Source organism: Caloenas nicobarica, chromosome 9 (assembly GCF_036013445.1).
Source record: "Caloenas nicobarica isolate bCalNic1 chromosome 9, bCalNic1.hap1, whole genome shotgun sequence".
NCBI classification, from domain to species: Eukaryota; Metazoa; Chordata; class Aves; order Columbiformes; family Columbidae; genus Caloenas; species Caloenas nicobarica.
Window position 1 is genome coordinate 4,551,586 of NC_088253.1, and position 71,597 is coordinate 4,623,182.

General features: G+C 41.4%; 2 protein-coding genes across 5 annotated transcripts; one reads left to right on the top strand and one right to left on the bottom strand.

Annotated features, from left to right (window-relative positions):
• Positions 1-17,066: 17,066 nt before the first annotated feature.
• SNX20 (sorting nexin 20) lies at positions 17,067-24,301 on the bottom strand. The gene is made up of 5 exons (XM_065641138.1): positions 24,181-24,301; positions 23,316-23,413; positions 22,266-22,443; positions 20,491-20,642; positions 17,067-17,982 (listed from the first exon to the last, which is right to left on the bottom strand). The coding sequence occupies exons 3-5, from the start codon at positions 22,429-22,431 to the stop codon at positions 17,314-17,316; spliced, it is 987 nt and encodes a 328-aa protein (XP_065497210.1). The 5' UTR covers positions 22,432-22,443; positions 23,316-23,413; positions 24,181-24,301; the 3' UTR covers positions 17,067-17,313.
• A 4,549-nt stretch (positions 24,302-28,850) lies between these two features.
• On the top strand, positions 28,851-55,196 carry CYLD (CYLD lysine 63 deubiquitinase). Of its 4 annotated transcripts, none has more exons than XM_065640697.1 (17): positions 28,851-29,001; positions 32,806-33,463; positions 34,505-34,807; positions 35,734-35,839; positions 36,838-36,936; positions 38,090-38,206; positions 39,807-40,186; positions 41,934-42,099; positions 42,915-43,056; positions 43,594-43,716; positions 44,548-44,639; positions 45,732-45,798; positions 46,654-46,786; positions 47,540-47,648; positions 48,683-48,801; positions 49,262-49,478; positions 50,908-55,196. In XM_065640697.1, the coding sequence occupies exons 2-17, from the start codon at positions 32,957-32,959 to the stop codon at positions 51,090-51,092; spliced, it is 2,865 nt and encodes a 954-aa protein (XP_065496769.1). In that variant the 5' UTR covers positions 28,851-29,001; positions 32,806-32,956; the 3' UTR covers positions 51,093-55,196. The 4 variants fall into 4 exon arrangements, with proteins under 4 accessions (XP_065496769.1, XP_065496772.1, XP_065496773.1 ...); XM_065640700.1 differs by having other exon boundaries at positions 36,838-36,918; XM_065640701.1 differs by having other exon boundaries at positions 34,505-34,672.
• Positions 55,197-71,597: the final 16,401 nt, after the last annotated feature.

Sequence of the window (71,597 nt, forward strand, 5' to 3'; positions counted from 1 at the left end):
ATCTACAACCACAGCATCTATTAGTGATACAGTCCTTATACCACCATGGACACAGGACCTATATGTGTCCATGCGTCTGTCCATGCAGCTGTAAACCAGATGAGATTTTTCTCTGATCTTCATTTCTAGAAAGCCTTAAAGGACAAGGATTACACCTTCCAGGTTTTGCACTGGTGATTTTTATGGTAATTGAGTCTTACTCCTCATTTCTGTGCAGTGCTAAGCGAAACTATCACTCTACCTCGTTACCTTGGGTCTCTCAAGGATAAAAACAAGCACAACTTAAGTGAAAATGAAGTGTTGAAGATACTAAAAGCAGTAGGAGTCTTCCAATTTGAACCATGTTGTTAAAAATAATTACAGCAGAAGTTGTGGTATCTCCCGGCTATATCCTGAACATCCCTAATCTGTACCGCACTGCGGCCTGTTAAACCCTTCAGTGCGTGTCTGTGTAAAGGCACTTGGGAACGTTAATTCAGAGCTACAGTTCATTCAAATGAATTTTCCTGAGGTTTCCTGTTTAGGAAAGCCTGAATTTATTACAAGAGGTCTGGCTAACAGCCCCAAAATGGAACTGATCACCAGCATTTCTGTGACATTCCTGTTAGAAGCCCTCACCACTAATATTTTTCCTTGAATTCTCCCTGCCTCTATATCCTGAAAATAACACAGGTAAATCCCTAGGCTTTTACACATCCTGAAAAGCCTACAAAGTGGAAGAAATAACCATAATAAATGATCAAGTATAAAAAGGTGCTGTGGCTTCGATGTTTCCCAGAAGCGATACAACAAAATTAAAATCAATTGATTCACCTGGAAAAACACTAATGCATGTCAGTGCAGCAATTCCTCAACATGTTTCTCTAAGTTTAATATAGTTTCTGGAATAGCTTTTTGGAATGGTTTTCACAGAAATTACTCAAGGATGGAGATGTTACCTGAATGAATAACAACAAGAATGCACTAGGAGCTGGAGCAGAGATCTAGGATCTAATTTCTATCAGACTTCAAATGTGGCCATTCGGCTGCCTTTATGTTTTGGAAAACTCCCAGCTCTCCTTATAAGCGTTAGGCAATTTCTAATCTTTCTAACCTTTTTTTTTTGTTTTCTTTTGACAAAGGAAATTTGGTGATGTTATTAGAGTTGTCTAAAATATTTTGACGTGGAGTTGCGGTACAATTTCACTTGAAACATTTCATTTTTGAGTAGAAAATGCTTGCAGTTTGTGAGAGATTGGGAAGTTTCCAGTCAGATTTTTTTTGTTGTTGAAGAAAAGTAAGGTGAAAAGAGTAATGATTTTCTTGCTTAAAATGAGTAAAGATTGGCATTAAATTTTTGATTCACAGTGCAGCTTTGAGAAATACATCCTGGATTTCTGTCTGGTGTACCACAATACCTGAGACATGTACATCTTATGTTAGTCTTTATTTTAGTTTTTTTACTTTGTTGTTATTATTTCTATAACTCTCATCTTATTTTTCTTTTTTTTTTCCCCTGTGCACTTTATTTGTTAAATTTTAATTCGCTGTCAGCATTTCATTATTCTTTTAAATCCCTCCTTTCCTCCCTCAGAATTTTAAAGCTTTCTGGATTTGTTTGACTGCTTTCCTTTCTTTTTTTCTTGTCATTATCCTCTTTATTTCTTTCATTTCTTCTTTCAATTATTTTTTCATAAGCTCCCTTTCAAGAATTTTTCTTATTGCCATTTCCTAATTTGCAGGTTCTGTTTCCTCCCTGATGCATCTCTGACTGTGAGTTTTGCTGTGTAGCTATGGAAATTACCCATACGATTTCACCAAACAGCATCGGGGCTCTCTTGATATGCCCTGGAAAGTTTTGACAAATAAAAGAGCTAAACACCAAGTGAAAACCTGCATCTTCCTGAGGTGGCCCTAAAACAGAATCAGTATTTATTTCCACAGTCAGAAAGATTGAAGAGCAGCCCTTTATTTTTTTTTTTTTCCCCCAGCAGTTTAGAGCATCCAGTTTCAACTTTTGAGGCTAAAAACCTCAAAGTGACCTGTGGAATCTCTGATAAGTGATCCTGATTTGGAGCAGGACTGGATGTTACAATCAGCTGGTGTCGCCAAAATTCTTCGGGGAGTTTCAAGCTCTACTGGCAAGTTGCTGCTAAATGCTCTTTCCAGTACTTCAAGATTTGTAAAAATAGGCCAAAAATGTGTCCTGCTATTCCAGAGGCCATGCTGTTTCTGTGGTAAAATGCAAGGAATGGATGGTTCATGTGAAAAAAGAGAAAAACGTAAAAGTGATAATTTTGAATACAAAAGGCACTGTTTCTCTGTAGGCACTTTGTGTGAGGGAAAGCTGGAAGGATAACGTTTGTGAGCTTTAAATAATGAGTGCAAAACAGTGTATCTTCCCCAACCGATGCTTCTTCCAGTGAGCAGGATCATGAACGACACAGAATGAAAAGTCAGCGTATTCCTGTGCTGATGACTGCGCTCTCCAGCTGCCTCGCACAGTAACAGTAATCCAGACAGAACCACAATCCAGAGCAACTTCTGTTGGTTTGGGGTGGTTAACCTTGTCATTGTACTTGGGTTACTACATATAGTACTGGTTTAGAAGAAGAACACAGCCCTAAGAGCCTGTGTGACGGTGGCTTTGGAGGGATGGACCGTTAATTGGGGTGGCGTTAATTGGTGGCTCAGCTGATGGCGATAGAAGCTGCTGCGGGGTGTCTGTCTGTTCATGGAGCTCCATTCTCCCCTAGGCTACTTCCCTGGCTTAATCCCTCCCCCGTCAGGCCTAGAAACACTTTTTTTTTTTTTTTTTTTTCTCATTTAAGATTCCAGAGACCCTTCATATTTAATATTAGTATAAAGGGGAAACAGAGCCCCAGGAGAAAGATCAGAGTTTCTGTTCTGTTGAGGCATCAGAGTCATTCTTCCCTTAATGAAGAGGAACAGCAGGATGGATAAAAATCGATGACTTAAAAAATAAATTGGATTTTTGATTTAAGTTAAAAAAAATGTTTCGTGAGTAAAACTATTTAAAATTAAGTTTTAAACCTACATTAAGTCCAATTTATTCTGATGTATTAAATCATTCCAGGTTTCAAGAAAAAAAATCCAAAAATGCATGTTGCTGGCAAGATTTTCGCATTGGGCCAGTGAGTCACTACTCATTAGCAGTGAAGGAAAAATAGTTATCTAGGTTCTATTTACTCAATTTCATTCAGTGACTGAAGTCAAACAAAATGAAACAGAGGCATTTGTTTTCACTTTGTACTCTTCAGTTATTTTCCTAAAGAGATACTTATATTACGTTTTTTCCTTGGAATGAAATGTAGCCATTCTGCTGTATCTGGCACTCAGCACTGAGTCTCTGAAAAAACAGGACGCCCACTTTCCTCTACCACCTGTGGTTAAAAATGAAGTGTAAGATGAGACCTACTAGTTTTAAAATCTTGAATGACTTGATAGTCAGAAACAACCATTGCGAGTCACTTTAATAAGCTTTCCTTTGTTGATTAAAATAATTAGTTTGAAAAGCAAAATACATTTTGATAACTTTACATTTCCCCCCTGAGAGGCTGTGCATTAATTTGTACTTCTCTTATAAATGTTGATTTATAATCTACATTTTTGTAGATTATTACCTTCTATAGTTGCTTTAATAAGTGCCTATAGTTAAAAAAATATGTTTGCAGCCATAATAAAATGGCTATACTCAGTCATAAATCAACATATTTTAAAGGTTAGCAGCTGGAGATAATCAGTCTCTTTTTAGGAAAAAAAAAACCTGAGAAGTATCGATGGAAAATAAGAGAAGGAAAAACCCAAGTTTTCTGCTTGCTGACTTAAAGGTCATGATTCTCTACCAGGCTGTTCTGCCCTAAGTGTTCAAGTAACTTGCTAAAAAGCCCCCAGGTCCAGCTCATCAGGGTTCAATGTACAATCGCCAAGCAGGTGTGATTGCACAGGTTGTTCACAGGACAAATCTCAGGGCCCCCACCTTTTGGCATATCTGGGTCAGTCCTGAAAACAAGGGCCCGTTCTCCAGACACCTGCCATGAAAGAGGTGTTGGGGGGAGCGTGCGCGGGGTTCGGAGGCGATGAGCTTGTTCTTCGATTTGCGTGCAGCTTCTTTTTTGCTGTTTAACTCCAAGAACTGAGACCGCCTGTCCTACCTGAGCAAGACACCCCTCTATTCGCATTTGACCTTTGTCTGGGTTGGAGAAAACATATCCGAGCAGCCCCTGCGGATGAGGTTCTGGTCAGCAAATGTGCAGAAGCAAATTAGAAACAGGAATTGGAAGAGGAGTTTGCTCAGAAGGCTGAGCAGCTTTTCACAGCACAAATCAAAATCTCGCCACTTGTTTGGGACTGGTCTCAATGCGCACACCCTGCATTTGATCCGCGGGGTTTATTCCCGTTGTTTTCAGGGTAAATGGAAACACGTCCATGATGTGAGGGCCTGAGGATGTGCTAACTGCCTGCAGTCCGTGCCCGAACGAGGGCCTTTGCATTGCGGGCAGAATTCGCTTTGAAGCTGAAAAGGGTTTTGTTCTGGCAGATCCTGAAAAAAGTCGGGTATACTGCCGTTCAGCACTGAGGGTAAAGGCCTAATGTGGATTTGGATCCTGATTTTTTTAACACTGCTGTGTGGTGGGGCAAGGGGAAACCATATGTTACCTTTTCAGCATGTGCATGCGGTGGGGGAAAGAAAAGCAAACACTATTGCACAAAGAAGTGAAGCTCCGTATCTGCATACACAGTAGTTTCAAGATTTACGCCAAATACAGGTTATTAATGGGAGCAATATTTCACCTTACTCATTAATATCCTGCTTTGTTTCTTTTGTAAAAGCTTTTTCGCCCTCTGCTTTCCAGCTCCCATCCCCCTGTTGTCTTTGTGCCTTGTATTTTTCCGCACTTTATTTCCTAAAAGACTAGCAGGTTTGACGATGCATTGTGATTTCTTTTCTACAGGGCTTTATGAAGGGAGCTGGAGGCAGTTCTCATTAGTCTCACTGACATCTTTTATCACTTATCAGAGGAACAAGCAAACGGAGAGCAATTCCTTTGATCATGGCAAAAGTAGAAAGAGTATTAAAAACCCTATGAAGATTCACTAAGTAGAAAGTGGAAAAGACAGTCTGTGGCATGTTTCAAAGAAGTAACATGATTTAAAGTTGCCAGATTTGCTTGTATATATTAAAGAATTGTTAATGATGCTACGTTTTACATGCATCCTTAGGTTTTCGGGTTTTTTAAAAAAAAACAGGCAAAGGAGTTCTTAGGTAGAACAAACAGGTTAGATCAATTGAAAAAAAAATCTCTAAAAAGGTGAGCTGTGTCAGAGAGGAATTCCATGGTTTAATGAAAAATCTTGAAAATAAAAATAAGGTTGTAACGCTGGCACAATGGATTGAAAAGGAAACTTACTCTCATGGGAGAATGTTAAAAAGTCTTAAGAATTCCTTTTCTTTTGGAAGCATTTTGTGGCGAATCAATGTATGTCAGTGAAGGCTGCATATAGGAACTGCAATTCTTGCAATTATCCCTGTATTCGTGACTGGCTAACTGACCGCCGAGTGCTGCTGCTGCTTCGTTCTATGGAAAAATAAGATTTTTCTCAGTGGTTCTGAGTACCGATTCACCTAGCATGATGCCCTCACGGTGTACCTTGCACTATTACCCTCCCACCCACAGCTATTGAGCATTCTGTATTCTAGATCCACTGGTGCTTTTCTATATGGCTACAGCTCGGCCATTCACTGCTTATAAATCCCTTCTCTATTTCTGCATGTCATCAGCTCTTATCTCAAAGCATCAGATTCAAATTGCCCTCGAAGGCCCTTGTCTTAACCTGTGAAAATACAGAGACCACAATTATTTGGGCGTTTTCTTCCAGCATAGACTCTGTGCCGGCCTTGTCCCTGCAGTGTTTTTTACTACCATAGCTAATTTTTAACTATGTTGAATTTGATTTGGATATGATGCAATGTAGTACATTTCTATAGCACCTTTTATGCAAGCATCCCTAGAGCACTTTCTGATCAAGCTAAAATTAGCTCTGAACTACATACAAATTCCTAAGAGACTAATTCAAAAAAAAAAAAAGAAAAACAAAAACACGACTGGTAAAGAGAAGGTGGAAATGTATGCGCTCAGTTCAAAGTCAAAATGGGCAGAGGGGCAAGTTGTTCTGTTACACCAGAGCAAGAGAGGAGGAACTAATTCAGTATACTGCTCTAACAATACTGAGCAGAGTAAATTATGTGAGTGCTGTAAATGATGACCTGGAATTGGCAGGTCGAGCAATACACAGGTGGGTTATCAGAGCTCCCTCTATGGACACATTATTCTGATGTTTGCTCCTTCTGATTAGGAACAAAGCCACATGAGACTTTGCGATACGTGGCCTCAGTCACCCACGAGCAAGGAGACAGTGGGAGGAATAAACAAATAGCTTTGAGGAGCGTGAATCACTAAAAATCTTTCTCTTTTGATTCTTTTCTTTTATTTAAGTAAAATGTTTCTTTAAGGCAGTAGTTTGATCACCACCATTGCTCCTTCATGGAAGAGAACTGTAGGGTCTGAAGAGGCATCAAGCCTCAAGATTTCTGCCTGAGACAGGTGATGATGGTCTGAACTAGCAAGAAGAGACCTGAACTATGTTCAGTGCTCTCACTAATGCTCATGTATGTTTGTTAACCGCTCTGCCTATACCAAAGCTGGTAGTCAGGCTGGTGGAAATCCACCTCAGTGGCTTGTTCCTGCTGTTTCCAGATCAGTGAGACAAAGGGCATCAGTATATTATGATGTGGCAACCTCAAATCATGGCAACTGTGTGATCAGCGCAGCTGCTTGGGGGTCTTCTGCAGCAGGCAGGAAAGCCTTACCTGGCAGTGAGCAAAAGGAAGAGAAATTTTATAGCTACATGATTGGGAAAGACAGTATTAGAAGCCTGGCATTTGTCACAAAGAACAATGGAAAAAAAGCCTTTAGAGAACAGTCAGATTTTAAAATATGACTGTACAAGGACACATAAGCTCTTGTAACCATAGGTAATAGATTAAGCAAGCAAATGGCATTTTCTGTGGAGCTGTGGCTGCTAACACCTCATGGCCCCAGACTGCAGCTGGAAACTTGCTGAGCCACACTGCGGTATCGGGAAACACACGGCGGGCACAGCTGGCAGCTTTATCTTAGGCTGAGCTTTTCAGATCTCTGAGGCTGTATGGGCTTTTGTGAAATTCAGAACTTTACCAAAACAGGAAGACAAAATGTGGAGAGCATTGTTCGGTAAATAAACCCCATCTAGGCCGGAGGAAAGACCAACAGTACAGGTCCATTAGGAAGCAAATCCTTCGCACTGTGGTGAATCAGTTGTCAAACATGGTGATATCGAGGGGAGAGATGGTCTCTCAAGTACATTGTTTCCGATTTAGAGGCCTTTCCATAGCTAGTAAATCTATCTGTTTTGCTCTAGATATAATTGCAGTGTCTGAAGCAGAAAGAATGGGATGGGAAGAAGGAGCAGAGAGAAAGGCTGTGGAGCCACATGGTGACATTATGAAACAGATGCAAAATAGCGGCTATGAATACATTCAGTGGAAAAACTGAACCTTTGTACTGACACACAAATAACCTGCCCAGCTCTACCATGTGTTTCCTCTGACCGTGATTAGCTGTATAATTGCTCTTCGTCTTGGCATCCCACTTGTTGTTTGCTTATTGCATTTACTGCTGCCTCATCCTCTCTCTTGTGAGCATCAGAGGCATGGTGCAGTGCGGCAGAAATAAGGAAAACGTACTGAGATGAGATAACGTGTCTCCCTCATGCTGCCTTCGTGCTCTATCTCTTACCTTGGGTACTGCAGGGTTTTGGGGTGGCAGCAGCAGCCGAAGGCTGTTTCAGAGTGCTATGCCTTCCCAAAGGGAAATTAATTCCTTTCCTATACAAGTGACTTATATGGCAAATTAGGTCAGCTATCACTAAGCTACCGCACAGCAGGACAAATCATCATTTTAAATACACTTAAAATGTAAGTACATTTAAAATACATTCTGATGTAGTACATGTCAAGCCTCTTATAGTTGCTATGCAGCCCAGTCAGATGGACATGGAGCATAATAATCAAGGAACAAGTCAGGTTTACTGCTGCTTGTGAAGACTCTATCATTTATACCATTTACTTACAACCAAGTATCCTCATCGCTGTCTCCTCAGGATAAGAATAATATAAGTGCATAAACCCAAACCAGTTCTTCCTGTCAGTCCCTCTGAGTTACTGGTTTTAGCTTAAAAATCTGCGTGACTCTCTGTTCTCCAGAGGAGATGAAATGAACAGAAACTTATGTCCTTCCTTTCCCAAAGTTCCCCAACATCAGCCCTAAAAATGCAGCCATCTGTTATGCAACTGACAGGCTATTTGTTTGCATCATCCCCAATTTCTTTTTTTCCCTTCATGATTCCCAAATAACACACTTTTCTTCCTGGCTGTATGTTTTTCGAATCTCCTTTTTCGGTCGTCACGATACAGTTTCACGGCAGACTTCATAATCTCTTGGGCACCAGAGCCCTCTGCCAAGGTTTATGCAGATTTAAAGCCTGGATTAATCTGGCTCGGTATTTATAAAACGTTCTGAACATGTGAAGCCCTATAAAAGCACTTGTATTTATTACTGAGCCCATGGAAGTCCCCCCCTGCCAACTCAGCACACGTTTCAGCTGCTGTTCTGGAGGTGAGGTGCAGAGACAGAAGCAACCAAATCCATGTCTCACCCTGAGATTGCATCTCTTTTCTATCTTTCTGCCTCTTTTTTTCTTTTCCAGGATTTCTGTTAGAAACTGAATAGGAAGGAAGGAGACCCCCCCTCAAGGATTTCCCCTCCGGAGAGTTTTCTTTCAAAGACTTTGACATTGTCTTCCCGCTTTTGGCTGCAGCTGGACTGCCCAGTTCCCTCATGCTGTTTCCTAAGCACTTGTAAAAGCTGGCAGCCTCTGCAGAAACCTTTTGGAAAAGAAAGAAAAAAATCTTGATGCAAGGGGAGGCCGCTTTCAAACTCTGGTCTGCAGCTGGCACTCAGTGCGGGGAGAAGCTGGTCTCCAAATCCAGACCATCCCGGCAACGTGATAAAAATCCCTAGCACAGCTCGGGGAGCTGTAAGTCTGTGCTAGCCACATTTGCCGTGTTTTTCAGGGGCTGCCTCCCCTTTTCTGTGTCTTATTACTGACAGGAGATGACTGGCAAGTACAGTCCAGGCTTAGTCCTCATGTCTTCCCCTTCCATGTTATCAATAAGGGCACAAAACTCAAAATCAGATCTGTGTACGTATAGAGTTTAGGATGTATTTATGTCTGTATATAATTAAATTAATGGAGCCTTAAAATATTTTGTGGTAGTTGGACTCGAAGCAGGACCAGCTCTTGTTTTCGCGTTTGGGAGTGCGGCGATCTAAAATGGAGTGGATAAACTTTCCCCGGCACCATTCAGGAGGCATTATGAGTCCATTTATTTTTCCTTCCCTCCCCCCATTATTTGATAGTTCTTTTAAGAGTTGTGAGTTTTACTTGGTTCCTTTTGATCAGAAGGAAAAGGTACTGTAGGAACTGAGGCGCTGCAGTGGCTCTGGCTTTGAACTCACCAGGTCTAAAAGCCTGCAAGAACATTTTCTCTTTCAGCTTTCCAGCCAGCTCGCGGAGCTGCCTGATAAAGGGCTACGTTAAATTGTCCGGAAGGACACCTAGAAAGCTAGGCGCTGGTCTGAACTCAGAATGGAATTTATATATATATATATATATATATATATATTTAGTTTGATCATATTAAAATTTAAATGTTAGACTTTAGAGCGGATTTAAAAAAAAAAAAAAATCAAATCATTAAATCCTTTTTGTTAAAAAAAAAAGTTTATTTTCCATTCACTTCAGCTTGTGGGGGCCCTGAGCTCCTGCAAATGCTGCAGCTCCATCTAGTGGTCCTGCGGCCAATTGTCAGGACAGAGGCCGATTCTGTAGAATTGCTAATAACGAAGAAAAATGTTAGCATTTAAATTCCGTATTTTCGGTAAAATTCTTTAAGATTTCCTTTCGGTTATCACAGTTAGAGTCTACTCTAGCGCTGCCTGGAATGAAACATCTAAATTACAGTAGGCTAGGGAGATTAGTATGAAATTCCATCCAGGCTCTACAGAGGGATCTGGCCCGGCTGGATCATTGGGCTGAGGGCAATTGTCTGAGGTTCAACAAGGGCAAGTGCCGGGTCCTGCACTTGGGTCACAACAACCCCATGAACGCTCCAGGCTGGGGAAGGGCGGCTGGAAAAGGACCCGGGGGTGTTGGTGACAGCGGCTGAACGTGAGCCAGCGTGTGCCCAGGTGGCCAAGAGGCCACCAGCGTCCTGGCTGGTACCAGCACTGGTGTGGCCAGCAGGCCCAGGGCAGTGACCGTCCTGTGCTGGGCACTGATGAGGCCAGACCTCGAATCCTGGGGGCAGTTCTGGGCCCCTCACGCCAAGAAAGGCCTTGAGGTGCTGGAGCGAGTTGAGAGAAGGGAACGGAGCTGGTGAGGGGCTGGAGCACAAGGGTGATGGGAGCGGCTGAGGGAGCTGGGGGTTCAGCTGGAGAACAGGAGCTGAGGGGAGACCTTCTGATCTCTGACCTGCCTGAAAGGAGCTTGGAGCCAGGGGGGGTCGGGCTCTGCTCCCCAGGAACAAGCGCCAGGACCAGAGGAAACGGCCTCAAGTTGCGCCAGGGGAGGTTGAGGTTGGATCTGGGGAACAATTTCTTCCCCAAAGGGCTGTGGGGCATTGGAACAGGCTGCCCAGGGCAGTGCTGGAGTCACCATCCCTGGAGGGGTTGGACAGACGGAGATGAGGTTCTCAGGGACATGGGGCAGTGCCAGGGCTGGGTTATGGTTGGACTCAGTCTTGAGGGTCTATTCCAACCAAAATTATCCTCTCCTCTTCTCCTCTCCTCTCCTCTTCCCTTCTCTTTTCTCTTCTCCTCTGCTCTCCTCTCCTCTCCTCTCCTCTCCTCTCCTCTCCTCTCCTCTCCTCTCCTCTCCTCTCCTCTCCTCTCCTCTCCTCTCCACTCCACTCCACTCCACTCCACTCCACTCCACTCCTCTCTCTTCTCTCTTTTCCTGTTCTCTCTCTTCTCTTCTCTTCAGTATTTTTCTTTCCTCTGTAGCCACAGACTCACAGATACATTCCTATTTCTAACAAAAGAATGTAGTATGTTTATGTAAGTACATATAATGACGTGGTGCTTGTAAAACTAGCTTTGATCCAAATTTCTTAAAACACTTGGCAAACATTTATTAAGCATCAAAACATTCAAATTTGTTCGCTCTACCTGCTCATCAATCCATTTGTCCATCTACCCATCCATCGTGCATAGTGATTGTGCACATGTTTATATAGACAGTGGACCTTATTCTGCTCTCAATTACATTATAGCTTAATTTATTTCAGTGTAGTTACTCTCAGCTCTCACTGGTCTGACATGAAAATTAGTGTCTTGTGTATCTGTATGTAGAGCAAATATATATTCACAAAGTGTGATGAACATATGTTGTAATGTGATCTTAATGTAAATAGGTTGGTTCTTTGGGGCTCTCACCTCATCCAGATGGGAATTGACATTCAGTATTTTACACCATTACAAGTGTGTTTAGTTTTTCAACACATCTTGTTCCGGCCTTTGATCTAATCAGAAAATAAACATTCTTGATTTGATTTGCTCAGCTGCTGTCGGAGCCACACAACCGAGATTTCATCTTGTGTCCTGAACTCGACTCCCATGCTGCTTGTACAAATCTGTTGAACTCAATAAATGTATTTAGCCTTATTAAGATTCAGGAAAGCAAATATTATCCTCCAGTGATGCAGCAGATAACAGGAGTTAATAACAAGTGTGTGATAAAGATCACAGGATTCCCTGTAAACAAGATGCTGCATTGCACCGAGAGCATCTTGTCTGCATATGTTTCATAAGTAACTAGGCATCCTCATGGGCTTCTTTAGTTATTTTAGAAAGTTGTGTAAACAGTATTATCTACTTAATGCCCCAAATGATATAATAATTGATATGGAAATGGGGCAAAGCTCAATAGATCGTAATACAACTCTCCACGGACTCTTGGAGATGATCTGCCCAGATTTTATTTAAATTTTCTTCTAGCTTGTATGTATGCAGCCTGTGGTTTGTTAGACATGCTAGGCAGATGTTGGCTGGACAATATTTTATTTGTAGGGCCTTTTTCTTCTGGAGAAAATTAATCATGACTTTATACTTGGATTGTTATCTGTTCTATATGTACTTCAGAGGTGTCAGTGACAATGCGAAGAGTAAGATCATGCTGAACAGCTCTGCTGCATTGAGTGCTGTTGTTGAGAAAAGGGGATAATTACAAATTGCTAGCATATAAAGTACTCTCCAGTGGTTGTGCGATTCGTCTTGTTTAGAGTACAAGAGCAGTGGAAAGAAATACCGGAGCTCTAAGAAATGCTTAAAACTGCAAAAGTGTATTTGAAAACATTTTTCTGTTCTTTCTTGTGGAAAATGATATTGAAGCCTTGAGATTTTTTTAATATATTCTAAAAATCTCTTACACAAGAGTTTCTGCTTTGTTATTTTTATAAAGTAGTGGTTAAAATATTTTCCCTATTTGACCACTTATTCTTCAAAGACATGAATTAGTCAGACTTACTCAGCTGTTCTCTCTTCCATAGACATACCATGCAATTGTCTCAGGTGTATGATATCTGGCAAAAATTAAGCTGCGTTGTGGTTGTCCATGCAAGATGAACTTAACATGCAACTGCAACGTGTCCCTGTGATGCCAGTTGTGCTTAACTAGATCTCCAGCCAGTCAGTGTGGCCTCACTGAACCAGACTTCAGGAAAAAATGACTTTTTTTATTTGTACCACAATTCCCCCAGCTGTAAAATGGGGAAAATGATACACTGGAATGTATAAAATATAAGTAAAACATACAGAAGAAGGCAAAGCAATATTGGTATTCAAAAGAACTCTGAGATTTGATTAGAGTTGGGCTTGTGGCACTGCCAGGAGCAGAACCAGGGTCTCCAGACATTGTCTGTTGACTCCAGCTGCCTTCCAGGTACAGAGAATGGCTGATGAATGGCAATAACGCAAACAGGACAAATGCCAGCAACTGCTCATTTCCATTTATTTTATTAAACCAAAGAAATTTTTTGTAAAGGCACACACTGTTTTGGGAGACGGGACATGGAGGAAATGGATTTATTTATAAAGCAGGCTTTTATCACTCAGATATCGTGCAGCAACGAAAAGTGGAAGCAGGAACCACCTGCTTATTTATGTTCCGTTCTTGCATATGTGGTAGTGCAAGAGTTTTCTTCTTCCAGAATAGCTTCGCTGATGCAGTGCTGTTCACTTTTTTGGCCTGGCACCTGGAGAGGCGGGACGTGTACTCCGGGGACAGCACACAAACCCCGTGGGGAGGACACAAGCATTTTACTCATCGTTTCTCCAATGGCTTCTCAACAAGAGTTAAGGAAGGGCAATAGATAAGCAAGACAGGTAGATGCGGATGAAAATGTTTGCTATTTCCTTTTCGAGCCATTCTTAAAACATTATTGACAGGAAAAGCAAGATGTTTTGGCAGGTGGAGAGCACCCATTTAATTTTTATACATCTTATGAAAAAGCCAGGACAGATTCAATTCATGAATGGAGGCTCTGCAGCCACTACTGTATCCCTGTGCTGGGCAACGTTAATGGGGAAAGAGACTAATTTTCTCCCAGTAGGAAATCCGCCCTACCTGGCGACACATTTTAGCTGTGGACAATGAAGTTGCATGGACAAGCAGAGGGAACCTGGTCCCTGCATCTTGTCATTCCACCTGGAACACAGCAGGGCCAGGACGGGAGCAGGAATGCCATTACTTTCTAGTTTCGTAACGTGTAACTGCTGAACACTCACTCTATTGTAAAAAAATCAAGTGAAAAAGAATATGCAGAAGTTGACTTTTGAAATGTGAGTAAATGAAGGCAGACTTGTCTTGGCAGGTCCAACCAGTCTCTGAGAGCACACGGCTAAGAGATCACAACTGGCCGATCGCCCACAGAGCTGGTGCGCCAACACCGCCTCACCGCAGTCCCGGGCAATAAATAGATAATTGTGTAACTTCTCTAGTGCATAAGAAAAGTAGTGCCCGATTCTATGCAATCAACGATAAGCACACAGGTTTGGCGACTTAACTGCCTCTAAGTTCTCTTCCATTTCAAGATATCTTCAAGAAATGAAATAGGCTTGTAGAAATCAAAATTGCCTCCACATCCCAGTGCACATTTCTAAGTTAAGTGTTGGAGTTAACTTGCCTGGTCAAGTTTCACAGCTTCTCTGTTCAGTGAGCACTGAAAACCCGCATGAGGAAGCTTCACAGGGGAAGTGCTGGGTGAGGAAACAGGGACACAGAGCTGAAGTTACTTGTGCAAACTTCAGACCAAGCCCGTGGCAGAGCTCCAGGTGCAATCCAGGCCCCGTGGGTTCCCGTTTGCTCCCATCATCGTATTAGCTTTCCCTTTCCAAGGGTTTTCAAAATAATTTCTGAAGAGATTAATAAATCTGAAGGTCACCGGCTGTGCATTTGTAGGAAGGGAATATAAGACATGGATGATTTGCTGGGGGGAGGTTGAATAGTTGGGGGAGATTTTCATTTTGTTGCATTCTGATAGTGATAAAATCACAAGCTGATTTTATGAAACCACACTTGACCCTTTGACGACACATGCTGTGGGCTCTGCAGATTCACACATGAAGGGGCTTGTCTGGAAGTCTCGGTGCAGCTGCAGTTGAAACCAGCCCTTTGAGGGAGGCGGATGATCCGTTCTCCCTCTGAAGACGCTGTGCCTGACTGGTTGTCCCAGATGTCCCGCTGAAAAGGCTCTCCATGGCACAAGTTCTGTGTCGGGGGGAATTATCCAGCAGACACATTTTTCTTTCTTCACACCATTCCATTTATTTAGTTCATTTCCCCCCATAATAGAAGGAGACTGACCTCTGCTTTCTGGTGGATAGGGACAAAGTGACCTATTTTGCTGAGAAAACTCTGCTCGTACGTTGTACGGAAAAGAATTCTCAGAAGAAATTTGGCTTATATTAACAAAACAGTGGGGGATTTTGGCACTGTTTATTTTTGTGCCTTTTGAATTATGTAAATTTTTCTCTTAGCCAAATAGAACCTCCTCATATTCCTCATGTCCACTGCCATGCCAACAAAAATCGGTTAGTTTTGGGTCGGTTAATCCTTCAGAGATGGAAAGTCACAGCATTACCACAAGGAAAGGTTCAGTAAAATCTCTCTGATGAGCCGCTTTCCTGGTACTTGTCCTCGCCAGACAGCCTGTACTTATGGACCTTCTAATCCCATACAGGGTGAGGGTCTGTGACACAATCAGATACTCGCATACATCCCACAGGAACCTGGGGAGAATCCAAGGCAGCTGTGCCTGGGATGCTGCGCACAACGAGGAGGGAAATTCTTTTTCCCTGTTGTTTTGGTCTTTCCCCACATGCTGCTGTGGAGACAGAGCAGCGTGATGGCCACGCTTTCCTTCTGCCTTAACGCCAAGTCACCCGGGCTTGACGCAGACCCCAGACACGCTTTCTTCTTCACCACTTTGTTACCGATCCAGACATGATCCTCTAAGAAGGTGTTACCTTTGATCCATTTTAACTGTCCCGCAATATGGTATGTTGTGGGAAGATTAGTCTCTAAGTCTCTTAATTAATTACTCTTCATTCTCTTACTTCTGGTATAACTAGAAAAAAAAAATAATAATTGTCAAGTAACAAATAATCCACATATTTTGAGTTTAATGCCTAGCTGTTAATAGCTACTTAAAATATTAAATTTCCACCCTAGATGCTCCTATTGTTCTCCATTTTTTCCAGGCCATCTTTCCTGTAACAATGCATAGCAATGTTTTTCAGGTTCAGTGCACTTTCAAGTAGCTGATTCTTTTATGTGTCTGGGTGGTAAGTTAATACAGTTATTCCTCATTTATAGACAGTGTCATTGTGGTGCATGTAGTGTCTGTACCTCGAGTACAGGCCTGAAAGGACTCAGTGGACTATGTTCAGCAGAGGATAATGACCCATGCTAGCATGACATGTTAATTACAATATTTATGAGGATTAATTTACTAGATTATTAAAATAAGTTTATAGGAGAGATAATAGAGTTGAGGGAAATTACAGAAGCAGGTAAATAGAGACTTTTCAGCTCTTAGGAAGCTTTCACGGGAGTGTTAGGGCCAAGACAAGCTCAATATTTGTATAGGTGGGTTGGATCCCTGAAAGAATTAGCTGTAATATTACAGTGTCACCAAGCTGATATTTGCAGTGTACCGGGCTGTAAAACTGCGGCAACGCCCGATTTATATAAATCTCTGACAGGCAACAGGGAAGCACACGCTGAACACGGGCTGTCTGTTAACCATGTGTCTCATGGCTTGATAATCAGAATTAAATGCTAGCATTAGATTAGCCAGATGTTCTCCTCAACAGCACCCTTCTGTGGTTCCTTCCATTCTGTATATAGCGCACGTGGTACGAATTTTCTACCCTGGTCAGAGCTGTACTTAAAGATCACCCCAAACAAGAATGTGCCTTTAACGCAAGTCATAAAACTCTAGCAGCTACAAAAGGGAAATGAAGCATATTCCCTCATCTCTGATGGAATGATTGTCACTTGCATGTTTTCCTACTACCAAAAATGACTGTAAACCTTCCCCCCGCGTCCTCCCATCCCCGGCAGTTGCCTTCAGTGGGAACAGGACCAATCCCACCGTCCCCAGAAGTGGCAAGTGCTGTCTGACCAGGAGGGAACAACTACATTCCGTGTCTGAAGATGCATCCTTTAGATTGCATCGACTGAGAAGGTATTTCTCTTCTTGAAAGGAAGTAGTTTCCACATGAGCAAGCGATGCCTCTGAGTCTGCACATTCTTCAGTGCTTTTATTCATGGTATTTTCCCATCCTGACTTTTCACACAAAATAGGCTACATTCAAAACAAGCAAATCATAAATGATTTTCTGTTACATATTTCTTTCCAAAAACCTTAAGAAGCTTAGGCGCTCCTCATATCTGTAGAGTAAATATAATGTTTTCCAGCATAAACGTTAATGTCCCTTTTAAACACGACAGATATTTGGTTTAAATTTTTTCTATTAACATAAAGTTATTTTAGGCAAACAGGTAAACTCCAGTTCTTACTCTTTCAAGAGTTTGTGTTCAGGAGAAGGAGCTGACACCTTTGTTCTTTAATGAAGTTCTTCCTTGTGTTCACTGTACATACTCCCGAACTGCAAGTTCTTTCAGCGTAAAAACCCGTACGGGGTCTTTTTTTGCCTTCCATTCTTCCAGTTTTTCTTGCAAAGACAGAAAATCCTTGCCAAGCTCATACGCCAAAGCGATCATTGTTTCTAGCAGTGGAATGTAATACCTGTGGCTGGTGTGCACGTGAAGGCGGGCCAGAGCTTTTTCTCCGTATTCAAAGGCACTTGTGGGGTTCTCCAGGTCCTTGTGACACACCACGATGGCACAGAGGGTCGGGACGATGGACACAGGGTTGCCTCTCGTCAGCCTTTTCTGCAGCCCAACGACTTCGGAGAGGATCTCCAAAGCTTTGGTGTACTGGCCACCCCGCAGGCAACCGTATGCTTCCCGAAGCTCCGGCCTTGTTAAAAAGTCAATAAATTGTTTTGATCTTCGGATATACTTCATAGAATAGAGGAGTCTCAGGTAGTCCTTGAAGGCTAACTTTCTCTCATTGATTATTTCTTCTGTGAAGTTCCCTGTTAGGGTTTTTTTGGGAAAGGTCACGTCTTCCATTTCTTCGCTAAACTCCTCCAACAGATTCCTGTGCAGTTTCTCAAAATCAGAATAGCGCCGTTCAACTACAGACTTGTTGCTGTCAAAACTCCCTGTTTGCAAGATGATGATTTTATACATCTGAACACAATAAAAGAAAAAAATAAGCATGAGACGGACCATTCTAGCCCCAGTGCAGTCAGATTTTGTCTGTTATTGCTCTGAAAAAAAGACTTCGTGCTTGTATATTCCACCAGTCAAAACCTCCCTGCACCAATTTTATGTCTTTCATCTTGTATATTCCTATGGTTTATAGCAGTGCTCCTAAATCAGTTGCACCTATGGTGGTGCAGCCATCAAATTAATAATTCCCACCTCCTGTTGTTTTGTACTTTTGTCACCAGACTTAGCACATAGATAAGTTGCAGATAAACAAGGCACTAACAGATCCCGTCCTGCAAGGTGCTGGGAATGGTGAACTAGCAGCAGACCGAAGCACGTAAAATCACTTACAAAGCATATCTGTAGCTGTGCTTCGTTTGTAACAGCCACGGCTAGGGCATTCAATCATCTTCAGTGAACTGAATAGATTTCCCAGACTTAATATTGCATGTAATCTATTTTACATTGGTCGTGATACTCAGAAATGTTGTCTGTATCAGACCTTTCCAGGAATTTGGGGGTGTTATTGATGCTGTGAAAGAAGAGGGAATATTTGGCAGTCATAATTGGTGTGCGCAAAAATAAGATGGAGCGACTCCAAAGTCTTTTCCCCCTCTAAATCGTTGTCCTGTTATTGAAACTTACTTGGCATATAAATCATCCAAAAAAGTGACATTTATACAAAAATCTGTTTGCTATCCAAAATCCTTCACTAACAGCTAACAGCAGCGCTGTCCCACGTGAACAGCACTCGGGGTTTGTCTTCCTCAGCTCTTCACCAGCCACAAAATGACCACTAGAAATGTGACATTAGACAAATAGCTGCAAAATAAAATAGTGTGTTATGTGTTGTACAAATAGATTCTCCTCTGGTCCCGATCCAAGCACAGTGATGTTGAGGAAGGGCCAAATCCCTAATGGGCGTAGACCAGTGGAGCTCCACTGGGGCCAGCTCAGTTGTGTCACCGGACACCAGCTGAGGACACGGGCTGTTGACCTTGCTGGCTTTCGACAATGACCACATTTCACATTCGACTGCACCCCGTTCCCATTGAATTGTGCAGGAACTGGAGCGGTTTTACTCATGCCAGTTGCTTTCTTCACTGCTGTTGGAGGGTGCAAACCACTAGTAGCACTAGTGTCTGTCTGATTCTCTCCCTTGTTTTTCCTTAAAGAGCAATTCTCTCTTTTAATCTTCATAAATGATCTTTACAGGCGCTCCTCGAAAGGTTTCTAAATTTGGGCTGACTTCTCTGATCTCTTTTCATTTGTAAGCTTGTGACATTTTCCTATACTTTGTCCTGCTCCCTGCTGAAAAGTGTATATGTGCCTCATCAAAAACAATCATAAGAGCAATTTTTTAAGCTATCATTTTATCAAGGGCAGCTAAGTGAATAATTTACAAGCGCTCAGGTTTTCTTTTTTAATTTGTGGTGTGTGCATGAAAAAGGGAAGAAATGCCATTTAATTAGACTTAATTTTGTTATAATGTAAATCTCTTTGCCTGGGCATGTAATTTATGACTAAGTTTAACTACTTGCATGTACACTAAATGATAGTCTTGTTCTCATACAGTTATACTAAAGTAATTTTTAACTATACAACAAGCTGGATACTATTGAGCAAGAATGGCAGCAGCTAAGTAGGTGTGTATAGTGTACAACAAGCTCTTCAGACAGTGTCCAGAGCATTTATCTGCTTCAAATTCTGCCAAGTTGTGTCACCCAGTATCAGCAATGCTCGTATGATTCTTAGCATTTTTCATCTACAGATCTCAGAGGTGGTTGCAAACAAGGAAAACATCCCTATCTGAATTTCCCAGTACTGAGAGAGACGTGCTGTAGATCAGTCCTCCTGAAGGCCAGGAGAATCAGAAATAAAAACCGAGTGTCAGTGCTGTGAGTAAAGACGCGAAAATCAGACCCGTTCTGTTCTTGTCCCTCATACTCATGTTTCACCTTAAAAATATGACAGGAATATGCCATCTAATGGAGCTCTGGGTAGCAAAGGGGAGCGATCCCATGCGATGTAGCTGGGGGATGTCTGAGACTTTGTCAACATCAAAGAATGTCACACTTGTGCTAACACTCGTCTCTGATGTGGAGGTTACACAATGCAACGCAGCTGCTGCAGCGGGCTGGCTCACTGGAACCGTAACCATATTGATGTTTTTATACTTGTGTGGATTTCCTTTGTGTTGACAAGCCTCTGGGTGTCAAGGACGCTTGAGCTACTAATGTAGTTGATACCACTTTTCCATTGCTGCAGATTTTGTGAACTGATTGTCAGAGGCATTTTTTTAGGGGCAGATTTCACCAGCTATGCCCACACAATCAGTGAGAACAGGTTCTACTCGGAATGATCACAGCTTCCAAACCTTGGCCCTCGGTAAGGCTTTCATGTACTGAGGCATGCTGTGTGCTCGGCAGACCCCTGTAGAGTGAAGAAAAATTAATGATCTTCTTACATATTCATTTCTTGGCTTACCACATATTTAGATAAGTGATGCTCTACAATTCTGGTTGATGGGATTTCAAAAAGGAGTTTGACTTGTCTGCACTGGCGTTTTTCATTCCTCCAATATTCCTGAAGCTCCTTCGTGGTCATCGAAGAGTTGGGACTTCGGGATGCATTGGAATCTAGAAACAGTATATTTAGTATTTCAGATTATAACCTTTGCATTTGGAAAGAAAACTCTTATGCATTTACTGTGAAAGGAAAGCCTAGAATTTCTGATGCCGTAACAGGAAGACCCAAAGACTAACAAAATAAGTGATTTCACTGCTAATTAAGACAGGTCCAGATTCTCTGAGGAAAGCTATTGTGGTCTGAACATTTGAAAGACACCAAACTGGCTGCAGAATACAAAGTTACAGAAACAACACTGACAAGAAATATTGTACGTCTGGGTTGTAACCTCAGGCACAGCCTGAGCAGGAGGGATGCTTCACCACCCCAAAAGTAACCCTAAGAAACACCAACTCCATCTTCTGAATGAGATGTTTCTCCAGGCTGCTTTATTGCTAAAAGAAGGACACAGTACAATGCAGCTGCAAATTCAAACATATATTCAAATATTGAGTTTGTGTGGTAACAGGTGAAAGCTGAGAAAACATGGATATCCTAACCTTAAAGGAGAAAATTGGATAACCAGCTCAGCCGAAGGAGGAATTCTCACACCTCTTTTTCTTTTGGAGCTGAACTGATGCAACAGTTCATCTACAAATATCTTATATACCTGCCTCTCCCTCCCATAATTACACACACACACACAAACATATATATATATGTGTGTATAAAAATGTAGGACAGCTGGTTGAAGAGTTTGCTTACAGGGGAATTTGATGTAGCCTTTCAAAAGGCTGATTTCTGTCTTCGAAATCTACTGACAACAGTTTTCACCAGGAGGCATATAGGCTGGCAAACTGGATTAAAAAAATGGAATATTTGTATTTCAGTGGGCACACCAGTCCCAATTTCCAATCAATAACGGCTCTGTCAGTGCAGTCTGTCCGCAATGTATCTAACATTAGGCCAATGGAGGTGGATGACCACAAATGAATAGGAAGATAACAGCTTGATGCAGGAACAGAATTGTAAAGGCACCACAGTACTGCCCCAGTGGCCCCGCTTTTATGCTTTCTTAATCATTTGGCCATACAGTTTCAATTATCAAGGCCTTTGGGGTTTGGCTCCGTCTCTCCACAGCATATATTTCCTTAGAGAGGTGGTGTTCATGACATCTTTGCATGCTGAAAATCTTGATGAGATTACATGTATTTCGGGTTAGATATAACATTTGATTTAATAACAGATGACAGCAATCTGAGGCATAGTAAAAGTTTGGTGCTGCCTCTTGGTAAGGTGTGTGAGAGGATATTGCTGGAGATGGGCTTCAGTCTCGCTGTTCTTGCTGAGGCTGCCGAGAAGTTCAGATTTTGTGATGTGCAGAAAGTGAACGCCCGAGACAGCCTGCGTGGTGATCACTGCTGGTCCCTGTGTGTCAATTAAATCTGGAATACATTTTAAGCACAAGGGATTTGAAAGGAAAACTCTGTATGTGTGTGTATATACCCAATGGGATGTGCATCAGTTTCACTATTGCTACATTATTACTACAGGTTTAATCAATGCTTATTTTCAGTGGAGCGTAGCAGTGTAAATCTGGACTACTTCTGCAACAAATAAAGCAAAGTTTTTGATATAAAAGATTAATGGCATAAATAGCAACACGTATAATAAAATGAAAGGGTAGCATTAACCTTGCAGGTCATCTTTTTCTGGGTTTTCTTTTCTCACTTGGCAAGAAATTTCAGTGTTGGGTTGATTTTGTTCTTCATCAGATGGACTTGTGGTTGAAAATGTAGAAATTCTGCTTGCAGCTTCCAACAGTTCCCTTTCTGCTGTGCAGTGTGAGTCTTGGTCCATTCCGAGCTCTCACTGAAACGTTACAAAGAATATGGCATTTCCTAGTAGCACGGCTTTAGAGCATCTGGTCTGGTAATATTTTTTATTGGTTTACTAACTCTGTAAATTTGTATGAGGGTAACCGTAGTTTCATAAAAGCTAAAGTAATAAATAGGAATAGCTACATAGCTACCAGTGAAGGACCATTCCTTTTACCATTACCACTGAAAGTGTTTGGATATCTTTTTGGCAGATTAAAATCAAACCTGAAAACCACAAGACGTTATGTCAAATAAGATTAGGTGGGGAACTCCATTCTTATCTATGAGAATTTTGTCATAAGCTTCAGTGGGGGCATTTTTTCCTCCATGCGTTTTGCCCTCGAACTTGCAAGTATGAGTTCAGATGAACTAAAATCTTAGTGATAATTACAATAACTAGCAGCCTAGCTCTCCCACACTGCTAAAATTTTCTGTTCTCAACACTCCAAAACTTGCCATCTGTTTTAAATCACAACCTGCAGGACGATATCTGAAATAGTATAATACTTGTGTCTTATTCCATAGTTTCAAGTTCTCTCCAGAGATTTGTCTCTGCACTTTGAGAACAAAACAACTGAATCTGACAATAGCTAGGTGGAAGGAGAACTGAATTTTCTAATTATTATACAGAAGCATTCTCCCTTTACTTGTCCTTTTGAACTACATACTGTGTTTGTAGTAGCTCTGTATGCCTGTTCTGCTAGGACTATTTTACCATATACTGATAAAATGCTTAACACAATATACTCCTACTCCATAGACCCAATTTGCCAAAAAAGTTTCCCTGCTACAAATGCAACAATAATACCCAAGCAGTGGTTATTAAGCCATGAGGGGGTTTAGGACTGGGACGTTACCACATACAGTTTTGCCTCCACTTGTCTACCACAGTTATGCAATGCTGGATACGGGGGTGAGGAAACTCCTTCCGCAGACCTATTGATTTCTGGCAAACTGCAAGGCTATAAAAAGAAAAGCAATTACTTTCCCCACGGGGAACAATGGAAGTGCAAACCACTTTTCTCTAACAGAAACCCTCCCTTTGCCTGGCTCGGGTAAGCAAGTACACACATGTTGACACCCTCCTTACTACGAGCATCATGGAAACCCCTATTTTTGGACTTTGCACCAGGAGGTGAAAGTTCTCACTGTTCTTCTGATCCTCCTTAAGATCTGCTTTTTGAACATGAAGAGCCGCCACCGATGGTCTGACTGCTCAGTCCTTTGAGAATCATGGCGGTTTATCCCAAAAGCATAAACTTGCAAATATTTGTTTTTAATGTAAAGATGATCTCAAATACAGTAGATTAAATGAGGAATCTGAAAATGGCCAAACAAATCTAAATGACAACTTTTTTCTTGGTTGGGAGTTGCTATAAACTTATAAGTAAAATTGTATTTATATTCAAGATATATATCTTTATATATATATGTATAACTTTATATACATGCAATATGTATATATATAAAAATACCACTTTAAAACATGATTTAACAGAGAAACACAACACGCTTGTAAACAGATGAATGCAGAAGTGAACGTTACGATATGCAAGTCTTCTGCCTTGAAAACTATCTATACTTCATATAAGCAGTTTCACTTTCACGGCTAAAAATAATTGTGAGTTCTTTAAATTGAGCTACTTTTTATTTTTATGTATTTTTAAAAAACCCACAAAAAATACAAAAAACACATACAAGAAATTACAGACTCGGAGCAGCCACTCACCTTGGTGCGTGTCGGGGTAAAAGCCGCTCCAGCTGCTTCACTGAGCTGTGACTGGGACCCAAAGCGCCCGGAACACTCACCTGGGTCTGCCGAAGAGCTTTTAGTTGGGGCGCGCGTGGGGGCTGTACGGAGCCACCAAAAGCCTGCTTCGCATTTTCAAAACGCGGAAAAAGAGGTCTGCGTTTTCTGCGAGCAGGCACGTTCTGTGTTTTACGACGAGGAAGGAAGAAGCCTTGATCAAATCAGGCTTCCCCCACCCACTGGTGATTACGCACCCAATTTCCGACATGCCCGAGCAGCCCCGGTGCTTCTGCGGGCCAGGGGTGACCTCGGGTCTGCAACCCCCGAGTTACAAAATCAATGAAAACTCCTCGGCGTGGATTGCTGGAACCAAACGACCACGCTTAGCAAATCAGAGATTAGGGGAAAAAAAAGAGCCAAATATGTAAATGTACTTATGTGGAAAAACATGCCCCTGGGGACACCTTTAAAATACAGACTTAACATCCAGTTCAGAAAAGCAAATGCAGAGCGTACCACAATAAATAGCCTCACTCGATGTAAACTCCCACTTCTGACAGAAATCCCGATTCCGCACAGCCCTTAAACGTATGATTAATTTCAAATATGTGCTTAATTAAAGTTCAAAAAGGAGCATTATCATTTCTGACATGACTGCTAAACTTGAAATGGGCTTATGTGTGTGTCTAAAATTAATCCTTAGTGCTTAAATTCTTTGTTGAATCAAGGACAAAGTGAATAAGAATGACGCATTTATCCACATGTCCTTTGGCCCAGATGCTTCCTTTTGCAGTTCACTTCACTTTGGAAATTCGCTTTAAAGCATCAGAACAGCTATTTCTGGGGTAAATAATATGGACACTATCTTTTTTTAGTAGTGCAAGTTCCCTCGTTGCCAAAGCTCACTCGCTGAAACACCAAGCGATTTTAATGTAGCGCAAGTGTGGGAGGCAAACATCCAAGGGACCACATGGATCCTGCCCCGCACATTCCTTTAGAACAAACAATTGAAAATAATGTAAAACCAGGGCCATAAACTGGCAATGCCTCTCTTCTGCTTTATTCGCAATGTAAAACAATGCCAGCTTTAACTTGGACTCAGTCTAACTGTAGAAGTTTTGCCAAAATAGCTGTCAGAATGATGGAAAATCACTCCCATGCAGCCACAGCCGGACTGGCAAAGGCCCTGGAGTAGATGCCGTTATATTGGCAGAGTCCTTGAGCCAGTTTAGCGTGTTCCACGCGGAAAGTGATCCAAGTTACACCAGAAAAGAAACCCGAGCTTGCCAATCCAGCTCTAAGGTGTAGCTACACCAGCCAACCCTTTCAAGTGCAGACAAGGCACGGGTTTCTGGCTCAAGTTGCATTCCTTTAAGGTTGGATTTATGGGTTTGGTTGCAATTGTGAACAAAAACCAAGGGGGATTTCAGTGCATTTCACTTACACTGACAGTTCAGAGATGTATCTAAGCTTTGAATTCTGAATCTGTTTATGTGTTGCCAAAACGCAATGTATTATTTTCTGATGCTTAGTGCTATCGTTCTGCTCTGGATAAAGCTAAGAGGAAAGTATATTTTTCAGTATATTAAGTAGGATCTCTACTTCCAATTATTTCAGAATAAGCAAATCCTAGTCAAATTAACCTGGATGATTTAAAAAAACCAAAAAAAGTGAAATCTGTTATTATGAGCATGGCTGACGGATGTGAACTAATTTACAAATCCAGGGTGTTCTGCAAGAATTGTGCCTGCCTCGGCAGGGGCAGCTGTCACCGTCACAGCCGGTTCCTGAAGGGGCAACTCGTGCCCAGGAGCTGTGACATCCACAGCAGGTTTAGCCTGAGCTCGGGTTTGGTCTGGACATCCCCAGGCCCTGCGCTGGGGCCCAGTGGTGTTAGTCTGGCAGCATTTTACTGCCCTAAACCTCTACTTGATTACCACGTTCAAAAAAAGTCTACAGTACGCAGTGGTGTTTGCTAGAAGAATGCATAGCTAGTGTCTTCATATTCTCAGTTCCACTTCCAACAGTCACGTACTGTGTAAAGGATTAAGCGGTGGAAAAGGGGAATTTTCACACCATTATGAGAGATGGGAAGTGCACTTGCACCATCAGTTTATCTGACTATTCAGAAAACTGCGGTACATTTTAATGGAAAAGCATGTTCTGTCGTAATCAGTTGTGGAAAAGGGATCCTCGTGCGCTGGAAGCCAGGTCCTCCACACCGATTTGAGATGAAAGGACTCATTTTAGGAAGACTGACCTCAAAGCTGATGTCTAAAACTCGGTAATGAGCCACCAGGTGAGGTATCCTCACAATGCCATGTTGAGGATGCCTGGATTGAAAGACCGAGTTTATGCTTTTGATGGTTAAAGACCCAGGAGGGACGGCCATGGAATGCAAAGCTGGGATCAGCTTGGAACATTGAGATATAACCCAATGTTATACACAAACTGCTGGTTACTGCCAGATTTTATTGGCATTTTATCACAGGCACAGCAAAGTCTTATTCTTGTTAAAGAATATGGCTGTAATGTCCCTATTACAAAATACTCTCCGGCTTCTGTCCTAAGAAATACAGCTTCAGCTGACCTCACACAATCTGTGCTGCTTTCCCTTCTCAGGCTCCCAGCTAAGCGACTAAACCTTATTCATTTTACCAAATCATTCATTAAAACTGTAGATAACGAGAAAAAGCAAGAGGAGGCAGAAATACCTAACATATGTACCCAAGTCCCCTTTTATCACACAACTAATATTTAGAAAGTGCTGTAATGTTGTCTTTGATGCTTCTACAAGAACCTTTCCTCTCTTTTTTTTAATGCAGCTGGATAGTTACCATTTCCGTGTTCGAAGGAGCAAAATTCATCTGTTCTGCATGAATATTCTGCACTTTCGGGGGTGATGCTGTAATAAATGAATACCGTACTCCTATCCTAGCACTGTTCTATATTTATATAATGTTTAATTGTGTAGCGTTGTGTCATTTCAAAGTGGCATTTGTTTACCTTACTTCATTATTACGGAACAAGTCTCTTCTAATAAGAGTGTGGTTTAAAGAAACAATTTGCCGTTTAATGGCAAATACTTTGTGCTGGTGTTACTGATGGGGTTTTCAACATGAGAGAAACCTAACAGGCCCATTTGACACTGCCAAAGCCCTGTTATCACTTTACCAGGCCTTTATACTTCTGACGGCATCTGAAGGAGCTTGAGATTTTATTCTTATGATATTTTGAGATTTTATTCTTATAATGCGTCTGTCCCCTTTTCTTCTCAAATATGGTGTGCTTAGGCTAATACTTACGGTCAACGTTCCACGTGTGATTTTTTTATTCCCAAAATGTGAACATAATGAAATTCGGGACAACAGGATTTATAGCAGGCACGTGAATGCGTTTTGTAGTAGCGTAAAAGGCAGCTCTGCAAAGGGAGGAAAACGCCACTGCCGTGTATAGATAGCCATCTGGAGGATTAGCAGAGCATAACCTGGGGTTCCTGCGGGCCCTTCTGCAAAGTGAAGAAATTTGATGTTTAAATCTTAGTATCATTTCACTATTTAGTCTTTAAAAATTAGGCACGAGTTTAGAATGGAATTCTGCTGGTAAGAGACTAAATAATTAGCGTGAGTATTCGTCCCATAGCAGATGGAATCTCACCTCCTGAGGAGTTTCCAACAAATCCCTGCTGGTTTCTGACCCCCACCTCGCGGGGCCCCGTGCCACGTGTCCCATCTCTCGAGCGAGGCCTTTGCTTTAGCTCATGGCGAACTGCACCTTACCAAACCACACAAAAACACGTATTAAAGGAATAGAAACGATGCTGAGAAACTAGGAAAGGGTTTATTTGCATGTCAACATTATTGCAACCCCCTTAAGTACAGGATCATGTGCTATTTTTTTCCAAAGATGCTTCTTGGTAGGAAGCCCATTTCTAGCAGTACGAAACGTCAGAAGTGTTTTAAAAATGAAATTTTTAGTTTTAGCAATACATGATTAAAAAAAAAAAAAAATCTTCTCTAACAGTAAATGTTGTCTTCTGGAAATGCTGAATGCACGAACAGAACCTTTAAACACAACCGCTCCGTCGAGAAACTTTGTTCTATTCCCGAATTCTGCTTTTATTCACAATTTAAGAGCTCACTATCTATAGAACACGCCGATGCTGATCGGATGAAGCAGAACCGCGTTCGGACGACAGTCACATCCCAGAGTAGGTCGGTTATAAGAGAGCTACATTTGGCTTTTATTAAATCAAATATTCAGCAGCGTTACTTCCATTTCTCTAGAGTAAAAACACCTCAAAACTGGGTATTGGGGTCCCGCTGGCCCTGCTTCCGCCAATGGGGGCGCACGCAGGCGCCACCCAATCAGCGCCGCCGTAGTTCCGACGTCCCGCCCTTGCGCTCTGGATGGCCAATCAGCGCCCTCAAGGGGGGGGGGCGCTTCGCCAACCGCTTTTTCTTGACCTCCCCGCCCCCTCCTCTGCGGCTCATACAACCTTGATGGCGTGGAAACCCCCGAATCACCTCGTCACCTGGCGGCGCTCTTGGCCAATAGCGCTACGAAGCGGTGGCGCCGGCGCACTGTGATTGGCTGTACGCGAGCCCGAGGAGTGAGAGGGCGGGCCTGCCGGGGCAGCAGGGAGCGTTGCGCCGGCCGGAGCGCTGGGCTGTGGTGACGGCGATGGGGGAGCGCGGAGCGGGCTGGGCCGCTGCGCCGGGCGCTGCGGGGCCGTGAGCCGGCGCCGGGGAGGCCCCAGGGGCGGGCGGGGCGCCGAGGCCCGGGGCTGGGGATGAGGAGGTGAGTGAGGGCCCGCGGGGGCCGGGCGCTGCCGCGGGACGTTGCGCGGCGCCGTCAGGTGGGGCGAGGCGGCTGCGCGGCCTGGCCCGAGCCGCCCTCCGGCCGTTCCCGCGGGCTCCGGGCCGGGCGCTGCGGGCCAGGCCGCGGTGGGTCGGGGGCGGCGGTGGCTCCGGGCCCGGCTGCGCGGCCTGCGCCCGCTGTGCTTCTCCGATAGTTCGGCGTTCAGCCCCGGGCGGCCCGTTGCTCCGTGTTTCGGGGCTTTCTTTCCCCATCCTGCTCATAACTGCCCGAAAAATCTCAAATCTGGAGCGGGAGAGAAATAATTATTCCCCAAAACTGAGTCTTGCATCGAGCCTTGTGCCTTGCAGGTACATTATACATTATACATATCTTACCTTGCCAGGTATATCGATCTTGTCATTAAACACTCTGTCACTGAACAATTTTAAATATAATTTGGCTCTCATTTCAAAATCTGAATATCTGCATTTCAGTTTATCGAGAGGGCTTGTGTTGACAGGAGGGTTGTCTGCAGAACAGCGATGATGGTGTATTGGTGTATTCTTGCCCGATCTAGTAATGCCGGAGCATTCTGATTGTTGATAATGAGTTTTGTTCTTCCCGTGATGTAGAATATTTGCATCAAGTTTATAGCAGCTAACAAAATTTACTGGGGTTTTTCAGCTGCATTTCCTTTTGAGAAATCATGAGTATGAACTTATTTGTATCAGACAAGATTTCAACTGCTATTTTGAAGAAACAATTTCTATTTTTTCCACTCGTGGCTTGTATTACAGTCATATAATTCTGCGTACATTGAGCTGCAACTAAATTTACTTCCTTAACCTTCCCTTGAAAATGATTTTCAGACTGCTGGGCAACATAACTTTGCATCTCAGCTGCTTAAAACTTGGTATTTGAAGTGAAAGTTCCATAAGAAACGGTACGACTTGTTTTAGACTCTTCGTTTTATACTGTGAATCAGAGCTACAGATGTGTTTGTGCTGAAACCTGAGAGCTGACTCACACATCTCTGAGAGTTCATCTAAGGCTGCTGCAGGGTAGAAACAAAGGTCTCATATTTCAGAGCAAACTTTTTCTGACGAGATGTCTCTGTAGTGACAACAGTGACCAGTAATAACTGTGTTTTGCCTGTGGCTTCACAAAATCCTTTGCGCATGAAAATAATCCAGGTAGTTTGTGGAGTGGAAGATGCAGTTGAACAGGCCCTGACACTGAAATGTCTGTGGTGATGGTCAAGTACGCACAAAGTTTTATAGTTGCATTGTGCGGTGTGATGGTGACTTGTTTGATTCACGAGTTAATTCATACTGAGGTCTAATAGTTTGTTCTGGTCTTAGTCGGATAAGCACGTGCTGTTTGTTGCAAATACACCTTACTTGCAGAATAATTGGTTCCATGGAAAATTGCTAAAAAGCTGAAAATCAGTGGTTTATGTACATATATTTCTGATACATTGCCAGAACTTAACATCCTTTTAAGCAAGCTTTTCTGTGCTGTTAAAATACTAATTTATCATTTTTATTATTCTAAAAGCAGGGGATTTGGTTTTTAGAGTTATATATGGTTTTTGGCAGGGGGCAGTGGTGGTAGATACGTTAAAAAGAAGGCATTTCATATAGTGATAATGTACTTTTTCAGAATGGAAAACCTTTTGGTACTGTGTTCAGTGGCTTAGTAACATCTTTGTGCATGGCTACAACTTTGGAAGACTGACCGTGCACCATATAAAGTTATCATTACATAACCTAATGGTGGCTGTTAGCGTGTTTTCACACTGAATTCTTTACTAATAAACATGTAAAGATTATATAATATTGAGGCAATGGACTTGCATACAGGGTATACTTATTAAAAAAATACATGAGAAATAATGTTTTAATAAAAATTTAAAATTACTTTTTTTTTAAGCTCTTGGACAGACTTCTCTGTTCATATGTTGTTTCCATACAGACCTATTAAAATAAAAATAACTTATTTGTAAAAGTGAAATAGGAAAGGTCTTGATCCCTGTAATGTCAGAGATACCTGTTTGCAATCAATTGGGGGTTCATTAACTTTGTGGAATGACTCGCAAAAAGGAAGTTAAGTGCATCAGTCTTGAAAACTGAGAGCGTAAAATGGAACAAGACAATATCTGGAAAAAGTAAGTGGGACAGAACTAGACAGAGCTTGGATGGAACTCTATTTTAATATCTGAGTAGACTTATAAAAACCAAAGGTCATTTAAGTGCATTTCCTTGCCAGAGGAAGATCCTGTTGTGTTTGTCATCTGTTTCCATGTAAAGCATTACTGTTTCAATCCCTGTCAAACTTTTTCTGTTAAACATCAGCAAACATTAAAGCCCATTGGTGTGTATCAAATAAAAATGAAGAAAAATATTTATTTAACTTGCAAATAGATTGACAGTCTACCGGAGTTTCTCTCTTAAATGAGAACCTCACCGGGAGGTGCAGCCCGTCCCACACAAACGTGTGAATTCCCAGCGACCGAAAGATGCTGCTTTTCATAAATTTAAAGTCCTCCATGGTCGTTCTTACTTTTCTATGGGGGAGTGAGTTTTGTTAAATACTCTTTTTGTTTAACAACAGATGACAAAAAAAATAATTGCGATACTACTAGATTCTGTTGGTTTCTGATGGCTCTGAAGCTGGGATCAAACTGAGGAGGAGAAATAGCAAGAGATTTTGTGACATTTGAATGCCATCAAAGAAAATATCTGGAGAAACAGGGCAGCAAGAGGAGGCACAAGGACAAACAGTATTTGCTTTTGATTTACTTAAGTTAAATCCATAAGTAGTCATGAGATTCTCCTTTAGCTGAATGCAAACCACCTGTGGCATCCCAGATTACTAATTTTACATGACTGTATATTCTTAACTTCTGTGCTGCCCTTTTCTGTCATCTCTAGAAGAACAAATCCTGCTACGTTATTGCAAATCTTTCTTCATGTATCCAGTGTGTAGACATATATATGTGTGTATGTATTTTACTTGTATGTCTGCTACAATGTGCAATAAAGTATTTTCAAATTGTTTAGTTTATTGATCATGAACTATAATTTCTAGAATGATGTTTAACTAAGGAGTTTTCTTCCAGGGTTTTTTATTAACTGAAAGTGATATATTTCCTATGTTGTTGAAGTGAATTATCTTTTAAAATGCTAAAAAGGAAAGCCTCCGGGTTTTTCTTCAGAATTGCATGTTGCAAAGCTGGTGCAATTCTTTTTTCGTACATTGTTTACTGGAACTGTCCATTTCTGTTATTTAAAGAAATGACTGTTATAAATTCCTAAAGTTTCCATTTTCTGTTGCTCTATTACATTGGCATGATTTTCTGCTTCACTAAATCAAAATGCCGTGCGGGATGACAGAGGCAGTACGCTTTGTCAGAAATAAGTAGTCACTAAGCACAGGAAAAGATGTGTAGCGGAAAGCTTCCATGAAATATTGTTTGTAAACTTGAGCAGGATATTTATTCTCGATTAAGATTTCTATTTCCTTTCACTTATACGTGTTTCCTGCATTTAATCACACTTTTTCCGTAGGCCCATGTTTCCAGGAACTAGAGAAGGAAAGGAAATACACAGCAATACCAAGTAGAAATGGGTATGTGTGCGATCAAGAGGCTGTGTTCACTGTCTCAGGTTTTGCTGAACTATTTTTATTCTGCAGGAGGAGTGGGGCTGGTCAGGTTGAAATGATTTTCTGTTGTTTTACTTGAGACCAGTTGTAGTTCCCCAATTTCATTTTGCCTTTTTTTTTTTTTTTTTTTCCCCCTAGGCTTTCTGTTCTGGATTTGGTTCTTTGCAAAATGAATCCTGCATTGTTTCACAAAGGGTGGACCCAGTAGAACTTGTCAAGATCAGTGCACATAAATCAACAACTTATTTTTCTTGAAGACTTCTGTGCAGCTTTTAAAGTTTTAATCACAATGAATTCGGGCTTATGGAGTCAAGAAAAAGCAAGTTCATCCTATTGGGAAGAGCGGATCTTTTACTTGCTTCTCCAAGAATGCAGTGTCATAGACAAGCAGACTCAGAAGCTCTTGAAAGTCCCCAAAGGTAGCATTGGGCAGTTCTTTCAAGACCGTTCTTCTGTGGGACACTCCAGAAATATTCCTTGTAAAGGCAAGAAACTGCCGATCGGATTAAAGATTCTGGAACAACCTCACGCGATCCTGTTTGTGGATGAGAAGGATGTTATAGAAATAAATGAAAAACTAGCTGAGTTGCTTTTGGCCATTACTAACTGTGAGGAAAGATACAGTCTGTTTAAAAGCAAAAGCAGGTTAACTAAAGGCATCCAAATAGATATTGGCTCGCCTGTTCGAGTACAGCTGAGATCAGGAGATGATAAATTTCCTGGAGTTGTTCGCTTCAGAGGACCCTTATTGCAAGAAAGGTCCCTATCGGGGATATACTTTGGAGTAGAGTTGCTGGTAAGTCTCTTGCTGACAGGGAGCATCATATACATAAGATGAGCTAAAAATCTGTAAAGAGGCAGTCGTAATAATTTTTTTCTGGAAGGTTCATTATCCCTAAAAATTCAATAGCCTTTGGTCTTTTCATAAGTATTGTTTTTAATTGCCTGTGAACACACCGTATCACAACAGCCTTGTATTCTACATGTTAAGTGAAGCTTGATGAGGTGCGTGGGCTGGCGGAAAGACTTGAACATACTCTGACTCTTCCAGCCTAAAAAAACTTAATTACTTACATCTCCATCATGGCAAGTGTCTTACTCTCAGATTTCTATTGAGTACTTTGTTTTTGCCAGCATGTGACGGGACACAATCTTTAAATGCAGGCGTGGATTTTAGGGCTGCTGGTTTTGTAGAGCCCTAAAAGTCAAATGGCAACTAGCTAAGATAGAGAATGTTGCCGTTGTGTGCTCCTAGTGAGATATTTCTGCAGAATTAATGTCAACCATAAGCTTTTGAAGGACTAGATTCAGGAGAGTGCCACTCTTGCATTGAAAATCTATTTTTTCAAACTCCTCTTTAAACTTTTCCCAGATTCTTTGCAATTCCCACTAAGAACCTGAGGGAATATCAGGCCCAAGTGTGCTGATGAAAGTCAGCTCCCTTTATTTGGCATGTAGGTGGAATTTTTGAATACTTAGCATTATGTCTAGTGTGAAGTAGTCCTGTCTTGATCTGGCAAAAATGTGATGATGGAAGCAAGATTTGCACCTGAAGAAAATGTGCTTCTCTGAGTAAAAAGGCTTCTGCCTGCAGCTACTCTCTAATCTAATGATGTCTTACTGTTTACTTCCCCAAGATAGACAGTGTGTATATTTGCCACGAGTTCTGGCAACAGAATACTCCCAATATAATGATATTTCATCAGGCAAATTCTTACTGTAATTTCTCCAAAAACTGGATTATGTTACTGCTGTTGCAGGAGTCTGCTTTTGCACAAAATATACTGCTTGGTTTTTTTTGTTGTTTTTCCCCTTTTCTCCTTCCTCCCACACTTAGGAAGAAGGTCGCGGTCAGGGCTTTACAGATGGACAGTACCAAGGCAAGCAGCTTTTCAGATGTGATGAGGATTGTGGGGTTTTTGTTGCTTTGGACAAACTGGAGCTGGTGGAAGATGATGACAATGAACTGGAAAGTGACTATGCAGCTCCAGTTGACGCAATGCAGGTAGAACTTCCTCCTCTGGAGATCAACTCCAGGGTTTCTCTGAAGATAGGAGAGAGTATAGAGTATGGGACAGTTATATTCTGTGATGTCTTACCAGGAAACGAAAGTTTAGGATACGTTGTTGGCGTGGACATGGTAAGAAAATAATCTGACTTTAATAACTTTTGCATGTGTGTTAGCGAGTAAATGACATGCAATATAGAAGAAGAAACATTATCCACAAGCTACTTCAGCGGAGGCTGACCTAAAATGGGAAATAAACATTTGCGTTCAAAGATGCCCCTTGGTGATCATTGTATTTTGGCATCAGGTAAACAGAATCCTATTTGATGTGAAACAACAGTTCAGGAGAAATACTCTGGTTACCTTGAGGAGCCTCCACTGAGCTACTTGCAATGTTAGATGTCAGTCTGGAAGTAATAGAGCTGAGTGGTTTTTTTGTTTTCATGGTGTTTTGGTTTTGGTTTTGTTTTTTTTTTTTGTGAGACTGGCTTTGTTCTGCCTTTTAAAAAAGTAGACTGTATGTCTTTGTTAGCTATTTTTAGAAGTTTTTTAATGTAGCGTTGGTTTGTTTGACTTTATTCTACCTTAAAAGTACTGAGTTTTAAGTACAGAAGTTGATCTTTCAAGAAAATGTGAAGCTTGTAATTAAAGATTATTTCTAGCAACTTGAATTTTTTTTTAAATGAACAGCTTTCAAATTTTCAGTAGTTAAAGGGTGTTCTGGTTTTGTAGACCAGGTGCTTCCATTTTCTTGATTGCACCAGCTGTTGCTTAACAATGCACTGCAACTGTTGTAACTTGTTTATAGATCATGGATTTTAGTAGAGGAATGCATGTTAAAATAGGAGATATTTCACAAAAGAACAGTTTGTAAGTTTGTGTTTGTTTTTAAAGAGTAATGTTTGACTGTGCTAAAGGCAAAGTTTGTTACAGGAAGAAGTAGATGTTGTCAAACCTTTCATATTCCTACTTTTTACTTTCCTAAAGACATATGTCTGTATTCTGTATGATGTTAAATCTTCTCTTGGGATACATGTAACATGTCTTTCTATTTGTAGGATAATCCTATTGGAAACTGGGATGGAAGATACAATGGAATCCAGCTGTGCAGTTTTGCAAGTGTTGAAAGTACACTCCTTTTGCATATCAATGATGTTATTCCAGGTATGCTCTGCTTTCTTAACCAGAAGGCAGACTTTGAGAGCATCTCAACCTAGGCACAGTTATGTGATTGAAGCAATACTACAGAATTAATATCCTAAATTTGCTTGAATTGGTTTAACCTTCTGTGTTATACTTTCCTTCAGTTTCCTCCTCTTTTGGTGACAGTCTCACTAGTATAAAAGGTTTAATATTGAACAGAATTCATGCCAATTTTGTAGTATTTACAGTACTATACAATTGTACTGTATTTATGAATATGTGAGCGTCTGTAGTGTCATGGACCAGAAAGCTGTTCTTTCTGTGCTTGAAATGTATTGGTAGCAGTATGTATGTGTTCTGTGAGTATATACTTGAAAATTCGCAGCAAGACTGTAAAAATTCATATATGTAGTAATTCACTGTATAGTGTTAACTCGTCACCACTACAGTCTCCTGATTTCTGGAGAAAGAAAGAAGTTTGTAAAATTGGTGTTTGTGCTCTGTCTGCAGACAGGTACTAATGAGTGTGCAGCCTCCAGTTTGGCCAACTTATCTTCATCTCTTACTTGTTGGTTTAGTTCTAGTTGAGATGCATGTTTTTGCATGAATTCTGCTCTCTTCTGTGGAGAATTCATGGGGACTTCTCCATTTTTGAGAAGAGAGGATTTGTTGTAGATGTGCTGGTAGGAAACAACATTTAGAAGTCAGTAGCAAAAAAACATAAAGCGCACTGAAACGATGTATAACATCACCACATTTAAGAATGTATTCCAATATCAAACAGCAAATTTAAACAATGCAAAAACCGCAGTTCCTTTTGCACCAACCTAATAATTGCTGATGTGATAGAAGCAAATCCTCTAGACATAAAATGTTGGTTATGTGCCAAACAAGGTTTGACTCCGCTCAGTTTTAAAACTGACAATGCTAGACCTTGGTTCAGTTAGGTTTGAACTTCTCTGTGACATAGAAAAGCACAGAAAGGGAAGCTAATATTCTCTTCATATGCCATGTCTTAGAGGCTGTGTCACAGGACAGGAGACCTCCCAAGCTTGCCTACACCTCGAGAGGCGGCGCTGACAAAAGCCTGTTCAATCACAGTAAGCCAAAGGCCACAGGTACATGTCGGGAGGGGTTTTTCTTTACCTCTGTAAGATTACACATTTCTGTTGCTTGGGAAAAAGCGTTGCCTTGCATTTTCTATCACAGCATCTATTATCTCAGTTACGTATCAAGGTAAATTTCTCTGAAGTAGAGTATGAATATGAATTTATTTAGTCATAATAAAGATGGTAGACATCTTAATACTGCTCAAAACCCCTTCACTTTCATGAAAAACAGAAGTTAAGCAAAAATTCAAGAGCATGTTACCTAGTTGCCTAGTATAGCTAGTTCGGTCTGCATTCCATTTTTCTGAAAGTGTGTGTGTGGGGTTTTTTGTTTGTTTGTTTGTGGCTTGGTTTTGGTTTATTATTATTTTTTAAATAATTTTGTTTGGTTTCTTCCTTCTGCAAGACTAGAGACTTCCAAATTTTTTAGCCCAAGAGCAGATCTGCATAATAATGAATATGCTAATTTTGCTCTGATTCAAAACCAGAATTGAAATATAAACTTCTTTTGACGCTGTGTTTTGCCAGCTCTGAAAATCCTTCCAGAGAACAAAACCTGGAAGGGGAAATTTTTTTGTTGTTGTTGTTGTTAAGGAAGGATTCACAACTCAGAGTCTTTTGAGTTTACTAGTGGCTATTTTGGATCGTAGCATCCTAATGACAGGATATCAGGATATTCTGTAAGCCTTCATTCTGCCTGGCACTGGATGCTGGCAGAGACAGTCTGCACTGAAGTAACTGCAGTCGTACATCAGCACAAGTTGTAGCTGTATGGAATTTGATCTGTAATTTATTTGCCTACTCTGATTTTTTTTTTCCTTTAAAAAACCAAAAATACCACCTTTACACTCTATCTCAGGTGGTTTCTTATATCCATAATTTACAGTAATGAAAAATTTGCACTTGAGGGGTATTTTCTGCCTTCTTTTCAGGTTGGTGGGTTGAAATTTCAGCTTGGAGGACTAAGTTGCTTTGGGATAATCCACCACCTTGTTGCAAGCTCAGAACTGTGTGAACTTTGATGGGAAAGTTTGCGGCTTTGTGGAAAGGCACTTATGTCTTCTTCAAAGTATAGTAACACATGAATGCTATGAAACAATAGTGTAGCTAAGCTTTTGTTGATAGAGATTACTCTCTTCCAGTAAAATGTGTTGTTTTCCAGGATCTACCTCTGAACCTGGAAACAGAAACAGATCTGAAGTCTTCTACACGTTAAATGGCTCGTCAGTTGACTCTCAGCCTCAAATGAAAACAAAACCCCCATGGTATATTGATGAAGGTAAAGAGAGACGATGGTCTTTCATGGAGGCATGCACTTTATTTGAAAAGCAAAGCAAAACTACAGAGTACTGATGTTCTTCAAATAAAACAAGTATGAGTTTAAATTTAAAACAGTTGGAATGCGTTGTCTTAGTGGAAGATGTACTATATCATAAAAAGCATCTTGGAACCCCGATGAAAATATCCTTTGCCTTAATTGACAGACCTATTGTTTTACCCTGCATGTAGGAGATTACGTTCTTGGCAACGTGTGTGCAGCTCTGTGGGAATACGAATGTCTTGCAGGCAAAATAAAAACTGAGACTTGGAAGGAAGATACGAAGATATTCCTTGTAGCCAAGTATATAATTTTATTTTGCCTGTGTTTTCGTAGCTGATGTTGCAGATCTAAGGGAACTATAATGTTCTGCCATGCCAGCTAATCAGTCTGGAAGTAAGGGGGAAAAAAATCTGACTAAGCGTACCTGTTTTTTTTAGTATTTTTTGGAGTTATTTCTGTAAAATCTCTCTCCGAATTCTTACAAGTTTGGGTGCACATACCCAAAGGATCAGTGTATCTTGATTTGCTTCCAGCTCCTTTTTTTCCCCAGTTAACTTTTCTGAAGTGTGGCTGGCTGGCTTAAGTGACTGAAGGGATAAATACTAAACTAATAATGTTAAGTTACAATGGAAACCTGTAGCAGTAATAGCACCTGAATTCCATGAACAGTAAAAGAAAATGGGTTAAAAACGTTCTTGCTTGCCTAACAGATGTTGTTCCAACAGCTTGGAAGTCTCTTTAAAAATTAGTTTATTATAATATTTAAAATTAACAAGGTAAATAACCTATCTGGAAAGGCCTATGGAATAAGGGATTAACTAGTTCTTAAAATAAATTTTTGGGGCATTAACTTCAGTTAATAAAACAGTGTTGGAAGAAGAGGTGATGAGGAGGCTTTTTTCTGTGAATACAAATCGCGTATTAGAGACCATGTAGAGATGTGAGAGAAGATACAGAACACTTGTGCTGTTGTGATTGTGTTTATCAGGCACTGCATTAGTCATGACATCTAAATCCTTTTATTTAACCTGATAGGTTAGAACCAAAGTATATTATGATAGAAGCAGAGAGATAAATACATTTCCATTTGCAAATCATGTCTGCAAGCAGTCACTCATTCTGTATAAGCTGTGAACCAGATGCCTCACTCATGCTGACCAATGAGTTCTTTCCAGTTTTGCCCATCACAGTCATAATCCTTGGGCTGTTTGCTTGTATTCAAAGCAAAATTCTGATGTGGGGTGAGGGGAAAAAAAAAAGTTTTCAATCTAAACCTTCCTGTAGTTTCTGGCGAACATCTCCTTTCTCTGTGCTGTTGGTTTCTGCTGGTCGTGGTAGCGCTACAGCAGGGTCTCCTCAGCCAGTTCTGTCTCCAGTGTTGCCAAGTGACAAACTTCTTCCTACGTGTCCCCAGCTGTTAGTGCTTCCTACACTGGACCCCATTAAATCAGGTGTGGTTGCAGATACACTTCATTGGTTTGATAGCTGAGTCTTTCCTTTTGTAAGGTGGGGAAAAAACCCCTAATGTTTACTAACATCTTGGGTTTTATTTTAACAGTTGCTGAAGACCCTGCAAAATCACTTACTGATTCATCTCCTGGATTTGGGCATTCTTCACCACCGCTGCAGCCACCTTTAACGAACTCTGTGTCTACAGAAAACAGATTTCACTCCCTCCCTTTTAGCTTGACGAAAGCGTCAAGTACTAATGGTACTATGGCACATAGTCCTCTCTCTTTATCCGTTCAGTCAGTCATCGGTGATGTAAATCCTACGGCTAACCAGGAGAGCCCTTCAGCCCCAGGCCCAGTCGGGAACTCCCATGGTCTTGAAGCAGGTTCCTTGGCTGAAGTTAAAGAAAATCCTCCTTTCTATGGAGTGATCCGCTGGATTGGCCAGCCACCTGGAGTAAATGAAGTATTAGCTGGACTGGAACTGGTAAATATAAGTTGTAGTCTGTATTAATATTAGTTACATGTCACTAGTTTTGTGTCTGAGAGTTGGTGCCCATATAGTTTGCAAAAGCAGCTTGGAGGAACGTGTCCGCGCAGGTTGCCATGTCATCTCCTTCTAGCTAAATTCTTACGTTGTTGCTGCTGTTAGCAGGCTCTGAGATGCCTTTGTGCCACGGTGGGTAATTGAATTTGTTGGGCGGGTCGCTTACTTACTTTAAAGGAATGCCCTTTGCTTACGTAACCAAGATTTTAATTGAAAAAAGCCGACTGTAGAATGAACCAGTTCGTTGCGTGCTGAAGCAACGTTGTTGGTCAAGAAATCAGTTTCTGGCACAGGACTATTTGTAGTTATTTTCGCATTCTCTGAGAAACTGCTAATAAGAAGATGTAGACATTAACACCTTGTGAATACATTTAGCTTTCCATTTAGCTATAGCTTTATTCAGCATGACTGTAGCTAAGGGTAGCAGCAAACAATCATTGAAGCTTAAAGAACATTTTAAAAATAAGTACCAAGGTCTCATATTTGTTCTGAAACTGTGTTTTATTTTCAGGGAATACTGTGTAATTTAATTGTCTTGATATTTAAAGGTTCTTCAAAATGCAGATTTGCATAAAATGCCTTGGCTGTTAAGAGTCTTTCTTGAATATCAGGTTTTTGGTTGTTTTTTTGCATACCAGCAAACAGGCAGTGTCAGAGTCACAACAGTGGTTTTGATAACTGATGGTAGTGATACTGTGGATTTGACAGCCATGCGCTTTATGTGTTCATGTGGGCCCTCTGTAAACTCACAGTTGCTGCAAACGTGAATTGATATTACGTACTGACACTTACTCTGTGGCAGCTGCTGCCAAGGCTGTGATTTGTTATCAGTTAAATTAATGTGTACGCAATTAAGGAGGTAGCGTTATTTACTTTGGGATAATGTTCAATAAAATTTCAGATAAAACGGTGTGCAATTATGTAAAACAACAAACATCTGCAGCTAAAGTAGGTGAGAATGTGGCCGGAATTTCAGCTGTTGGAAGAAGTCGTGATGCTCGTGGATTTTGTGGGTGAAGCTCAAACTGTAGTTTGCCACAGGCCTTCTGAGGCTGCACCTTGGGGTGCCTTGCGTTAAACTGGATTCTTGGACTTGCCCGCCTTGCAATTCTGCATTAAACCCCAGGAACTGTTAGTAAGCAGACTATATACCTTAAATTGTGTTTTCAGAGATAAACAAGAAATTGTTATTTTTCATACCTAGTTTGTGTTGTCTCTGTACACTCTGTGTGCTCTGCTCATTTGTCCTGTGCAAGCCACAGTTGCACTGGAACTATCCACACTACGCAATGCTTAGTGATTTTAATTGAGTTTTAAAAGGTGCTGGGTAGTGCAGGTGTGCTCTTTCTAATTACAGAAGGAATCTGGAGTGACTAATTGCTTAGTTGAGTTCCTAATGTTGCCTAGGTTTAATTCTTGCCTCCCTCAGGCTGCTGCTGATGCAATTTTTGTTTTATTTTGGATGGAGTGAAAGCTTAAGCATGAAGAAAAAAAGTGCGACTCTTAATTTCCTCAATAAATCCAGTTAACATGTCAGCTGAAGCTTTGAATACTAAAATGCAGGAACGTTGTACGTCAAGCTTCAGAGTACCTGAAGGGTGACTTTTATAAGTAGATATTTTACCAAACGTCTTACTGCAGAATTCTAGAAATAAGAAAAATAGTGAGTTCTCACTTGAATTTTCAGGAAGATGAATGTGCGGGTTGTACGGACGGAACGTTTAAAGGAACTCGATACTTCACTTGTGCTCCGAAGAAAGCTCTTTTTGTTAAACTCAAAAGCTGCAGGCCAGATTCCAGGTTTGCCTCGTTACAGCCCGTTTCCAACCAGATTGAACGCTGCAACTCTCTAGGTACTGAGCTTCTGCTTCTTACTTATTTATCAGCTGGGAACTGACCTGGGGTTTGATTTCATTTATTTCTGCAATACGTTCTTTGTATCGAACGCTTGAAAATCTGTACGAGTATTACTTAAGTGAGATTAACGAATAGAAGATCAGTCTGTATGGAACAATAAGCTTCTATGTATTACTTTTTGATGATTTAAACCAAGAAAATGTTTATATATTTAAAGACATTTCATAAAATTAAGGGGTTTTTTTGTTATGCTGTACATTTTTTTTACTTTAGAAGTGGTAAAGCAATCTTGCTGAAAATGGTATTTGCAGCTCCAGCAACATGTGATTGCATTATCAGAAATCAAGACAGGGTTTTTTTCTGTAATATAAAATTTATTTTTTCTAAATATTAACATAGAAAAGCATGTGTTTTTATGGTGGAAGTTAGTGGTGAAAAACTCTTTTATTTACCTTTTTTTTTTTTTTCAACTTCAAATATTTTAGATTTCTTGGGTCATGTTGTGTTGCCTGGGAGAACAGCAAAGGAAAAACTGTTGGATACTTGTAAGATAGTGGCATTTATAGTGAGAACTATAATTAATTCAGTGCCGCAGGCTTCCTGGAGCACTCTAATGTGCATTGTCAGTGCAGTGTAAGGCCTTGGTCACTCTCTGGAAGACGGTGAGTCTGGGCTATAGTAAAATGCTATTTCAGTCCAGAGAAGGAATGCTTACGCTAAGGCAGCAACTTAGCTGTAAAAGTTTAATAGGAGACTCTCAAGGGGGATAAAATTTGAGGCTTTAAAGTGTCTTTTAAAAAAAAACTTTCAGCCTTTGGAGGTTACTTAAGTGAAGTGGTAGAAGAAAACACTCCTCCAAAAATGGAAAAAGAAGGTCTAGAGACGATGATTGGAAAGAAGAAAGGTATCCAGGGGCACTACAACTCCTGTTACTTAGACTCCACCTTATTCTGGTAAGTTCATAGTTTGTATAGTGCCATCCCACGCTAGAAACACAGCACATGTGGTGTGCGTTGTAACGTCCGTCTGTCCGTATTGCTGCGCCGCTCACAGCCCGCGCCGCGATCCGACACCTCGCGCTGCTCTCGCAATTTGAACAAGTTCTGCAGCTTTCGCTGTGTCTCGTGAAGTGCTAAGTGTGCCCAAATCGTTCTGACCCTCACGTATCTGTACTCTTTTTGACTGTAAATGCTGAAGGATTAAAGAGTACACAGGTGGGGGGTGGAGGGAGGGAAATATCTCTTAAAACTTATTTGCAGAATCCTGCCTGGGCAACTGGTTTTGTACTCTGCTGCAGAAAGGATCTGGGTTAGAGTGGACTTTACCATTTAGTACAGCTGTGGTGTCCTTTATGCATAATTACCTCTTCTTGTGTTTGTTTAGTTCTTTAATTCTTTCTGTGGCTTTGCTTGGTTTGTCGTACGTTGCTCAGGCATCTAAATGGTTGTATCTTCCAGAATCAAACCAACCTTTTCTTTTTTATTTTGTAGCCTGTTTTCTTTTAGCTCTGTTTTGGACACTGTGTTACTCAGACCTAAAGAAAAGAATGATGTAGAGTATTATAGTGAGACTCAGGAGCTGTTGCGGACAGAGATTGTGAATCCTCTCAGAATGTAAGTAAAGACATGAACTGGTTGCTGGTCTAATATAAATTTTATACTAGATCCTGCTGTTTATGCATTCCTCTCTGAAAAGTTTGGCTAGCTGCTGCTGCCAGTCTGTTCATTTTTTTTAATGAGTATTTTTAACTTGTTCTTTAAGTAAATTCAATCAGTGCTAACTGGAAATATTGTTTGGTGATGAAGTATTTTCACTAGTCTGTATTTGGAAATGCGATCAGCATAAAGCTATTGTAAAATGCGTATAGGTATGGATGCAAAACCAAAGATGAACACAAGTTAGGTTTCTTCACAGCATTTGTATTTGCGTGTTTTTTATGCTGCTGTTCTTGACAAGAGACATATTTGGCTTAAAACTTCCTTGGCACTTTTCGTAAAGTTTTAGAGGAACAGACTGAATGCTCAAAACTTCAGCAATACAGTTCTGTGTCTTTTTCTCAAATATTGAAATTTTTGTTATTAACAACTCCCACATAGCATTTATCTGCTATTCTGAAAATGATTTGTTAAGCAGTGCAAACTAGAGTAAAACTAAATCAAATGTAATTGACTGACAAATCAGAAAATGGTTATAATGGTAAGTTTATGTTTAAAAAGAACTCTTAAAAGTTATGCAAGAACGTGGAGCTCTGCACTAAGTTCATACTGCATTAAAAAAACTGGAAGTCAGGTTGAATATGAGGAGCCAATACATAGTTTTGAAGAAATACTGTACACAGTTTAAGGAGTATATGAGAGCCTGTATTTCAGCATTTAAGAGTCTTTTTCTGCTTCTCTGACTTGATCACAACATAGCTAATCACTTATTAAACCCATTTATCTTAGATATGGATATGTATGTGCTACAAAAATAATGAAACTGAGGAAAATACTTGAAAAGGTTGAGGCTGCATCAGGATTCACTTCAGAGGAAAAAGGTAACTGGGGAGGTTTTCCGTTGTTTGAGATTTGCAAGAATTGTAATATGAAGGAACTGAAACACCTTGCTGTGTAATTATACTAAACACACAAATATTTCTCTGTAGCAGTAACACCTCTACCAGAGATTTGAGTGACCACTGGGTTGTAAAAAGGTATTTTCTGCTTCCTTGGGTCTGTAAGGAGCCCAAGCTGACCAGTGTCTGCCGTAACCGTCCGTCGCTGATGGGATTTCTTTTGTTGCCTTCCTGTGCAACTCCCTTCTAGCAGCTGGGGGAGATCTAAGGCTCCTCTTCAGAAATTGGGACTGTGATAAGACTGGGATCTTTGTCCTCTCTCAGAATGTCACCTTGGTCCCTGACGAATAATCTCTCCGCTACATTTCACCGTCACCATGGTTACGTAGTATTTTAAGAAAGAAAGTGTGTAAGTCATGTTGGAAAAAATCAATTCCCAACCTTTTGATCTTCTGCTGCATATAAAGATTAATTAGCATTGTATTATGTAGCTGGTTTGGTTTTGTTTGGGAGAACACTACTTTCTTTGTAAATGCTAAATGCTGAAACCCAGTATTTATTGCAGTTAGTGGCAGGAAGAGAAATATATCAGAAAAGTCTCAGTATTGGGGGAGAAAAGACTTCTGGGAAGCGAGCGGTGGCTGCATTCTTGATTAGAGAGCTCTGTCTCTAGTTTAGATGAACTTTGTACTATTGTGTGGGGTTTCTGGAAGCGTTACTGTCACCACTCCTCACCGCTTCTCTGCAGTTTCACTGGTTTCTTTTGAAAGCTTTTATTTCTTCTGGAGAAGTTGTCCTGTGAAATACAGAGCATCTTTTTGGTCTTGATTGGAAAGCTTTGTTACCATGTTGAGCTTCTCTTTTTTTAGGGCCATTTAATACGAAAAGAGTAAATAGAGGTTTGTGTCATGAAAATGTTCATAGTTTGTCATCATATTACTATGTCAATAAAGCTGTAAAAATGACTCTTACTTTTTTCCTGTTAAAATTTGGAAAACTTTAAATTAAAATCAGTCTTGAATAATGTATCTGGTTTTGCATACTAACAAGACTTTTTTTTTTTCTCCTCCTCAGATCCAGAAGAATTTTTGAATATTTTATTTCACCATATTCTAAGAGTCGAGCCACTGTTGAAAATCAGGTGAATCTTTTTTCTTTGTTGAGCTCATCTGTTTGTAGAGGCTGATGAGCAGAACGTATCTGCTGCCTTTCAAATCGAGATAGACCTGAGGCCACCTTTCACTCCTGATTCATATTTCTAGTAAAATTCTGTATAATAAAGTGATATTGACTAATTTGACACAATTTCCTACCTTTCTGGTAGGTGGGTTTTGCCCCACTGGTCTCTTGTTGCAAAGGCTGCAAAGGTCTGTGTTTGTAATCTAGTGTTAAGTTTAAAAAACAAACAAAACCAACCAAACCAAAACACAACTACTAGTAACTTTAAAGCATTTATTGGGTCTATACAGAAAAGTGTTCAGAGAACAGCTTCCCATTTAAGACCTTCACAGCTGTTACCAGCTCTCTTCAATTCTATGAAAGACAAGGTGCAGAGAAACTCCTCTGGCTAATACATTACTCTGGTGAAACAGCTGAGGTACAATACTATAACAGTATTGTTATAATTAGAATAGCTTTTCAGGTGAGAATGTGTGTGTAGTTTTTGGTAGTTAACAGGTGTGCTGCTGTGGCAGAAGTCACAGCTGAGAGGAGGAAAGGAAAAGCCTCTTGTTCCGCTTGCAACATATGCAAAGGTATGTTTTTAAAACATACTCTGAAACTTTATACTGCTTTAGTTTCTTCAATAAGTTTGTCCTAAAATCAGTCCACACTTGATTGCCTGTCATCTAAAGTATTTCGTTGTTGCTGGATTTATTTTTTTGTAAAGCACTATGTATTTCAATGCAGATAGGATGTTGTATAGACTGTTTTCTGGTAGATGTTATTTTCCTTGCCATAGTAGAGCTTCTGAATCTTTTTTTTAATCTATTTTTAGATCAGCAGGCCAGAAAGTACAAGACTGTTACTTCTATCAAATTTTTATGGACAAAAATGAGAAGGTTGGAGTCCCAACAATTCAGCAGTTACTAGAGTGGTCATTCATCAACAGCAACTTGAAGTTTGCAGAGGTTGGTGACAGCTCTGCCCGCCCCCCCCCCCCCCTCTTTCTTCTTGGCGCCCCCCCTCCCCCCCCTTTCTTCTTGGCCCCCTCCCCCCCCCTTCTTCTTGCGCCCCCCCCTTCTTCTTGGCCCCCCCCCACCCCCTCCTTCTTCTTGGCGCCCCCCCCTTCCCCCCCCATTCTTCTTGGCGCCCCCCCCCCGCCCCCTCCTTCTTCTTGCCCTCCCTGCCCCATCCTTCTCGTCCTTCTTCTTGCCCCCCCGCCCCATCCCTCTAGTCCTTCTTCTTGCCCCCCCCACCCCCCGCCCCGTCCTTCTCATCCTTCTTCTTGCCACCTCCTGCCCTGTCCTTCTTCTTGCCCCCCCATCCTTCTCGTCCTTCTTCTTGCCCGCCATCCTTCCGGCTGCGTCCCCCCCGCCCCTCCCTTTTCTTCTGCCCCCCATCTTTCCCCACACCTTTTCCTCCTTCCATCCCTCCCTCCCTCAGGTGGGAGTGTCTAGTCCAGTATGTTTATATCACACTTCAGCATGACTGGGACTTACACATTTGACAATGATTTAGGTGCCACTTCCCTTTTTTTTTTTTTTTAGCTGTAGTTTCTCTCAAAGTCTTAATGGTGGTTTGCTTACCGTCTTGTTCATTCTGAAGTCAAGGGGCTGCAAGTTTATATAACTTGAATGTGTTATAGCATTAGAAGTATGTCTTTAAATTTAGATAATTCTTTGTCTCTAGCTCATTACACTATATTCTGGCATTTTACCCAGGCACCCTCCTGCCTGATTATCCAGATGCCTCGGTTCGGAAAAGACTTCAAAATGTTCAACAAAATTTTTCCATCCTTGGAATTAAATATAACGGACTTACTTGAAGATAGTAAGTATGGAACATTGTGTTGTCTAATAAAAGAGTTGTTGAGAGTGACTAAAAGTAAGTATTCCTGGTAGGTCTGTGTTTATGGTTTTTTTGTTGTTTGTTTTTTAGAATATTTAACAAGGTAGTTTGAGATGCTCAGGCTGAGGAGAAAGGAAAATTTACTGGCTAGAATACTTTTTTCCTCTCATATAAAGAACTGTGATTCAGAATAACTTGCTTGATTATGTTTACTTAATTCAATTCTTGAATATCTATACAACTAAACTTCTTATTTCAAGACAATGTTATTAAAATTATTAGCAGCAAAACAATTATTAATATGACAGGTAGGAAATCTTAAAAGCAGAGTGTAGCACCGAGATTGGTTAACAGGTATTTACAACGCTGACTATGTTTCATTAGTCTTCACCAGTTTATGCTGCTTGTTTCAAAGCTTTTTGCCATTAGTTTATCAAACTAGAAGAGAGCCTGAGATCAGCAGGGAAACCTGCAGCGTGTGGGGATGTGCATTTTTAAACTATAGATCTATCACTTTTCTTGTGACCTAAATTGCTGACATTTGCCAGCCACTGATTTTTTTTCATTGCATTACCTAAGAAAACACACCTGATTTTAATTTTAAGAATTAATAAAACTGCTAATATTTATTACAAAAATATTCTCTGAAACTGTCGTGGCCATCAGTTTTTGCTAGCTATCAGTGTAAGATAGCTCTACCAATACGATGAGAGAGAACTAACTTGATATGCAAGCCTGGTTTTACTTGTTCATGCAGTTGATAAAACAATTTTTATTATTTTTTCTTTTGCAACTTAGCACTCTAACCCTTTTTCTCTTACTTTACATTATGTCAAAGGGAAGAAGTCAAACACAGTGGTACAATCTGCTTTGATTGGCAGTCTGGTTTCAGCTTTTTTAATGTAGTGTTTTTCTCCATTTGAAGTAGTAATCCTCCCTCCCTTTCATATCCCTCATCTTAATAAAACAAAAAAGCCTCCCCAAATTGGAGAGTAATCCCTTCTTTCCCAACGCAGCCCCCAGGCAGTGCCGGATCTGTGGAGGACTCGCCATGTACGAGTGCAGAGAATGTTACGAAGATACTGATATTTCTGCTGGGAAGATCAAGCAGTTCTGCAAAACGTGCAATACGCAAGTAAGTTACTCTACACCAGGACTGAATACTGGAGAAGTAGTAATCGCAGGCAGCTTGGAATCTGTTTCTTTTCACCCGCTTTAAATCCTGATTTTTACGTACATGCTACTTTGTTTGAATTGATAAATTCGTGATGTAGAACAGCTTACTTTGAGAGCTGTTTGGTACCTTGCATGAAGCTGTCGTAGTCACGGCTTGTTTTCAAGTCTAAGCATAGTAGAAAAATCGTTGCATTTTATCTGTCTTCCCTTCCAACCTTAGATTTGAATTTTCTGGGTAATATTGAACTGTACTGGTGGGGAAAAAATAGGAGCAGCATTTAGTCTGCTACTGTTATTGCAGTTCCTTCTCTAATGCCATTAATCTTCAGTTCAGCAGTACTGTTCTTTTTAGCTTTGTCTGCCACTGAAACAATCTGATGGGGTGTGTTTTCTTTTCTGAAATATTGCTTCAATTGTAGGTTCATCTTCATCCCAAGAGACAGAGCCATAAATTCAATCCGTTGTCACTCCCGAAGGATCTGCCGGACTGGGACTGGCGGCACGGCTGCATCCCGTACCAGAAGATGGAGTTGTTTGCCGTTCTCTGCATAGAAACGAGCCACTATGTAGCTTTTGTGAAATACGGGAGGGATGACTCCGCCTGGCTTTTCTTTGACAGCATGGCAGATCGGGATGGTGCGTCTTCTATTTATTCTTAATAACGTTCTCGGAACTTTTTGATGTGTATAAATATTTTAAATTTTGATGCCTATTTCTTAGTGTTTTGGGGAAATTAATGTAATTTAACTTGATGCACTTGATGCTGGGACACTAACCTTGACCCAGCCTTACCTCAGTGCATGGATTTCATAGTAGCCACTGATGTGCATAACCTGAATTTCACCTAAATTGGATACCTTAGTAAGTAGATGATACAGAAGTAATCACAGAAGTTTTCTAGTGGGACTCCTTATATACATTTTTTTTAATACTTTGCAAATTTGGCAGAGAATTCATTTTATATAATCAACTGCAGAAATGTGTTCTTTCAGTCTATATTTCGGGGGATGCACACAATTATCCAATAGTATGCAAGTATTTTTATTGCTTTTGCTTAAATGACTTGGTGTAGGCGTCTTTAGCATAGAGGAAATAGTCAAACCTTACAAACAAAAACTGTTACCCTGTAATAATACAAAGGTCAGTAAAACAAATGTTCTCTTGGATACTGCTGCATTAAATAGTGTTTAAATAAGGACCCTCTGCTCAATTTTGGTGCCTGAGAAAACCAGGAATAACAGATGCAGCATCAGACTCATAGTAACAGTTGTTGCATGAAGAATTCTTGAACCCCTGGCTCTTACACCTGCCAAATGACACTGTTACAGTCTTGCCTCCTGTTGAAAATGAAATTGCTACAGGATTCAAGTCTTGTAACAACGAGAGGCAATCGAACTGTGTTTCAAAGTGCCTGAAATTGTACGGCTCAAGTCTGTGAAGAACCACTTTATTTCAGGAATGTCTGTCCCATTAAATACTCACTGCATATATCTCCTGCTGATCTTAGGGGGTTTTGAATCACAAATATTTTTCTTCAGCTAGTGTAATAAACTACAAATGGCTGCCAGGTAACATTGGCCTGGACGTGCCCATGTTGTTTGAATTTGCTTATTTTTACACGGAAAGTGGCCAAGAGCAAACTCTGCCTTAGTCTTGCAAATCAGGTACAGACACTCATGGTTTATAATTCATCAGCTGTTGTGAAGTTACTAACAAATTCCGTGGTGTTTGAGGTGGAGTACGTGTTCAGGTGACTCTCCCGAAGTCGTACAGAATTATTGGTGTTAATGAAAGCCCAGAGTTGTAGTTCTAGTGGGCTTTTTAGGTGGTGTTTGTGTGGGTGTGTGTTTGTTAGCAAACACTACAAGATACTCTGACACCAACTGTGATTTTTCTTGAATAGCACACTTTTTGTGTACGTTTACCCTGCAGTAGCACATGTTTAGGTTTTGTTCAAAGGCACCTTCAAGAACAGGTGATGCTGTCCTCATTAAAGTACATTTTAAAGAGCAAATGTATGTCGATGCTATTCTAATCTTTCTCTTTCTTTCCTCGTGGTTAATAGGAGGTCAGAACGGCTTTAACATTCCACAAGTTACCCCTTGTCCAGAAGTTGGTGAATACCTGAAGATGTCTCTAGAAGAATTACATTCACTGGATTCCAGAAAGATCCAAGGCTGTGCACGAAGACTGCTGTGTGATGCTTACATGTGCATGTATCAGAGTCCAACGATGAGCTTGTACAAATGAACAGTGTCCTCTGGAAAACTGAAGAAATGGTATAGAGTTATTGACTGTTGCATTTGCTGCATTTTTTTGGTTTTAATGCAACCGTTGCTGGCAATGGATGCGATGACAAGGAAGAAGTTGACCGTGAGAGCAAAAGAATCACTGTTGCAAAAACTACATGTGGAGTTCTGTAATTGAAGTATTTAAGCATTTTTGCACTCGAGGAAGTGTGCTTGTGTGTGTTTGTTTTATAAACAAAGTCTAAGTGAAGTTACTAAACTTAAAGCTTTAAGTGCATTGATTATACACAGACTTTTTTGAAATGTTAAAGGTGGAATTAAATCAGGAGAAACCTCCTTAGTCCATTGAGAATGTAAAGTGTTCTTTCTCAGTGCATTTCTGTGGACCAAGGATGACAATTCTCTTGTTTCTCTACTCTCCACCCCCCCCCGCCTTGATCTTTTTAGCATCATTGATTCTCTCTTGAAGAGAGAGAACTTCAGTTTTAGTAAGATTAATTTTAGGCTGCTCGTTGCATATTAATTCTGTTCTGTCTGCTACATTCTTCTCAGTTCACACATTTCCATCTTTAAAAATGAACGTCCATTTAAAGATCTGAATTCCTACCTTCTGGAAATCAAGCACACAGATTTCCTGTTGACTTGTGATTTTTTGGAGGGGACAAAAGAGAAGGAGAAGAGGGTATTAAGGGGAGGCATAATTGCTGAAATATAAAATTAGCAATGAAAGTTACCAGATGTCTTTTTCTAAGTGTCTATTTTTGAAGAAACAAAGCAGTTGGGAACAGAACAGCAACTATATACAAATGATTGGAGGACAAAACAATAAACCAGTGGGTTGCCTCAGGGAATGTCACTGAAGTGGATTCTAGTCCTTGGTAAAACAAAACTGACTTTCCTACAGTACGTTAAGCTACTACCTGGGAATCTGTTATACATCTGACTCTTCAGTTCAGGATTACTTAGGGATATTTGAAATCTCTGCCTAGAAAGATGAAACTATAAGTAAATGTAGATCAGAGTTTTACTGTCTACCAAGTACCTAATGAAAACGAAAAGCTGCAAAACCTGTGTTGATGTAAAATATTATACTTTGAAGTCAGTTGGCTCCTGTTTGCAATTAAATACTGTTGTTTTAGTTGCTTTACAGCTATTTCTGTCTACACTGACTAGCAAACATGCAACTATATATACAGTAAAATCTGGTTATACAAATTGCATATATAGGAGCTGTACATTTTCAACTTTAAGATACTTTATATGGAAAACTTCTTTTTTTGGGGATCAAGTCTATAGAAGGACAGGTCACAAAACGTTTTAAAGACAATGGAGACTGATTCTAATCGTGTACAAAATGTGGTTACTTTGTTCTTCTTGGAAAACCTAATATCTTTGGGATGCACTGTAGGACAGAACAGCACTAGAGAGCGAGCTGAGAATGATGCTTGAAGGACTAATGTGTCTAAAGCCCAGGGTGCCGAGAACTGCTCTGTTCCGTGAAGCACGCCCTCATTTTTCACTTGAGAGCGAGCGAGTGATTCAAAGTGTCACTGTTGCTTTTTCTCTAATGGTCTCCTGGCTTCCATATTCCCTTGCCTTATTTATCTAGTCCGTGCTCCTTGGCAAAACTCTAGTTCTTAAGTTTCAGCACTACTATTGAGCTCTTGACAAAAAAATTTTTTCGTTTCAGTACTGCCATGAGCTCTTGGACTCTTCCAAGTTTTCAATGAGGCTTTGGGGGATGGATCAGTGGATGGGGTAGTGGCTGTTGGCTCTTCCTGGGCTGCTCACCCTCCTGCTGCAGCTGCAGGTGCTCAGGTGTGTTTGCAAAGATGCCAGAGAAGTATCTCGTGGGCAATGTAAGGTAAGAAAAGGGCTCGAGCACACATACCTGATCTGAGCAGAGGGGATGATGCCCACCCGTGACCACAGCCTCCGGGTACCTCAGGTGATGGTTTTAAATAGTGCTGTTGGCAAAGCAAAGGCAAGATGGGGCTGTCAAAAAAGAAAAGGGGGGAAAAAAAAAAAAAAGCAATAATAATGTAACAGGCTCATAACTTGCTCTCTGCAGAGTCTGATCCCTTGTGATAACCCTGTTCCCCCAGCCTGCGCCCCAGCTGGAAGCGGCTGCCGGTGCTGTCGCTGCTTTAAAAGCTTTACAAAGTGAACAAGCACAAACCTGTGTCCTAAGGAGACCAAGTTGAATGTCTGGATTTTTTTTTTTTTTTTCTCTTTCCTATTACTGAATTTATTTTCCAGTGTGTCATCTTTCTCCCCCCTGCATCACGTCCATGATGCACTACCTGAAGTTCTAGGTGTATCTTACCTCCGAGAACAGCCTTGGAACGGCCATGGCCTGAGGGGAGACTTGGACTTGGCAACCGTATGGATGTTTTCAGATGAATAATCCTGTAGGAAAATACCCACTCTTTTTCACAACTGCAGATAGCCAGGAATCCCGTTTTTCAGGACGCGTGTTTTATTAGCAGAAGTGAATAAAAATAGCTGGGTGTAAATGAACTGCTGGGCCTTTTGCCTCCAATCCTGTGGCCTTTGGAAACTGAAAAGAAGCTGCATGAACTTTTACTGTGCACACGGAGAGAATGCACAGAAATGCGTTCTTGTGCATGCATATTGTGCACCCCGACAAATACCATGTTTTGAAGTGCAGGCAGTGGGTTACAGCCTGCATTTTGTACTATGTTAAATAATTGCAAAACAGTAAATAGTTTTGCAAACAGTATATGATTACATGGTTAGTTTTATTGCTTATCAGTTATGAAAGCAGAGATGTCCTACATAGCATATAAAAGTCTTGGTTTTGACAATTGTCTTCTTTTAATAAAAAAAAAAATATTGCTTTAAGGTACTGCATTGGGTTGGGGATAATCTGGCAACTAACCCCAAGTTTTATATCCTTTCTCAGGAGTGTATAAATGGAAAAGTGGTTTCACTGTGAAAGGAAAATTGTAGAATAACTTATATGCAAATGTAAGAAATTGGGTTTAGCCTTCAGCATCAGCTGGGGGGGAATTGTACAGTGTGCATTTTAAAGCATCTCCTGCTGTTAAATATAATGCCCAAAGATTTCAGTGATTAAGCAACTAACTTTTATGTGTTTAATGCATTTGGGAACCTCCCAATCAGGTGGGTTTAGTTTTTTCATATGGTGAATGTGCTCATAAATTAATAGCACTTAGATGATTGCATCGTGGTTTGGCTCTTATGTGTTGCTAACAATGGCCTTAACCTGTGAGCAGGGAAAAAAAATAGAAAATATGGCTCCTGACAGCCTGTAAAACCATAAAGCTTCGTTATACATAAACTGTCACGATCGGGGAGAAAAACAGCATCCCTATACCACTCTAAACCCCTACTCTGCTCATCGTTTTTAGAAACAGGGGTTCAAATCAGTAGAAACCTGAACAAATCACTGCGCCACTAAATGTTTGCCTTACACTTTACTAAACAACCCAATCAACGCCAAACCCACAGCAGCACGCTTGGCTTTTGGTGTGGGAGATAACTGGAGGAAAAAACCCACAAAAATACGAAAATGTGTTCAGTAAAGGTCTTTCTAAGATCTGTGCTACCGATTCTGTGCTCTTGAAACCTGTTGTGTGAGCAAACAGCCAGCAAGGGTTCCATTTTAAGCAAGTCCTATGTGTAACGGGAATTACTCACAATCGTAAATGGTTCGTTTAATGCACTTATTTTTCTTGTGCACTTTACCCTCCCCTGGTAGCTGGACTTGCTCAGCACCACCCCAGCGATGCCTGTTCTATACGATACCAAGGCCCAACCTGCTGCAAACTGCAATTTGATGGTTTCAGAACTGAGTTGGTATAAAAAGCAGCTTGGAAGCTCTGTGTGTTTTTACCACTGTAACAAAGCATGTTTTTCTGTTGTTGCTGTTTTGCTAAATAAACATCCCATGTTTTGTGCACAAATAGTCTCCAACTTACCAGGGACACGAACTTCTGGATCAGGCTGCCCCAACCAGCCTTCGCTTTCTTCTTTCCCCAAAGGTGGAGCAGAATCAGCTGCTGCTGGAAAGGAATGTACCATGTGCTCCTTCTGTATTAATATTAAATTTAAAATGTTATTCTTATGGCTCTATTGATTTCTTTGGTGGCTTGGAGTTTAGTGAGTGTCACAATAATGACTACAGTGTTCTGTGTAATTGCAGATATTTCTTTTTATATATTTTTGTTAAGTCTCTCTTAATTCCTGAGTTTTCCAGAAGTGCTGAAATTGCTGTACTAAATCAGGTCTGAGTATACTAGTTATGACTTACCAGTTAGTACCTGATACTATAATGGAAAAACCAATGAAAAGCTGCTGGAGTTTGCCTGCGGGGAAAAAAATGAATTTATTTTTAAATGCTTAGTACACCGTGTTACTGACCCTACACGATCAGCTCCTCTGGGATCGTGCTGCAGCCCCAGTGCTGCTTCCACAGGTACCGCTCAACAGACCTGTACACACGTGCAACCATCGTCAAGCTAGGAAAATACAGCTAGGTTTAATCTTTTAAATTTCCTGAGTATTATAATAATAACAACCATTTAAAAGTCCTACCTGGGCCTTCCTGCCTATAAAAGGCATGTGGTCAATTTAAGTATTTTAAAAATCTTATTGCAAATACTTCAACATTTGTAAAACTACTTGCACAAGATATTTTCAGGAACTGTGCTACCTACTTCTGTAGTTTAAAATGCTGGGGATTTTCCTTTGTTTCTTAATCATTTGCACTAAGATTAGTACTTGCCTTTTTAAAAGCTAAAGCTGTGACTCCCTCTGGGCAGGGGGCTCAGGTCTCTCCCCGTTTCTGTAGCTGTGACCTCGGTGCGGGTGCAGCCGCCGCTTTGCAGCGCTGCAGGGGCGGCTCACCAGAGGGCAGTGCCCGTGCCGCCTGCGAACCTGCTCCCTGTTCTCACCCCCGGCTCTTTAAAACCAAGATTTATATTCCGATGCATCCACACGGTTATCGCAATCCCATTTTTATAGTGCTGCTCTTAAAACTTCTTTTGGGCTAACGTAACTGGGGTACCCAGAAAACTTTCCCAGGTTGATACGTTTCAAGCGCACCCGCGGTGTATCGCACCGGCCCTGGCTCAGCGCCGCAGGGGCTGCCCGGGATTCCCCGATGGCCACGGCCACTGATGGGCCAAGGTCTGCGCTGGAACCCGTGTCCATGTCCGCGCCCCCTGCCCAAAACTGCCCCAACGCTGCCCCTACGCAGGGGAAAGCACCGAGAACGGAAACCTGGATCCAAATGACACCTCTGAGCAAAGCAGATCCTATCGGGAGGTGTAAAATACCTGCGAGATCTTGGGGCATTTGTAGAGCTTAGGGGAAGCCAATGAAAACTGTAAACAACTTGAACGTAGTAGCAATTTTTCAAACCAAACCCTTTTATCCTAAAACGAAATGTCAAAGAAAAAAGCGTCGTGTGACTCACAGTTTTCAGTCACTTCATGAGGAGCAGGTCCAGCCACGGCTACCGAACCCAGCGCTGCGGCTGCAGCCCCTGTACGCCCGATGCTCTTCTTTAGGCTCAGAGCTCCGCGGCTGGCAGCTGTGGAAACGGGATCCCCGGCCAACCCCTGCGTGAGCCGGTGTAAGAATGCAGAGGGTTTGGGGCAGAAGGAAGCCAGGGTGGGCAGGGGCTGCCTGCTCAGGTCACCCATGTGCGGGTTAGGGAGCCCTTTGGTTTTACTGGCAGGACTTTGCTCTTGGGGTCGATTTAAAGAGGGGCAGAGCTGCAGCACGCCCAGGGCCCCGAGGCCACCCCACTGAGCTGGAGGTGGCCCCACAGCTCCCCCTGCTCCCCCACTGCAGCCCGGGAGCGATTCAGGGCTGGGATGGCCCACAAGCTGCTGTCCCCGAGTGTCCCACGGCTCAGAGTGACACTGTGGGGCAGCACGTGGGGCTCCCGATACCCACAGCGGGGAGTTGCTGCCTGGGGTACGTTAGTGCCACATAAAGCAACTATGGAAAGGCCCAGTTGGGTGAAACGTAAGGAAAAAAAGGGCAATTACTGAGCCGCAGCACAAGCCAGCTGCTGGTGTCGACGTCCCACGTGGTGGGGCGGCTGGTGCAGGGTCAGGGACGCTGAACCACGTGAAGCCGTGAGCGGAAAGGGGACAAGTCGCCACCCCCCCTGCCTCGGCCACAGCCAGCACGACAGGTACTTGTGAGCGGTGACAAATACATTTGATGCATTGGTATAACTGAGAAAGTAGTGCAATAAAAATGCCTGCAAAAAAACGAGAGAAAAGCTAAAAAAAAAACCAAAACCAAAACACCCACAACACAGCCTGCATTTTATGGCCCTAATGGTCAAGTTTTGCAGCTGACTGACCTTTCTGTATATAGAAATCTGATAGTGGATATCGTTATTTATTAATCAAGTCTACCAATTAAATTAATTGAAAAAAAAATGTGGAGGTTCTATATGCGCATTACTAACCGAAAACTGCAATGATTTTGTGGGTGTATTTTCTGTCTGCCTCTCCGTGGCCTCATTTGTTTGTTACTGATGATGCTCTCCGATTGACGACCCTTCAGCCACAGACCTCCCCCTCCCCTGGTTTGATGCCGCAACAGCCTTGTCAAGGCTGGGCCCCTCTTTTGGGCTCTGCTCCGGGATGGTGACATCCGCTGTCCCACCAGGAGCTCCCTCGGCTCAAACGGAGCCACCTTATGATGCCACATGGTAGCTCCACATTCGGGGGCTTTGGGTAGCAAATAAGGTGGGTTGTTCTGGTTTTTTTTTCCTCCTCCTCTGCCCCTTCCCCTAATGTCCACTTGAGCCCCGGTTTAAGCAACCAACTGGGGGGGGGGTAGGAGTGGAATACGGCCATAAGTGCCTTGGAATTTTGCTGCTCTGTTCAGCCCAGCTCTGCAGATGGGAATGGCAGGAGCCACAGAAATCCAGCTTTTCTAAGCCTGACACCCACCCTAACAGAAAGGCAGCTCTTGCTTAACCAAACATTTTGCAAACTTCCTGCCTTTAGGTTTCTAATTTTTGAGGAGTCTTCTCTTCCCATCCTATTTATCCTTCACTTTCACTTGATTCCCTGTTCCATGAAGAAAAGAGCCATCTGGGATTGTAAGGATAATTGCAAGTTACGCAGTAATTTCTTTTTAAACAGTCTATAAATTGGCTGGATTCACCCTCACTGTCTACCGAGACAAGTTTGTCTATGCCAGCGCTCACACATCAAGCTGCTCTGCACTAGGTAGCAGCTCACGTTCCACGCTGCATGTTGGGGTTTTTTTTAACCATGCAGATTTCCCACCTATCAAAGTAATCTGCAAAGGTAATTTGGTTTCTACTCCTCTATTACAATAAATCAATGAATAAATAAATTATAATGCAGCAATTAAATGTATCATGAGATGGGCCCAAACTATTAATAAATGCAGAGCTAGTTGCCCAAAGGTGAACAGACTTCCCCTCTCTTCTTACAAGGCAGGTAATGATCTTTGTATGATGGAGAAACAAGCAGCTGCTAAACATGTAAATGAAACCAGGGGATATATGAGTTCACGCTATAGTACTGTTCTTCAGCCTCATTATTATTGTCACATTATCGGTTCTTCTGTGACTTTTCCTCTGAATATTTAAAGACAGGGAGGGGATGCGCAATTATTTTTAAACATCCTTCTGCCAAATGACTGAAAGAACACAACCATGTTGGCTCCCTTCAGTAACCAAACTGGTGCAGCACGACTGAGTCTTATCCCAGCAGAGCTGTCACAAACCAGTGTTGATCTACAGGAAAAGCCAAAAGAAAATGCTGAAAATCCATGAGGAATGGAAGTCCCTTTGTAAAAAAAAAAAAAAAATTCCGCATTATTAAATATCTAATCTGGCCAAAGCAATACAAGCAGGGTATAAACTGATTTTAAATACGGCTATAAATTATAATATCCCTACTGCTCTCAGTAGTTTGATACTGCCATAAGGAAAAAGCAGAATGGTATTCATACCTTTTTGCCCGAGTTCTTCCTGCTGCAGGAGGTGTGCCCAGGATGCTTCATGTTTCTTCGGCTCCTGTCCGTCTTCAGTATCTTTCTCCTGATCAAAATTAAGTGTCACAGTTACCACTTCAGAGGAATACGCTTATTTCTTTCTTCAATAGCCACAGGAGCGGATCCCTGGCCATTTTGCTCCCACTTTTTCCTGAGAGTTCTCTCTCTATCTCACCTCCCCATGTTTGTGTTTACCCACATGTATGCTCCAACATCTTGAGATCACATTATTCAGAAAATTTGTTTTTAAAGGAATGATTGATGCATTTACTGGTTTTGCCCCAGTCTGAGCTGACTCTGGCAAGAATGATCCATTAACGCAGGGCTGAGGACACACAGCATTGCCCAGAACATCAAGTTGTTTTTCTAAAACTTTCTTATATTTAGAAGAATAAGGGTTTTCTCTCCCCCTCCCCTCCTCGCATACAGTTCGAGAATTTCAAGGGCAACTCATTAGTTAGCAGAGACTTCAATGAAGCTACAGTGGTTGATTTATTGTAATAGATGGCAGGAAACAGAATTACCTTAGCAAATTAGCTTGGCTGATAGGAAAGCTGGCCAGCAGATAAGACGCAGCGCCGACGTCTGACCTGACCTGCCCGTGTTTCTGATGGAGTTACGCTGATTCACCGCTGAGGATGAGTCGGTAGACGGAACACAAACGTTCAGAAGAACAAACGGCAGGAGCTGCCTGCAGAACACGACCTGCGAGCACCCACCTGCCCAGCGCTTTCTGGCCAAGGTGGGAAACATTCACAGTTTTCATATAAATCAAACACTCCACAGGAGGCTGTTGCACAGAGGAAGCTGAACGAGTTTTTTTCAACCCACACACAGAAGCTCAACTGCATTTTAATCAACCCTAACGAAGCAATTTCGTTAGTTTTGCATTGCTGCACCTGTCTGGGTCTTAAAACCCCAGCAGCAGCTGGTATCACAGAATCACGGTGTCAGGGGTTGGAAGGGACCTCGAAAGAGCAGGAACACGGTACGAGGGGACCTGTGGCGGTCACTTCGCCTATGGAGCTTTTACCAGAGGTACATAGTCTTATAAGAGATCCTTCATGCAGATAAAACCAAAAGCATCTAATTCTCCCCAACACTTCACTGACCGTTCCCGCTTTTCTTGTTTAGATAGGAAAAAAGCAATCCCGAAGCCTTTAATAACGTCACAGCGTATGTTATTTAGCAGTGCATGCAGCTATCTCCGCAGTAGTGCACAGAAGCTATTTAAAACCAGGCAGAAAACAAGACACATATAGATATAAAAAGCTCATATCTGACATTATTTAGTTTGGGAATTGTCATTAACTGCGCGATGGCCAGGGTGAGGACTGCAGGACAAAAGCCCTCAGATGGCATTGTTGGTTCACTGCTGTACAAGGTGCTCACAAGACATTAAATGAATCTAACACTTTCTAAGCAGGCATTAGATGTGCCTCGAACTCTACATTGGGTTGCTGAGGAAGGCACGAAGAATTTTTCAGCATTAAACTTTGCCAGCAGGCCCCGGAGGATCCTCTTCCAGGTATTTCACTACCTAGAAGCAATTCCTGCCCTGGCCCGGGACACCCGCAGTTTGGTCAGGGATGCTGACTCTGACCTCACAGACAATTTCGGAGCCTAAGTGGAGCGAATAATTTTATATACTAAGTCCCTCCTAAGCTCAAAAGTGCAGAGCTGTGAAAGGTCTCACCATGAGAGGTTCCCGTGGAAATCCTGATCCCCGCAGGTGTTGGTATCAGTGGGTGCTCCGAGTCTTGTCATGTGTGGGACACCTGGATTAACATATTTATTACCAGTGAGGAGAAATGAGTGAGTAACAGGAGTTTCGCGCTGCGGCGAGCAGCGTTCACCCTGTCTTTGCAGAGGCTGGGAAACCGGCTGGACCTTCCGCAGCCACAACCAGCCTCTTCTTCTTGTGACAAGTGTGGGGAAATCCAATGCTAAACATGAAGAGAAATACAACGATAAACATGGAGAGAGGGGGGAAAAATGAACCCTTTCTGCAAGGTAAGAACTCAGTGATAAATAGATCTGTGCATATTTCCCAGCCTCATTCCTCACTTGCCAAGTCTGATGCTATTTTCATTAGGTCATGTTACCATACATGTCATTTTATACAAAGGTGCAGTATATCACAACTGGAGGTTGAGGTGCTTGTAGTGAACACAAATGAGCTTGTAATGGTCCATCTGCTTTGATTTTATTTAGTGATCCCTCAAGGGCTGGGAGCTAGAGTGAGAATAACAATGCTTCAACCCATCTGCTATTGTAGTACCAGCTCCAGTTGAATTATCACATGTTCTGAGTGGCTGGCATATGCTGTGACATAAAGCTACAAGAAAGTGTTGCTCTCCAGCTGTTGTGTTGACAAATACTTTTCAGCCAGTCATTAAGTTCAGCTCAATAACCAGGGGGAAACTGCAGCTAAAAGTTGATTATTATTTTATTTTATTTTAAGCATTAGAAATCACTAGTACAATATATTTTATTTAAAAATGTGTCACTAAGGGCATACGTTGTATATGAGCTCTAACAATAAAAATTTCTCTGTGATGCCCATAAATCTTTGTGTTATAGGATTGGATGGGCGTCTCGGTAACTGACAGTGTAAATCTTGGTAATGAAACTACGGCTAACCTTGTTTAAGCAGCAGCACATCCGACGCTGCGGATGTATAAACTCGCCGCCTTAGTGCTGCTATGGGCCATGAGCACGGCTGGTCGCGGAAGGAACGACTCAGATTGTGATCTGAGGCCACGTGCAGTGAAGGATAACTTGAATGTCTTTAAATTGAAGGGGGAGAGCACGTAGAGACCCAGGGAGAGACATTTCCCTGGTGGATGCAACAGATTGGGGTGGTTTATCTGGCACCGCACCTCACCTGGGCTGCGAGGTGTGGGTGCTAAAAGTGGCCACTAATTTTGCCTTTACTCCCTGTTCCGCTGTTGGTGGCCTGCGGAAGAGCTCAGGAGACAGCCCAGTTTCAGCCCACACCGGACACTTGCTCCAGAGCAAGTCCTGGACGGGCATTTGTGTGGCTCTGCTGACAACGGCCAGATTTTTTCCTTCTCCTTCCTCTCCCCACCCTGTCCTCTCGGGGCTGCTGTGGGCACAGAATCCGCCACTGTGTCTGGGAACCAAAAAAAAGGCATTTCCCACAGGTTCAAAAGCTGCTGTACGGATGTATGTAGGAAACGCAAGGTCCCCTGCACAGGCTGATGAGCTTCTCTTTCTACGGATAACACACCCAGAGAGGGCACAAGCTTTTGGGCACCGTCCGCCCTCCAGCAGACGCATGTTCAGTGAGAACAAGAGCAAATAAAATCTGTTCTTGATACCCAGCAACACTGTCCAGAATTCCCATCCCGGAGGGGCGCGGAGGGATGGTGAGGGGTCACAACCGGGAGACACCATCCGGCACCGAGCCCCTGGCGCTGCCCCGGGCCCTGCAGCTCTTGTGCGTTTCTGTTAACCATCGCATTAGGGATTCAGTTCTTAACTACGACTTACGCCTGTATTTTGTCTCAGAAAAACAATGGGCGCTGTTCATACTGAAGCATTTCAGTTCTGGAGGTTTGTATTTCCCTTTGTATCCCCAGGCCGGTGGGTGCCAGCTGTCACCGCTGCCACCGGTGTATTATGATCCCCTGGCTAGTGCAGGAATTGTTGATTACGTTGCCTTTTGAATCAGTTGATTACCATGAATAATAGGCCAAAAAGGCTGTCAGCATTTTGACTTTAACTATAACTGTTACAATTAATTATGGGTTTAATTAGCATATATGCCTAGCAGTAGAGAATATAATACTTCATGGGTAACAGATGATCCTGCAGCTGTAACATAAAGTGTGATACAGGTTGGGATACAGATAGTTATTAATAAATGGCTTCTATTGTTTGAGGTCCTTATTTATACAAATTAGCAGGCACGACATAATCAACCCAAACTGTATAATTTATAATAATTGATTTCATTTTGACTGACCACCGGTCGGCCTACTACATGCCCTCAGAAGAAAAATAGCCCTATTAGGATAAGTTTAATCCTAAACATAGCTAATGAATCCTATTACTTTAAGGTCATATTTGAAGCTTTTGTTAATTGTCAGAACCATTTTAAATTGATTAGAGTTAAATTAAATCAATGTAATGTTTAGAAAAACAATATTTCTAATGGATGAGGCCAAGCTGACCTCGAATAAACATATTTATCAACCGATTTCAGTGAATGAGAAGGCTAGCAGCTGGGCTCATAATTCACGATTGTCTATAATATGGGAAATGTCACTATCTAGGCAATTAATTATGTCAGGTAATAAATCTGTTGCTCACAGTTGAGCATTTGCCAGTTGGGGTGACAATCCCCTCAGCACGGTTATGATGTTTAGAGACTCTCTCCCCTCCCAAACACACACTTTACAGCAGAACAACTACATACAACTTTAGGGAGAATAAATGTGGTGTTTTCATCACTGCCAATTACCTGACAACACGCCAGAATGTGATAACTTAGTATGGAATAATTTCTCCACCAGGTCATTTCAAACCACAAGGATGCTCTGTGAGGAAAAAGTTTTGCCGAGCTATATAACAACTTTTCCCAGGCTGGAGAGGTCAGAAGCTCTTAAAAGTTCCTTACAGACCATTAAGTGATTGGTTTGTAGAAAATAATTGTAGTATATTTATTAAGTGGCAAAATGTATAATGATCAGAGCAATAATTGTTTTGCATAAGCGTGAGAGAGAGTGTGAGAAATTCAGAACGGGTTAACATGAACTAGGCTACATGATACTTCACAGGTAATGAAGGGTACAGTGTAATACAACAGGACACAGGAAAAATGATACACAGAAGTAGGATCAGTTTAAGGTTAATCATGCATTCAGCAGCTTAGGAAATGTCTGGCATTATCACAGACATGGCACAAAACATCTGTTCTCTGTTCAATATTTTGTCAAATAAAGAGCAAAGGTAAACTAAATTTTCATAAAGAAAGGGTGAGAAAATAGTATGAAAATGGCACAGCAGTAACCAGAGACAGATAAATTCTCATTTGTATAATATTATACGTGCAGCATGAACTGTCTTATGTTGAATAGCTCACAGAAGAAAAGACTGAGTATCAGTAATACAATATTTCTATTGAAAAAGAGTCACATAAGTGATGAAAAGTTCACTAAGTTAAAAAGAATCTGGAGCAGTTCAGAAAGATTCCCACCATTTTTTGGGGTGCTTTACTCATTCTCTGGAACTGGACTTTCCATTTTGCACGTCGATACAAGACGATGTGCTCTGGTCCGCATGCTGAAGTCCATCCTGCTTTTGGAACACCAGCTGGTTTTTATATTTCTAGCTCAGCCATAAGCTTTGACACCAAATTTGACCGTTAGCCCTGAACTGTACCAACGAATGGTCATATCCTGACAATCATAATCGAAAGTTAATATAGCCTACGCAATCGTAGATTTTGCACATAGAAGGTGCGATGCACTTGCAGGTACACAATCGACATTTTGGAACCAAACTGTTGGCTTCATAAACGAGATACGTGTCTTCAGTGAACCACATCAAACAGCTCTCAACAGCCACAAGTATGTTGTGAACTGGTCTTCTTTTTTTTTTTTTTTTACCTGAAGTGTGTCAACAGCTTTGTAAAAAGTAGGTGTGAAAATAATAAGTAGTCACATATAAGTCGTAAGCTTACATACATTATGAACGACAGACACATAAAAAGGCCTTTCAGCCATGACATAGCCTCCTATGAGGACAAGAAGAAAATACAGATGCTTTCTAAGTGCCCAAACAAGGCAGAGCACGTTCACTAAAGGTCCTGCCAGGAGGTTTTTTTCCATCGTTCCATGGACAGACGCTTATGTCTTAGGAAATAAGAAACCAGCCAGAGGTCACCGGGCAGGATCAGACCCGTCACACGAAGCACCCAGACCCCAGCCCAAGGACAGGGCGTCCCGATCTCGGCGGCTCCTCTGGCAGAGGCCACCAGCAGGTCCCAGCCCCATGTTCTCACCCCCATACTGGGAAACGTTGTGCTCCAGGCAGCTCAGCTCCCTCGGCTTTGCCACGAGGATGCTCGCAGGGCTGGATTGGTGCCGGGGAAGCTCAGCCACCACTTCTGATACGGCTGAGCTTGACTCAGCACAGCCAGTAAACCCCAGCTTTGCTTTCTGTTTGGGCTGCACTCTTACATTAAGCTATTTGTGTTACTGAGAAGAAGACAAACCACAGTGAAAGACAAATTCAGCCCCACGCACACAGACGTCATTCACAGCGGGCTGAAGCTGCCACTCGCCTTCAAACCTCTGGCAGATACTTTGCAGATACTACTCGCAATTAAGCATTCAAATAAAAATTGGTTACATTGGTATATAACTTCTCAGCAGCTTTGGAAGAATAGGAGAAAATCCAACCATCAGCTGCTTTAGGGTATTACAGACAATTTGTGTGTGTGTCTCTGTGTGAGAGAGAATGAGGGACTGTGTTTGTATGTGTGTATATAATTACTATTTCATTTCTTGGGTAAAAGTCCTCCCTCCCCGTGCCGCCCCGCTTGCCTTTATGGCAAGGAAAATTGCTCTTCTACCCTGTCTTCAAAATGTAATAACTTTACTTGCAACCAACCACTGCAGACCCTGACTGGACTCTGAATTATTACTGTGAGATGAAACATTTCTTTAACAAAACTGAGTCCTTTAATATCCCCCATCTCTGTTATTAGATGGACAAATGAATTTTACTTTGAACATAACATGTGGCATTGTCTGAAAATTGCCGGTATGAACTGAAGTTGGCAGGTATTTTCTTGCTCTCCTTGTCAGTGATTGCCATTTATTATATGTTGCACCTTTATCTGTCAAATACCGCAGAGCGCTATATTGATTTGTGTCTGCCGCAAAGCAAAGGTCACTTTGATCAACATACTACAAAACCAGAAAAAGTAGGGTTCTGACATTTCATTACCTGGGAAAAAAAGGACTAAAATAAATAAGAATATGTTTGAGAACAGAGCACTTCAATATCACAGTGTGCAGTAACTGTAATTAACAAAAGAACTGCTCTGTTGAGGTTAAAGAGAAAAAAGAGAAGGCAGGTTTTCTTGCCGGGACTATTCTTTACATGACTGATTCTGTAACATTACAGCTGTGATCTTGCTGAAGGGTTACATTCATTACAAATCAAATACATTGGCTTCTCAGATTCAGACTTTTAATGAGCGATAAAACTCGGGAACTCTTTAGGAATTGGGGAAGATTTTCTAAAACTTTTAATTTTGTCTAAAAATCCCTAATGAGATTGGGGCTTCCTGTGCTATGCCCAGATGAAGAGATGGTCCCTACCTTGGGAATGAACAGTCTGAAGAGATAAACCAAAGAACCGGACCCGCTGCTGTGTGGGGCTTGACCGAGGTCCATAAGGAGTGAAAGGCAGAGCCAAAAATTAAGCCCAGATCTCCATTTTCTAATTGCAGTTCCCAACAGCTCGGTCATCTTTCAGAACTAGCACATGATTTAAAGATTTGTAAGGGAAGTGGTGTACCAGGTGACCAAGTTTTCTTGGTTTTTTCATGCCCAGCATCTTTCGGGCAGCCCCTGCAAACTTCCCTGGGAGCAGCAGACACTTCTTTGCCTTGTGTAAATAAAATAAATAATATATAAATAAAAAAATTAAAATAGCCCAACCACTTCTGTGGAAATCTTTCATTCTTGCCGAAACTTTTGTTCTACATTTTGGCAATTTGCTTTTAAAATCAGTATAGTTCCCCACCCCTTTCACGGTAGCTTCTTGCTTGTTTCTGCAAGAAAACCTGGCATTTTTTCATAAACCATCTATTTTTGGTTTTTTTTTTTTTTTCATGTGGCACCCCGACTCAGAAGCTGAGTTGCTGGACTGTGCTTTTCCTGGAGCTGGATCTAGTAATTCTCTTCCCTGGTAATTCTACGCAGAAAAACGACTCTCTGATCTTACAAGTTTTACCGCTCTACCTGACCACGGGCAACAAAGCGGCCAAACTGCTTTCTCATCATTATTGCTGTGAAATTTTCTTTTTTTCTGGTTTTATATATTTTTAGTTTAGCTCTCCACCTGAACTCACATTTGCATTGAAATACAGCGAGCGGTTACACCTAAGATCTGTTGTTACACCTACGATCACCGGGGTGCGCATCCCAGCTTGCGTGGCATATGGCAGTGCTTATCACATCAATAACGAAGTCTCAATAATGCCATTCTTGGTTGTAATTATCTTTTATTATTATCAAGGGTCATTCCTGGGCTCTTCATGCTTTCATCTCATGTGGAATTTTGGGCTTCCTTATTAATTAAATAGCCAGCGTGATTGAATTAGCCAATTAGCTCTGCCTGCAGGGCTGAGCATTGATCCAAACAAGGGGCCTGATTTCCCAAACCTGTTGCTTGCGGGGAGCTGGGCTGCCAAGAGCGGCTCCTAGTGCTTGGCAAACTACTGTTTGCCTGCCCCAGTAAATTTGCAATTACTAGACCAGGTAAAAAAAAAAACAAAAAAACCCCACTTATTTTGCAATTATTAGACCGAGTAAAAGATTTTTATTTGGATACTATCCTACTAGGAAAGTACTGCTGATCAAATATGAAACCTTCCATGGGGATGTTTGATTTTATTAAAAATCATGCGTTTGAAAAAAATCAGATGTTGCTATATAGTGTTCTGACATTATCATTTTTTTTTGTTTTTCTCAGAGTGACTTTAAATAATCGTATTGTAATTGAAAATACGTAAAGCTTAAATTGAAAATGGGAAGAAAACCTTTTAAGAGAGGAGTCCTGACTGTTCCCAGGGATTGGAACAGTTTTGCTGTAAAATCGTGTATCACAGAAACTATCCAAGTAATAAAAAAATTAGATTCAACAGTTACTTCAACAGGACAAGGTATGTTCCCTAACCCTGAGGCACAGATTAAGATCCCACATGCGCCAGGGCTACACATCCCTTAAGCATCCGTGTACACATCCCTTAAGCATCCGTGGCAAAAGGCAGGTTGGATCTGTATGCAAATGCTGCTCTTCTTTCTCGTGCTCCACCGTTCTCACTCCTGTTTTTCCTCCCTTTATCTTGACATGTTTACTATTTCTTCTACACTGTGCTTTGCTGAATAGCAGATCGAACTTCAAAGCAACTTTTAGTCTGAAATTTGTTTCCAAGCTTCTAAGCTATTCTTTTTCTGACAGCAGTGGATAAGAAATTGTCACTACCACTGGTGACATGTCATCGGGAGATAGAGGAATAACAGATGGGCAGCAGGGAGATAGCGGGAAGGAACTTCTTGAAAAGACTGTGTTGACATCGCCAGCTCTGAGAGCAGAGGTAGAATGACCCCCACAAGGGAACCCAACCCGCTCAGCTCTTTGACTCACAGGTGTTTTATTTTTGTACATAGATCATACTGGATTTAAGACAGTTTGAAGTTTTAAAACAGCTACATTAGAATTAATGAAAACTATTAACAAGGATTAAGAAAAGGGATGAATGGGTTTAGCCACTAACTTTGGTGCTATAGATGATACCACTAAAATGTAACTGGTGTAGCTGAATGCCATTAATAAGAGTCAAGAATCCTTGGCCGCAATGGGAGATCAATGGGTTATGACATTTTGATGTCAGGCTGATGGATCTGACTTTCGAAATGAAGAATGATTGATCGTGACTCTTCAAAAGTATGGCTCATTATCAGCATATCTAGGCAACTCTTGACACCAACCATACACAACAGCCATTATGGTACATCAAAAGTCATCGCTTTGGGTGGGTGGCCATGATTTCTGAGAAGATTAATTGTTCTGATTATATTACAGTATATTGCATAAAACAAAACAGTGGGTGGCAGCTGCAGGGAAGGTACCATAGACAAGACAGTGGTTTTTTAGCCCAAAGTGCCTCTGTATGTAACAGCTGGTCCACACAGCCTATAAGAAACCTGTTCTTTCTGATGGTAGCAGGAAAACGATATAAAGCACAACATGGGTTTCATGTGCTGCGTTTTAGAAAAGTCTATTAATTTGTCTTCCAAACCAGGAATGACACAGAGCCATAGGAAAAGAGATTTCCTGATTTCAAAGAGAGCTGAGTTAGTGATAATTACTGTTGAAAATCTTCTTTTTATATTTTAAATTTTAAAAACATGTGACGGTGTTTTATTTATAGTATATTAATCTAGTCAAAAGTTTTGCTCCAGGGCGTAAAACTGTTGTACAGTGGATAACATGGAGAGTCATGGAGAGTACATTAAATGCAGGGCATAACAATATTCACGGTAATAAAATAATGCCTGAACAGTCCAGCCCAATATTCTATTCTATACTCAGCACTACTTTCAAAACAAGTTGATATTACAAATGAAAATGCTAAATATAAGTTTTAAAAGGTGTATTAAATGTGATCTGTTCCCCAGTGCATTACATTTTATTGTCTTCTCCAGAATTCTTGGAAAAGCTCTGGGCTGCTGAAGGAAAACCAGTCACAGCAGACATTTTTGCCACAAGGTCTGACGGAGTGAAAACAGAAAATAGGCAGGAAGAGACGGATTTATCTTGGGAGATAAAGCACCCGACCGACCTCCGCTACCGGCTTCTGAATCACTAGAGGTAGGACAGGCAGCGTTTCAAACAGGCATTTCAAACAGTTTCAAACCACCACATTTAACATTATATTAATTTGGCTTGGGGGACATCATAATGTATCGACTTCCCATCTAGGACACTAAGACATTGGACAATTACAAGTTCTGCCAAGTCTTGCCAATTATTCTGTCTCCCAAAGGACAAAGAATACAGAAATGCTTCGCACTGAGAAAATTACCTTTTTTACAAAAAAATTAAGGAAAAACTATTGTGAAGAAATATTCTTTTAAACTAGGGAAGGATCTGCTGAGAGGGTTTTTTTTTTCCCTTCTGGAGTAAAAAAAAGGTGTCTGGCTGAAATAAGGTGGCAGTTGTTCAAGTGGGGATTTAGGGTGCTTCTAGTAAAAGCTGGACTGCGACCTGTGGATCAGGCTTGGAAAAGTCAAGTCTTAAAAATAGCTAACGATTACTAAGCAATCATTTTGCAAATTTCTCTCTGCTTTGGAAGGTCGGCAAATTCTTGAGTGAATTGTGATTTAGGCACAGCATTTGTTTTTTGTGGCAGAACGGGCCTTGAGAAGTGGCAATTTCCAACACTCGCTGTGCTTGCTGACCTGTTTCAGATGACCAACCAGGAGATCTCTGCTGGTTTTATGAGGTTATATTCACATTTATGGTGTTGACTGATACATGAGACACCATTTGCTGCTGCTCTGAACTAGGGCTGAGCACACATGAATATCTCTGCTCCATTTTGATCTGTTCTTATTTCACGTCTCCACCGATTGGGGCAAATGATGACACAAACCCCAGGACAGTGGAGATCTGTCCTGGATCTCTGCTGCTGAAAAATCACCAGCCAGCAACTGCCAGAGTTTTAGTTACTCTAAATCTGTATTATTATGAATTAGTGTTTTCAGGAGAGCAATTGCTTGGCGCTTTATCAGATCTTAAGAAATTCTCCTAATGTTACAGCACCACGTCACTGCAGAGAGATCCTAGGAAGCAAATACTGGATCAGGCTCTTAATTCAGAGTCATAGCACCGTAGGCAGGTTTTTTAATTGTTTCTTTTCTGGGGAGACCAAAAAAAAAAAGTAATTTGTAAAATCTGCCCAAATCTGGTAGATTTGATATGATGAACAACTCATAATCTACTAGCTGAAACCTTCTCAGCAGTTCATCAATTACTGAATTTAAGCCAAAGTTTTTCTTCAGCAATAATGGAGAAGTCTGTTGCTATTTAATAGTGAAGCTACAGAATATTAATAGTGAGTTTATAGAAATTGCCCTGAACATCTACAGATTTCACTGTTGCATGTTGTCCAGCTGTGGCAGTTTGAATGCTTTAGAGAAGAAAACACAGTTCTCAATTTTTTAAAACAGAAAGAGACTGAATGGGTTTACAGCAGCTCCAACACTGGGGCTCCTGGAGAGCTAAGGAGAACTTTTTTTAGTAATTCTGCTTCTTGGTTTTACGTTCTCTGGAATACATCTGTAAAATTTTTATTCTTCAAAGCCAACAAATTGATAGTCAGGGAAGTTTCTGAGATGCTGGCCATGAGGGAGGCTTGATCTTACCAATACGCAGCCAAAAGTGCCTGACGCTTGCTGAAAATGGGCAGAGTTTATTATATATGTTGAGCTTCATTGGAGAGACTGTGAAGACACTTTCTAGAAAAGAAAACTGCATGTGCTGCTCAGAATGTAAAAAATGTGCCAGTAAAAAAGAATGTAAAATCTACCTACTGCTGTTAAAGTCTTGTATTTATTTTTTAATATTTTCCCCATAACCATTCAAGTCCATTAGCATTTGGAAATGATGGGTTGGTTTTTGTATTGACTAGACA

Bases quoted from the DNA above. Each gene is read 5' to 3' on its own strand.
- SNX20 (XM_065641138.1), bottom strand. From the start codon at position 22,431: ATGGACCAAGACTCACACTGCACAGCAGAAAGGGAACTGTTGGAAGCT. The intron at 20,643-22,265 runs GTTAATGCTACC...TACTGTTTCTAG, and splicing joins AGAAAAAGATGACCTGCAAG to ATTCCAATGCATCCCGAAGT. The intron at 17,983-20,490 runs GTAAGCCAAGAA...TATTGTGTTCAG, and splicing joins ATCACTTATCTAAATATGTG to ATGTATAAAATCATCATCTT.
- CYLD (XM_065640697.1), top strand. From the start codon at position 32,957: ATGAATTCGGGCTTATGGAGTCAAGAAAAAGCAAGTTCATCCTATTGG. The intron at 43,717-44,547 runs GTAAGTAAAGAC...CATTTATCTTAG, and splicing joins ATTGTGAATCCTCTCAGAAT to ATATGGATATGTATGTGCTA. The intron at 46,787-47,539 runs GTTGGTGACAGC...CATTTTACCCAG, and splicing joins GCAACTTGAAGTTTGCAGAG to GCACCCTCCTGCCTGATTAT.